General features: G+C 42.9%; 2 protein-coding genes across 3 annotated transcripts; one reads left to right on the top strand and one right to left on the bottom strand.

Moving 5' to 3' along the window:
• Positions 1 to 14,986: 14,986 nt before the first annotated feature.
• Nab2 (Nuclear polyadenosine RNA-binding 2) lies at positions 14,987 to 23,170 on the top strand. 2 transcript variants are annotated; one of them, XM_011154745.3, is made up of 7 exons: positions 14,995 to 15,231; positions 16,133 to 17,977; positions 18,299 to 18,473; positions 18,716 to 18,879; positions 21,236 to 21,536; positions 21,621 to 21,756; positions 22,105 to 23,170. In XM_011154745.3, the coding sequence occupies exons 1-7, from the start codon at positions 15,193 to 15,195 to the stop codon at positions 22,337 to 22,339; spliced, it is 2,895 nt and encodes a 964-aa protein (XP_011153047.1). In that variant the 5' UTR covers positions 14,995 to 15,192; the 3' UTR covers positions 22,340 to 23,170. The 2 variants fall into 2 exon arrangements, with proteins under 2 accessions (XP_011153048.1, XP_011153047.1); XM_011154746.3 differs by lacking the exons at positions 21,621 to 21,756; positions 22,105 to 23,170 and having other exon boundaries at positions 14,987 to 15,231; positions 21,178 to 21,431.
• A 5,308-nt stretch (positions 23,171 to 28,478) lies between these two features.
• Positions 28,479 to 66,226, bottom strand: dlp (glypican dally-like; the record flags this gene model as incomplete). The annotated part of the gene is made up of 8 exons (XM_025306639.1): positions 28,479 to 30,331; positions 36,163 to 36,332; positions 36,724 to 37,129; positions 37,642 to 37,810; positions 38,351 to 38,599; positions 44,808 to 44,950; positions 65,695 to 65,865; positions 66,133 to 66,226. Coding segments are annotated over 8 exons (1,725 nt in total), but the record flags the coding sequence as incomplete, so codon positions are not given.
• Positions 66,227 to 72,089: the final 5,863 nt, after the last annotated feature.

The following is a 72,089-nucleotide window of genomic DNA, read 5'->3' as shown; positions in this document are numbered from 1 at the left end:
GTGCCTACGCGAGAGAATATACCTGTTTCACTGCCCCGGTTCTGATAGAACCGTCTGCTCGTCTGTCGGATGAGCCTCCCCCGAACTGACACGGTCTCGTCTCGGGGGGGGGGAGGCAGCAAGCCTCATTGGACTATGCCCCCTTGGAAATTCCGCGGTGCTTTCGAATCCGGACTCTCACAAGGACCGCCCTAGGAATCCTATAACATGTCGGTAAAAAAGACCGCGACAAGACATTCGGAACACCCGTTCTGAACACCTGTAGAAAGTGCTACAATCGGCATTGGTGCCATCAGATGAACGCCGCCCCAAGAGCATATTCTGAGAAATGACAACAAACCTCGGTTTGATCGGTGATGGATTTAGACGCTAACGTCCGCTTTCCGAGAGGCATCAAACTCGCCAGCAGACGTCGAACATGTGTATCTAATGTGGGACCTAACCTAACCTCTCTAGCACGATCCCGCGATGCATCCCACGATCGGTGGCGTTTCTTGTAAAACCCATTTTTAAACAGGCTACAATGGATATCCTTCTAGCACTAGAGTGCATACAAGCACTAGAGAAAGCACTAGAGTGCATACAAGATCTAAACAAAACTTTCAAAACAAGAAAAGCCCGAGAGAACTGATGATGCAACGCGCAACAGAAACACAATGACAGGAGCGGCGCGCGGCGCGCGGCGCGGCGAGCGAGGCTCGGGACGAGCACAGAGCGCCCCCACCGCGCGCGAATCGCTTGGGCGCGAATCTAAACTGTTGGTGCAAGCGTGCGTGGAAGCACTACTACATTGTCCATCCGGAGAGACAACCGTGGCATAATTCTAAGATATATCGTACATGTTTGTCAAAATTATTATACGCATGTCTTTCGCGCTTAGGATTAGGAAAATATATGAAATAGAATTGTCCTTTTTTTATTAATAGTTATGTGTAATAATAATAAAAAAATATATGTATTTTTACTGTAGATCAACAATGAGAATGCAGAGATATCAAATTTGAAAACATATATAAAAACTTTAGAACAAAAATTATTAAAAATGCAACAAAATCCGCCGGGATTTTTGATGCCGTTGCAGCCACCGCCATCACCGCCACCACCGTTATCACCACCACCACTACCAACACCATCACATCCATTACCACTATCACCACCACCACCCCCACCTCTAACACTGCCACGACAAGGCCAAAATAATTTCGAAGAATGTAAGTATTGCTAAATATTATTAATAATTAATATTTCAAAAGTATAAATAATGGTAAAGAAATTTATTTATAAATTTTAATAATTAAAAATAATAATTTATTGCAAAATTGCAGATTCTGCTAGATGGTACAGGGCTGGAAAAAATAGAGGAAGAGGAAGAGGAAGAAGAGGAACCAAATTTATTTTTCATATATATTAAATTTAAAAAATTATTTTTGCTTTGTTGAGATATTATATGTTTAAATGTTGAATTTAAATGTTAAAATGTTAAAGCGTTTTGTTAAATTGTTATATGTTAAATTTAAATAAATATAATGTTATGTTTTGAAAGTTATTATTAAAAATTTTATATAAAATTATTTATTAATTAATTGTTTGAAAATAAAATTGAACCTTATTGATAATTTTTCACACGTAAAACTAAACTTCTTTTTCATCTTCTAACACGCGTATATTAAGAACTCTAGACAGTTTCGATTTTATCATAATTTAATAATATTTTTTATAATTTTCTCTTCCGACTCTTGGTGGTGGCGATGGTGGTGGTAGCGCTGGGAGTAGTGATGATGGTGCTGGTAGTGGTGGTATTGGTGGTTAAATTTAAATAAATGTAATGTTATATTTTGAAAGTTATTATTAAAAATTTTATATAAAATTATTTATTAATTAATTGTTTGAAAATAAAATTGAACCTTAGTGATAATTTCTCACACGTAAAACTAAACTTCTTTTTCATCTTCTAACACGCGTATATTAAGAAATCTAGACAGTTTCGATTATTTTTATACGGAAACCTATTGTTTCATGTGTAAAAAATTGCAACATTTATTTTTTATAAATTTTTATAAAATAAACTTTTTTATAAAATACTGTAACGGCCGAACTCCGCGGTTCGGTCGCTGCTACGCGTTTCGCGCGGATAAGGCTCGTCGGAGTCCGGATTCGAGGAGGAGTAAAGCAGCGAGACACTTGATAACGGCAATTAAAATAACTTAGTTTTATTGTATGCTTACTGGGATACAAGAGTTCGGCCCCGAAGACGGTGTCGCGGGTTGCTACAAGGCGCGTCGGTACGGTACGGTGCGGTGCGGTGAGCGGTACGGGCGCTCGTATGAACGGATAGGCCGCGCGGAAGGCGGGGCCTATTGCGCGACGCGTGTAGTCGGTAACGACGGTAACGATGCGGCGATCGGTCACGCTTCGCGACGCTGGGCGTCTCGAACAATTATCGCCCAATACTCGCTTCGAAATCGCTCGCGTATAAATGGTCGCCGGACCGGAGATTTCGATTCTCGGTCGAACGCACGCACGCGAGTCGCGGGATACGCGAAATGATTTCGTCCGTCGGGGCCGAGGACTCTCGACAGAGAAGGCGTACGCACCTTCCCGTTTCCCTACGTTCGTGGAGGAAAGCGACCAAGTGCTGCGGACACTCAGCGGAGACGGCGGACACACCGTCCCGGGTTCTTGGTCGCTAGACGGATCGCCTAAAGGCTGAGTACGCTCAGCGGAGTTCGCCGACGGACGAACCCCTGACTCAAGGCGGCGGGTAAAGGCGAGAGACTGTTGAGTACGCTCGACTGAGCACGAGTACACACGAGCCCAGGAAGACGGGAGACGGCCAAGTATCGAGAACGCTCGATCGAGACTGCGGACGCACAATCCCGTGTTCTTAGTCGCCGGTCGGGTAGTCAGAAAGCGGAAGGCAGAGCGAAACGGTCCGGATCTTCTTTCCTTCAGCATAGAGCGTCTGGATCGAACGGCGGTACGGATCGGTCTGGTGACTAGAAGCTCGATCGCCGCCGTTTTATAGTTGATCGCGCTACGATTGATACGGCGGCGATCGAGCGGCGCGCCTATCGGCGAGAGGCACAGTGACGGCGCGTGATAGCGGCGGCACGATCGTTTCGGTGTTTTTAGGGTGGCGCAAAGCGCCGTTCTTCGGCCCGACAGGTGGTCGGTCGGGCCGGTAGTAACGAGGTGCATCTGCGCCTCGTTACAATACAAAGTTAATTTTTTATAAAACATTTTTATAAAATAGAAAATTAATTTTTTATAAAACATTTAAAATAAATATTTTAAATTATCATAATTTAGTAATTTTTTTTATAATTTTCTCTTCCGACTCTTGGTGATAGCGATGGTGGTGGTAGCGCTGGGGGTAGTGATGATGGTGCTGGTAGTGATGGTATTGGTGGCAATGATGATAGTACTAGTAGCGGTGTTTTATTGGTGATGTCGGTGGCTGCAACTGCGGTAACGGTCTGGCCGGTTTGTACATTATTGGGGCTGGTGGGTGTAACGGCGACAGTGGTCTCAACGATAGTTATTTCTTTAATTAAATTAAATAGAAGGGATACATTAGAGAGAGAGAGAGGGGTGAGGGGAGAGAGGAGGAGAGGGAGAGAGAGAGAGAGAGAGAGGAGAGTGTGAGAGAGAGAGAAAGAGAGAGAGAGTGTGAGAGAGAGAAAGTGTGAGAGAGAGAGAGTGAGAGAGAGGGAGAAAGAGAGAATGAAGACGAGAGTGGTAGAGTGCGTGAAAAAGGAATGAGAGAAGTTCAAAAGAACGACAAAGCGAAAGACCAAGGGAATGTGAGAAGGAGAAAATGAAATAAGGATCAAGGAAATAGTAGAGCGAATGTTTGAACAAGCAAGTATGAGAGAAAGGAGAGTGTAAGAAAGAGCAGAATGTGAGGGAGAAGAGAGTGTGAGAGAGAGGAGAATGAGAGAGAGAGAGAGAGAGAGAGAGAGAGAGAGAGAGAGAGAGAGAGAGAGAGAGAGAGAGAGGGAGGAGAATGTGAGGGAAAGAGTGCGAGAGAGAGAGAGAGAGAGAAAGAGAGAGAGAGAGAGAGAGAGAGAGAGAAAGTGAGAGAGTGAGAGAGAGAGAGAGAGAGAGAGAGAGAGAGAGAGAGAGAGAGGGAAAGAAAGAGGAGAGTGTGAGAGAGAGGAGAGTGTGAGAGAGAGGAGAATGTGAGAGAGAGGAGAGTATGAGAGAGAGAGTGTGAGAGAGAGAGAGAGAGAGAGAGAAAGAGAGAGAGAGAGAGAGAGAGAGAGAGAGAGAGAGAGAGAGAGAGAGAGAGAGAGAGAGAGAGAGAGAGAGAGAGAGAGTGAGAGAGAGAGTAACATCTATAGAAGGAGTGCATTTAATTAATTTTGATCCCTCATCAATAAAAACAAGTGAAGAAGTAATTATTGAGTACAATCGTTTAAAACAAATATACAGGGTATTTGATAGCTGATCATGCAGACGAAAGTTGGAGATAGATTGGATGTAGCCGAGAAGAAAAGTCATGTACCATAATGTCAAATTGGCAATAGTTACGAGTTATTAATTAAAACATGTGAGCCAACGAGCGCGTAGAGAGCGGAGGGCGGCCGCAGTAAGCACGTAGATATTTGATACAGGCGGAGTCAGCGAGTGACGGTAGGCAAGCGCGCGCGGCAAGGGGCAACGTAAACAACAAGAGGCGAACGCGCGCGACGAGGAGCGAGCGAGCTATAAGGAAAAAGCTATAAAGAAAAAGCTCTCGCTCGCTCCTTGTCGCGCGCGATCGTCTCTTGTCGCTTACGTTGCCCCTCGCCGCGCGCGCTTGCCTACCGTCACTCGCTGACTCCGCCTGTATCAAATATCTACGTGCTTACTGCGGCCGCCCTCCGCTCTCTACGCGCTCGTTGGCTCACATGTTTTAATTAATAACTCGGTAACTATTGCCAATTTGACATTATAATACATGACTTTTCTTCTCGGCTACACCCAATCTATCTCCATCTTTCGTCTGCATGATCAGCTACCAAACACCCTGTATAAAAGAAACACAAAACAAATTACTATACTAAAAAAACATTATCATAAAGTAAAAGATGTTATTTGGATATTGCAAAAAACGATTTCTTCTGTTCAAGAACCATATCAAACTCCATATATTAATGATTGGGTTATACGTGGTTTTCAAAATACAGATAAAGTTCCATGTTATGCAAATGCAGTATTACAATGTATATTACATACAGAGGATATTAGAAAACAATTACTTAATTCTAAGCCTTTAAATGTTTTAGATAAATTATTATATCAATATGAACATGGATTAATAAATAAATTAGGTATACAGGGTGTCTCATAACTAACCTGGCAGAGTTCGTGGAGACATAGAGCGGGTTAAGACAAATATAAAAGTCCCATACCGTTTTGTGAGATTCGCAATAATTATCGAGTTATTAATGACAGAAATTAGAGGAATGAGCGCGCACCTAAACGTTATAGGAGGAGCATCTAGCCGCTCAGGCTAGAGAGCACTGCCCAGTCGACAAAGGAACTGTTGCCGGCGCGCGGCGAGGAGAAGGACAACGCGCCAATGTTTATGTCCTTACCTCGCCGCTCCTACATCCCGCCGCACCGCGTCTATGCTCGCGGCGAAATGGCCGCTGAATATTCGCGATTACAATTACGAGATTATTTTATGAGGTACCACAGACAGCTCATATTGAATTATAAAGTTCAAGGTTCAAAAGTTCTTTGATCAAGGAAAACATCGAAAAGGAGAAAGCGATAGAGAGCGATGAGATCTACAGAAATTCTCATTGTCTTCTATCGCAATCTATCGTTTTGCTGCATCGGATCCGAAAGAAATAATATCGCGTAAAGACAGAGTACGATGAACACTTTTTATCGTACTCTATTGTACTCTATCGTTAGGAGAATATTTAATTGTTAGAGTATGATAGAATTCGCGTAGAGACTCATCGTGTCCTATCGTTTTGTTCAAGTCTACACGGAAAATATGTTTGGTTGAATGAACCAATTTTCTGACGAAATGAGAGAGAGAGAGAGAGAGAGAGAGAGAGAGAACGATTAAGAAATTTTGATTAAGAATAGCACAATTTTGTTTAAGTTAACCATAAACCTTGATGAATTAGACTCAATGTTAATATTTTCAGTTAATATTTCTCTGTATCGTTCATATTTCATTTGCAAGCTGTATCATGGACCAAACATTTTTATCATATATCATGCATAAATTGTTGTCTTATATCGTAATTCTTGTCAGTGGTATATTAACGACAGAAGAAACTGAAAGTTCTGTATCGTACAATTGCGAAAAGAGGACCATCGTTGTCAATGGTGCACCAACGATACTCGGCATAAAATTGATTCCTAGGTATAATCGCGATACAACGCAAATCCGAGTGTTATTTTGACACGCATAAATGTATGATTGATTGACGCTTTCTTTACACGTTTCTTGTCGTTGAATCGTGCAAAAAAACATTTTATAGTTAAATATTTCATGCATCTCCCTAATTTTTTAATAAGATATTTACCGAAGGAGAATATAAAGAATCAATCGTTAATTCACAATTCCTAAAGTAAGAAATGACACGAAACGACAAGAAAATTCGATGCGATAAATAATAAACTTCCGAAAGGGCAATTATTTTATTTATCTTATATAAATATATTTATCTTCAATAAATGGTCAAAAAATTCTAAAAATATTTATATACCTTTCTTGAAACGTATTGCTAATAAATATAAATAATATATATATATATATATATATATATACAGGGTGTTTGATAGCTGATCATGCAGACGAAAGTTGGAAATAGATTGGGTGTAGCCGAGAAGAAAAGTCATGTACCATTATGTCAAATTGGCAATAGTTATCGAGTTATTAATTAAAACATGTGAGCCAATGAGCGCGTAGAGAGCGGAGGCCGACCGCAGTAAGCACATAGACATTTGATACAGGCGGAGTCAGCGAGTAACGGTAGGCGAGCGCGCGCGGCGAGGGGCAACGTAAACAAGAGGCGAACGCGCGCGACGAGGAGCGAGCGAGCGTAAACGACAAGAGGCGGGCGAGTGCGACGAAGAGCGAGCGAGCGCAAACGACGAGGAGCGAGCGAGCTATAAGGAAAAAGCTATAAAGAAAAAGCTCGCTCGCTCCTCGTCACGCGCGATCGCCTCTTGTCGCTTACGTTGCCCCTCGCTGCGCGCGCTTGCCTACCGTCACTCGCTGACTCCGCCTGTATCAAATGTCTACGTGCTTACTGCGGCCGTTCTCCGCTCTCTACGCGCTCGTTGGCTCACATGTTTTAATTAATAACTCGATAACTATTGCCAATTTGACATTATGGTACATGACTTTTCTTCTCGGCTACACCCAATCGATCTCCAACTTTCGTCTGCATGATCAGCTATCAAACACCCTGTATACACACACCCACATAACACCCACATAAAATTTATTTCATTTATATTACATACAAACACAAAAAAAACTGATATCCGTAAAAAACTTACTTTATTTAAAATAAGGTTAAAAAAGGCGCCAAGTGCACGCGACTCGTATCAATAACCCTTTTAAAAAAAATTCTACAAAAACAGTATTTTCTACAAAATATCTGGTATCAAATAAGTTAAGCCAAGTGCTAATATATATACACAATTAAAAATATACTTAATTTTACCTTTTTTTAATAACAAAATAAAATATTCTAAACGATATTAAAACATGATCCTTAAAATTTAATTATATTTTTATATAATTTAATTTAACAATTTTAAAAAAACAAAAATGTATCATAATAAATAAATGCAAAAAAAACAAATAATTAAAAAACATTATATTTATAAAATAACAAATAATGAAAATATAAATATAATAAGAAAATTAATTAAAAATTAAAATAAATTTAAAATATTAAATATACATTTTCGACAATTTTAAAACTTTTTAAATAATAAAAAGTTATAATAGATAATAAAATTGAGAACTACAAGAAAGCACTTGGCGTGCCCAGAAAATAAATATTCCGTAAAGTTACGTTCCTTCCGGACGTTTATTTTCCGGGCACGCCAAGTGCTTTCTTGTAGTTTTCAATTTTATTATCTATTGTAACTTTTTATTATTTAAAAAGTTTTAAAATTGTCGAAAATGTATATTTAATATTTTAAATTTATTTTAATTTTTAATTAATTTTCTTATTATATTTATATTTTCATTATTTGTTATTTTATAAATATAATGTTTTTTAATTATTTGTTTTTTTTGCATTTATTTATTATGATACATTTTTGTTTTTTTAAAATTGTTAAATTAAATTATATAAAAATATAATTAAATTTTAAGGATCATGTTTTAATATCGTTTAGAATATTTTATTTTGTTATTAAGAAAGGTAAAATTAAATATATTTTTAATTGTATATATATATTAGCACTTGACTTAACTTATTTGATATCAGATATTTTGTAGAAAATACATTTTTTGTAGAATTTTTTTTATTTAACTTATGATATCTCGCTAACTATTTGTCGGAAGAAAAAGTGGTACTAGATTTTCTTGCTTTATTTGGTCTCAAGAATATATTGTTACAATAGCGCCCTGACTTTAGTTAATTTACTGACTTTTGGAAATTTAGAAATCATCAAATATCATCAAATATCGTAAGTTAAATATTGAAAAGGTTATCAAGTTTTCCTCAAATATCTCAACAAATATTAGACAAATAAAAAAATATTTTAGACAACAGTTGTGCAAATTGATTGGTAGAAAAAAACAGTGTAATAAAAAATAAGGGTTCCTATTTAAATTTTTCAAGTTGACTTCCAAATGGCCTTGAAGGTCATGGCTAAAGTCAAATTCAAGGTCACCATCAAGTCCATTACTCGATTTTCTACAACTTTTATATTTAAAATTTTTCATGAAAACTTGATCCCATAAAATTATCCGGAGGTTCCGGATAACCATATTTTTAAGATAGCCTGTATATAGGGTGCTAAATTTCAAACGTAATAGGTAAAAATCTCGAAAACTATGAAAGATATAAAAAAGCTAAAACACATGTTCCATGATTTCGAAGGGGAATGGGAATGGCATTATCAGTTTTTTATTTGGTGGGTATTTTCAAGGTCAAGTTGAAGGTCAACTTAATCTTTTTAAACAGAAAGCCTAATTTTTTATTGTGTCTTCTTTTTCTACCAATTAATTTAAACAACTTCTGTCTGAAACATTTTTTTATTTGCCTAATATTGTTTGAAATATTTAAGGAAAACTTGATAACTTTTTCAACATTTAACTTACGATATCTCGCTAACTATTCTTCGAAAGAAAAAATAGTATTAGACTTTTTACTTTATTTACTATTAAGAATATATTACTATAATAATGCCCTAACTTATGTTAATTTAATAATTTTGAAATTTCCAAAAGTCGATAAGTTAATAAAAGTTAGAGCACTATTATAGTAATATATTCTTGATAGTAAATAAAGTAAAAAAGTCTAATATTATTTTTTCTTTCAACGAATTGTTACCGAGATATCGTAAATTAAATGTTGAAAAAGTTGCCAAGTTGTCCTTAAATATCTCAAAAAATATTAAGGAAATAAAAAAATAATTCAGATAAAAGTTGTCAAAATTAATTGGTAGAAAAGAAGGTATAATGAAAAATTGGGCTTTCTATTTTAAAACATTAAGTTGACCTTCAACTGACCTTGAAAATGCCCTCCAAATAAAAAACTGATAATGCCATTCTCTTTCCCCTTCGAAATCATGGAACACACGTTTTAGCTTTTTTAATATCTTTCATAGTTTTCGAGATTTTTTACCTGTTACGTTTGAAATTTAATATCCTGTATAGTGCCAACAACGTGCCTACAACCCTGTACAAAATGCTTCAGTATGCTTACAAATATACAAAATCCGTTTTGACATGCCTACAACTTCGATATTTCGGCCAGCGCCTTAATTCGTATATTCATTTAATCATTGCCCCTAATCTTGTTGTGTCATTCAGTTTTGTGCTTTTATACAAGAAAGCTCTTCCGAACTTTTGTAGGACTATAAATCTTGCATATATCATGATACGGCTGCGGAACTAGTTATGAAAAAACTTGCATTCAACTTAACCGTAGCATTTTACAAGAAAAGGGTCTGATGTGTAAATATAATTTTTAGCTGCATCTCGTAGCAGTAGGTATTCATGCACATTAGTATTAGGTAAAAGTATAATGAGCAAGAAAATTTTGTTCGTGAGAAAATAAGAAATAAAATATTCAGAAGGCCTTATAACCAATTTAAGTAAAGCGTTCAAGGAGCGCATGGCGGAGCGGGCATGTCTGTGAAGTTAACACGTCAAACTATCAATATGAAAAAAACAAGTAAAGTTCTAATAGCACTTTTGATAGTTCTACAGTTCTTCTATAACAAAAAAAAAATGGTTCTGTAACAATACACCCAAAAAATCAAAAATAAAAGTACAACGTGCTAGGTTCTCAAAGTTAGCACGTCGCCTCTTTCTCTAACGTACAAGAAGCAATCAAAATTGCACTATCCGTAGATTTTTGTCCAAAAAATGAGTTTTGTCTGTACGTCGTTCCGTGCTTAGCGGCCGAGGCGACGATCACGGGCCGCTGAGGTCCGTCGCTATATAAGAAATCAGCTAGAGCGCATCTTTGTGTCATATTATCATTAAACACACATAAACATATATTTTAAAGTAATTATTAAATGAGGAAAACATTTTAATAATTTCCCGACAATAGTTGTCGCGAGCGTCTCTGATCTGTCTGAATAGCCGTCGCAGCGTATATGTTATTGACCGGCCGGTCATCCTCGCGTATCGTTTACGTGTCGTGCGATATCGATATCGTCATAACATCTAAGAAGTTCGGCGGCTCCCTTTAGTTTTAGACATCAAAATATAAGCGCAAAAATATAAAACGGTGAGGATTTATAACCGCAGTAAGTCAGTATGACATTTAATCAATTTCATTAATTTAATTAATAGAATAAAAAATGCGTATTCTTATACTTCGTGTGCGTACTCTTATCTCATGACATAGATTGTCCAAGAGTACGCATTTGCAGCATTTCACATTGTTAATTATTTGAAGCACTATTAATTCAACTATATCAATTTTAATTTTTAGTAGTGTCACTACACAGCAGATAACACTTCATATTCAGTGTTAGTTTGAAGTATATCGTATCGTTACAGTGTACAATTAATTAAAATGTAAAAAATGCGTAGTATTATCCGCATTTCTTCTATATAGAAAATAATTATTGCAGAAAGACCTACCTGTATTAAGTATCCATGTATTATATCTTGCATTCTTCTGCATTGGGAATTTGAATAATCGTTTTCCAGTCGATTTTCCATTCTGACAATCTTTATACATGCACCTGTTATAAAAGCTATCTTGTGGAGTCAATATAGTCTTTATATTTTTATTTGCAATGCAGTGCAAGAAATAATTTTAGATATTTGAGAAAAAATATGTAACAAATAAGAAACTAAAAATGACAGAATAAAGAGAAAAATGGAAAAAGGAAAAAAAGCAAGGTAAATATATAGAAAAGGATACACTTTACTGATTTTTTTCATTTTGAAATATGTTATAAAAGACGAAATTCTGAGTGACTTTTCCTAATAAAATCACATGAGGATCGCTTATAGTTTCTGAGGTATTTGATTTTAAAGTTTTATAATTGTACGTTGAAGTATATTTGAAATAGACAAGCAGTTTTCATTTACTTTAAATATAGGAAACAATACATATAAGCGGGAGAGGGGCTCCGCCCGGTATTTCAAATTCGATAATTTTATTTACAATTCTATCGAATAATTATCTTGCTCATCATATCTTGACTGTTATACATACTGAAAGAAAACTGATAAAGATCTTAGTTCATAACTATTATATAACACATGTGTTATATAACAGTTATATTGTTAAGTAGGAAATTAACATGCACGTTACATGTAATATTAGGTCTGTTCGTTTTGTCTGCATTGCTGAACTGGTGCATTAAGTTAAAGTGAGATAAACGTAGCTTTTCTCACTTCAACTTGTTGCACCAGTTCAGCAGTGCAGACAAAACGAACAGGCCTATTGTGTTTGCTGGGATGATTCCTCCTGATGATATATATACAGGGTCATCGAAAAGTATCGGACCCCCCTAATATCTTCAGTTAGAAATGCATTTTGGAGAAAATGTCCTATAGCAAAATTGTATGGTTTCAAGCGGGGAGTAAAATGATGACCTTGACTTTGACCTTGACCATGTCCTTCAAGGTCATTTCAAGGTCAACCTTATTTTTTTAAATGGAACTTCTACATTTTATTGCATATTCTTATAGCTTATCTCGAGAACTTTCCAAAACACTATAATAAAATATTTTTTCATTAAGTACTTTTTGAGTTATAAAGGTTTGAAGTTAACAATTTTTTGACACAAAATGTAGAATATCTTGTAAAATATTATTTAGTTTTCAATACCTTAATACTTCATAACCTTAATACTTTTGTGCGCGAAATAATGAGACCAATTAATTGGTTTAAAGAAAATACATTAATCGAAAAGTATCGGCCCCCTCTAATATTTTCAGTAAGAATGCATTTTGGAAAAATGTCCAATAGCAAAGTTGTACGGCTTCAAGCGGTTATGCTAGTAGGCTATGGCGGAAAACTGCCCGAAGGTGATCGCGAGAAGCTGCTCGAATGCGTGATGTCCGAAGGCGTTAGCGGGAATCTGCTCGAAAGCGTTGGCGGGGCCGATCTTTATTGTCTCACTCTCGCAGGCACCAATAGTAATACAAGCTCTTGAGCAAACAATGCAGATCACTGATTTGAATCTTTGATGTAGTGCTGTCTTCTTCTTAGCGAGCAGCAGTCATCTCGTGGACGAAAACGAACAGCCCCAAAAATTGTTTCTGTAACAAAAGAAGCCATTGCGCTTCAATTGATTGTCCCAAACATCTTCATTTTGTTTCCAATAGCCCAGAATTTTTTCGTAAATATTATTAATTGATCTATTAGATTTTCAGTTGCTCAACGAGCTTTTTGCTAGTGCTGGTTGAAATAAACAAATCGATAGTTGGACCAACACTTAATAATTAATATTTTTCTCTACTTAATTATTTAGATCAATTTCCTATCACTTACCTGATTAATTCTTCTTTGCTCTAATTAAGAATGGCGGAGCTTTCTGAAAGAGATCGAATAACACTGTTAATGATGCGAGGATGGGGAGATCAACAAAGAGGGTATAAAACAGTAACGCGATTATTTAATGAAAATTTTCGGAATGAAAATAATAGGATCTCCAAAAGTACTATAATCCGTATTATTCAACGTTTCGAGGACATTGATAGCGTTAAAAGCCGCCCAAAATCTGGTAGACGTAAAACAGCAACAAATAATGATAAGGCAATAGATGTTTTACAGTCTTTCGTTGAAAGTCCCCCACATTTCCATCAATCGCGTTGCACAAGAACACGAAATCGGTCATGCATCTGTCAGTAAAATTCTGAAATTGAATAAATGGCATCCATACAAACTCCATTTGGTCCCAGAGTTGTCCGAAGACGATTTTGATAGACGCATCGAATTTTATGATCTTATGATGGAGATGATTGTCGACGATCCTCTATTACTTAATAATATTGTTTTCTCTGATGAGGCAACATTTGAACTGACTGGAAATGTAAATAGACACAATTGTAGATACTGGAGTGACGTTAATCCTCACTGGAAAAGAGACAATCATACCCAATATCCACAAAAAGTTAACGTATGGGCTGGTATTCTTAATGGTAGACCAGTTGGCCCTTTCTTTATTGAAAGCAATTTGACAGCACAAGTATACACAGGCATGCTTCGCGAACAAATTGTTCCAGCTATTCGAGACATAGCTGGTGGAAATATGGATGAAATTTATTTCCAACAGGATGGAGCTCCACTTCATTATTATGGTGTCATTGTCCGTCAATATTTGAATGAGGTCTTTCAGGACAGGTGGATAGGGCAAAGGGGTCATATTGAGTGGCCACCTCGGTCTCCGGACTTGACCCCACTTGACTTTTTTTTGTGGGGTTACTTGAAAAGTAAAGTTTATGTCACCAAGCCTCAAGATTTAGATGATTTAAGAGGGAGAATAACTCGAGAGATAGAACTAATACCGCCGGAAACGTTCCGGAATGCGGTTTCAGCTGTTTATAACAGATTAGCACATTGCCAGGCTGTTGAAGGACAACAATTTGAACATTTGTTATGAATTGTTTGGTACAATTGAATATTTTGTCCAAGCTGACCAATTGGAATGAAATTCGCCTTAACTGGTCGGAATCACACACCATTCTTGCCTTAACTGACCGGAATCACACACCACTCTTGCCTTAACTGGTTGGAATCACACACCACTTTTGCCTTAATTGGTTGGAATCACGCACCACTCTTGCCTTAACTGGCCGAAATCACACACCACTTAACAAATTGTTAACTTCAAACCTTTATAACTCAAAAAGTACTTAATGAAAAAATGTTGTATTATAGTGTTTTGGGAAACTCTCAAGATAAGCTATAAGGATATGCAATAAAATGTTGGGGGTTCCATTTAAAAAAATAAGGTTGACCTTGAAATGACCTTGAAGGACATGGCCAAAGTCAAAGTCAAGGTCATCATCTTACTCCCCGCTTGAAACCATACAACTTTGTTATTGGACATTTTCTCCAAAATGCATTCTAACTGAAGATATTAGGGGGGTCCGATACTTTTCGATGACCCTGTATAATTTTTACTATATTCTGTGTAGTAGCTCAGATATGAACCAAACTATCACAGACACACCTCGTTACCGAGCGCCATCGATGTAGTTGACGTCTATTTTCTCAGGGGGCGTATCGAATTCATAAAATTTCTGAACCTTCGCTGATGGCCGCTCTCAGGTTTCTCTCTGGTACAACTAAAAAGAACAAACTAGAGGTTGGCTGCGCCGTTCTGCACTCGTGTGAACCGGAACCGGATCATTTCGTTGCACCCGACGGTGCTCTGGTTCGTCATGGCGGAGAATGTTGTTTTCGTTCCATGATATAGTGCGCGATCGCATCCGTATATCGACTCGCCCGGCCCCTGACTTAGACGACGCTGATCCTCCTGCTTAACATCGAGATCGGCGATCATTTAGCAGTCATGGATATGCGCGGCATCGAAGTCACAAATCAGCTACGTGTGAGTGTCGTTTGAAGAACGCGTGTCCCGACACACAGCACGAGAGATTCTCGTAATCCGGAGGGACAGTAATATTCGATCTGGTTTGCATGTAAATAGACTCATTAGGCCTTTATTTATTATGTTGTACGATCTCGTTGCACAGTCTCGTGTTTTTCACTTACTGGAAAATTTAAGGTACAACACTTCTCTTCTTCATTGGGTCTACATGCAACATTCATGGGTTCTGGAATATATATTTATTTATTCAGCATTGTTCTTCATTTGCATGCGACAGTGTAGGCTACAGAGATGATCAGAACCTTAGCTTCTCAAAATATTCCCAAGTGTATCGATTTCAAGACAGGATGTTTATGCAAAACCAAGTGGAATATTTCTGTCATCATATATTGAACGAGTTCAATACTGTATAAGCATGTAATTTTTTATTTACTGAGGGAATTAAGAGACAACTGAAAGGAGATCTGTTTATGATATTCTACTGAGGCCTATATAATTCTTTCAGTAGAGAAGTATCTATAAGAATATACAATTGTACAATTTCGAAGTATAAATATCTGTGATGTCATATATTGTTTAGTTGTATGTGTGAAAGTATTTAGGAAATCACATTAGATCAATTGTTCAGTTAAATTGTTCCATCATGGAACCAAATGCAGAGCAAATAGCCAAAATGTAAATATGTGTTCTAAAGGTTAAGAGATTAGATGATAGAGAATATTACTTAGTACTTGATACTTTAAATGAATCTGATACAGGTATGTGTCGAAGTAATTTCTCAATTGATTCAAATACTCATGTGATCGAGAAACTTGTGTGTCTCAAATATAAAGAGACTATGATAGAGATATATGATTCATGACTTGGATTTCCACTAAGTAAAAATAATGTTATCTTTCAGAGTGCTATTCGTGCCAAGCTGATGGAGCTAGGAGTTCGATATGACGAAGAACTGCCAGACTACATATTGGTAATGGTGGTGAACAAAAAGTCCCGCCAGCAGATGCACCACGACCTGAATCTTTTCCTGGAGGACTGCACTACCGTTTTCGTGGACTGGTTGCATGACCAAGTACTAAAGAAACTGCAGAAGGTCACTGTGGCAAAGAAGAAATCATCGCGCGAGTTCGTTCCCACGGTGGTGGTGAAACAGGAGGAGGAGCGAAAGAAACGGAAGATATCGGCAACGTCGTTCCTCGAGGATCAAGCAACAGATCAGTCTTCGGAGAAGTTGGGCAAGATTGCGAGAGACGATAAGCCGGCGCAGAAGCAACAGCAAGCCGCGAAGCTCTCCGTTCCGAATCCAACCGCGGAACAGAATTACAAGACTGTTGAGAAGACCACAAAGTCTCTACATAACAAGGGCAAGACAGACGATGCATCGACAGACGTTATCAGCCACCAGGAGGCAGCTCCTACCGCGAAGAGACTGCAGAGTTCCACGCGCGACGAGAACACGATGAAAGAGGCCATTGCGCCGGAGAATCCTATCGCGAAGACCGTAGATTCACAACGCGACCAACGAGTTAACGCCGAGACGTCAGTTAAGAGCTTGAAACGGCTACCGGAAACGTCGAGCGGTCATCATCACGACGGCGCAGACAAGAAGGAACAGGAAGCGAAGCAACCTCGGTCGGCCGAGAAGGAGAAAGAAGACTCCACGACGTCGCCGGACGCTACGAAAAAGCTCAAGTCTTGCGTAAACAAGCCAAGGATCACATCTGTAGTGTCTGTGAAGAACCGGCTAGGTGTGATGTCGCCGAGGAAGAAGTTCGAGGTGTACCGCGACAAACCGATGACAGCTGAGGGCAACGGTCGTTATCGTCAGTTAGATAAGCGATTCGATAAGCACCGTTATGGCGATAACAGCCGCGCTGGCGGCTCCCAACGAAACAGAAGCTTTGAGAGCGACGAGCGTTCCAGACGGATTCGTGACTGTGGCAACGGCGGTGGTGACTCGCGTCATCACGAAATTAACAAAATGAATGACGTGAGAAGCAAGATAGAGAGTGGCAAAAACGAGAAACTGATCAGGAGCGCGCAGGAGTCTTCACGCGAGAGGGTGAACTCCAACTCCAAGAGCGCGGACGTCACGAAGAAGACCACGTGCACCATCAAGGACCGCCTGGGAGTCGCAAGCGTCAACAAGTCCATAAAGTCGCAAGAGACGGCTGACTGGAGCAGGAACCCGAAGAGCAATATCGAGCAGCAGTCGCGCAATGGCTCGAATGTCACCAAGAATATCAAGAACCGGTTGGGCCCTCTGAGAAATAATTTCCGGCCGTTGCGCAAGCTCGGTGGGAGGCAGTCACGTAGCAGCGAAGACGACGACTGCCTGAATCTGGGCATCGAAGAAGAGCAGGAAGAGCTGGATAACGATGAACAGTCTGCAGTGAACATAGGCCCCATGAAATCACACATAGTCGCTGTCAACAGACCAATTGTCCCGGCGGCTAAGATCGAAAGGAAGCGTCCGAAGGAGACTACGTTCAGCGCGATGCAGTACGGCTATCCGGGCCACAGCGCAAAGTCGCAGGCGGACAAGATCGACAGGGGAGGCAGGTCCAGTGACGTGGACGAGGACATGGACGACACGCGGCTACCCAGCAAAGTAATCGTCACTCCCAGACCCTTGAAGCCGCTGCAGCCAGCTCAGAAGCGCGCCACGCAGTCGCTGCTGCTGAGAGCGGTCGCTGAGGCGAACCAGTCAGTCGTCACGCAAAAAAACCCGGAGCCATCTTTATTGGTGCGTCCCGTCAATGCATATTACCCGGTGGCTAAATGACGAATAGGAATTGTCGATAAATAAGTGTCGATGAGACTTGCGTTAAAGACAGTCAAAAAATCTCCGAGCCGAGTCAAGCAGATCGTTGTGACTGTCTTAATGCCGGAAATAGTTGACTAAGCTTCTACATGGTACAAGGAAAGTCTCGCAACCACCGTATAAGACCGTTCACGTCTTCGTGAACGTAGCACGCGCCGTGGTTGAGAGGCTTGCCTCATGTGTGTGCATGTAAACAGAAGTTCGGGAAATGCGTTGAGTTGATTGAAGCCTCGATTTTCGTAGGACAAGAAGGACAAGAAGCCAGTATTGAAGCGTCTGAAACCCACATCGACGCGCGACGTGAGTCAAAACTTGTCGGTGCACCTGAATTCCACTAAGAGACTGGTTATGGAGAAGATACAGATCGAATTGAACACGTCGGATAATCTCGACGCAGAGGATGCTGAACCCGCACCATGTAAGTTCCGTTTGTCTGCGCAGGAAACGGTTTCTGCTCGCGTTGAGAGGCTCGCACGAAACCTGCTCAGCCTCTCCAGTTCTCGTAACTTTAGGGCTCTGCTTATCCTGTCAGATCTAACGATTTTCTGCAAGTACACCGAGAGGTGTAGTCGAGAGCAAGAGAGAGGCTAGAGAAATGAAATGAAATTTACGTAACTTGTCGGTTTTCGTAACGCGCACTCACTGTCGCACAATCCGCAGATGTGCCTCAGGCGGTAATGGACGAGCACATGGGAGTTGTGATGTCGTTGTTCCAAAGGAGCGACGACAACCAGAAATTTTTAGTCACCCTAAACGGATACAACAACAATCTCATGAAGGAAAAGCTCGGTTCGGAAGACGATGAGGAACGGTTGGAGATGGAGGTAACTTCTGCTGATTGTAAAGCGACTCGGATTTTACTTTCTAAACTTACCGGCATAGTCTTATCAATTGTTCAGAGACTGGGGATAACAAAAGTCGCGGGGAATATTCCGTTTGTGTTACAGAATGTCAATTTTTGTCCCTCTTTCCTTTATCCGTCAAGAAAGCCTGCGGGCGATTAATTGATCTATGTGAAGCTGGCCCCTCATTATCAAAATTTGAAAAAAATGATTAGAGTTCTAGTTGCCCCCTGAAGAGTTCTAGAGTTCTTAATCGGGTTTAGAAATAGTTCTGGTGTTTTAAGCAGTCAAAAAGGCAATTGAAAAAAGGGGAGGCCAACTTCACAAAACCGTTCACTTTAGCGAGCTAGAACTCTTTCATTTCCGCTCGAATCGATTCAAGTCATAAGGAAAATCGATAGAACTATTCGGGGGGCCACCAGAACTCTAAAGAAACTGATCGATTTTCGACAAAAAATTTTCTCCTAATTGGACTTAGAAAAATTTTTTCGAAAATCGATCAGTTTCTTTAGAGTTCTGGTGGCCCCCCGAAGAGTTCTATCGATTTTCCTTATGACTTGAATCGATTCGAGCGGAAATGAAAGAGTTCTAGCTCATCAGAGTCGATGCCGAATTTTCCAAGTCCAATTAGGAGAAAATTTTTTTGTTTTTAAATCGATCAATTTCTTTAGAGTTCTGGTAGCTCCCCGAAAAGTTCTATCGATTTTCTTTATGACTTGAATCGATTTGAGCAGAAATGAAATGGTTCTAGCTCGCTAAAGTGGACGGTTTTGTGAAGTTGGCCCCCCTTTTTCCAGTTGCCTTTTTGACTGCTTAAAACGCTAGAACTATTTCTAAAACCGATTGAGAATTCTAGAACTCTTCGGGAGGCAACTCTAAACAAACTGATCGATTTTCGAAAAAAAATTTTCTCCTAATCGGACTTAGAAAATTCGGCATCGACGATACTCTGATGAGCTAAAACTCTTTGATTTCCGCTCGAATCGATTCAAGTCATAAGGAAAATCGGTAAAACTCTTCGGGAGGCCACCAGAACTCTAAAGAAACTGACCGATTTTCGAAAAAAAATTTTCTCCTAATTGGATTTAGAAAATTCGGCATCGACGATACTCTGATGAGGTAGAACTCTTTCATTTCCACTCGAATCGATTTAAGTCATAAAGAAAATCGATAGAACTTTTCGGGGGGCTACCAGAACTCTAAAGAAATTGATCGATTTAAAAAAAAAATTTTTTTCTCCTAATTGGACTTGGAAAATTCGGTATCGAAGATACTATGATGAGCTAGAACTCTTTCATTTCCGCTCGAATCGAATCAAGTCATAAGGAAAATCGATAGAACTCTTTGGGGGTCCCCCAGAACTCTGAAAAAACTGATCGATTTTCGAAAAAATCTTTCTAAATCCAATTAGGAGAAAATTTTTTTTCGAAAATCGGTCAGTTTTTTTAGAGTTCTAGTAGCCCCCCGAAGAGTTCTATCGATTTTCCTTATGACTTGAATCGATTCGAGCAGAAATGAAAGAGTTCTAGCTCACTAAAGTGGTTTTGTGAAGTTGGTCCTCCCTTTTTTCAATTGCCTTTTTGACTGCTTAAAACGCCAGAACTATTTCTAAAGCCGATTGAGAACTCTAGAACTCTTCGGGGGGCAACTAGAACTCAAATCATTTTGTTCAAATTTTGATAATGAGCGGCCAGCTTCACATAGGTAATTAATTGAAGGATAGGATAAATAAAGAACGAAGGGAGGGGCGCGTTTTCTCCCATAGACTTATATAGATAGACTGCGCGTCCCGTGAGAGAACTTGAAGACAACATTAAAGTGAGAGAAGCGATAGCTGAGTGAGTGTGTCTCTGTCTAACATGCGTCTTGGTGGGGGAAGCCGAAAAGGAGAATAAGACAGTTGTACGAGCTGTACAAAGGTTATGGTTCGCAAATTAATTGACCTTGCTAGATTTAAACTCTGGTTGCTTTAATCGCTGTTACGACTTATCCGAAAAATAGAATAGGATAGAGAAACGCTTCGAAGCATTTGTAGCGATTGCTGGACCGCACTCGACATTACCTTTTCCCTTGTATCGTTTTCTCTCCTCTCCTAACACAGAGCGAGAGAGAGAGAGAGAGAGCCTCACTCACGCAATAGCTCTGTCCTCTAATGTAGTCTTCAGCGCGCCCATAAGGATGCGCAGTCTATCTATATATGGTCTATGGTTTTCTCTGCTTGATGCGATGCTGCCGCCACGCCCAATCTTATCTCACACGCGTGAAATTTCCTCGTTGCAGTCTTCCAGGCTTAATTCTCCCACGCATTCTAAACGCACGATGTGCCACATACTCGCAGGTGAACGAAGACGACGAGCTCGCGCTTCTGACGACGCATAACGAGACGTACGCGCCGGCACAAAGCGAGCTGGAGAGCGGCGCGTTCCGGATAACGGATGGCACGGAGGATGAAACGGACAACGGTAGTCCAAAAGAGGTGAGCGAGGAAAACAATGAGAACTGCAACACGGAGAACGTCGACAAGACGGACGAGGTGCCGCGAAAGCGGAGAAAACTCAGTCCGATAGTATACAATCGGTCCCATTCACCGAGTCCCACACGACTGAAATCCACCACGTTATCGACGTTATCGGCCAAGTGTATGTATCAAGGTCGAACAGTTCAGCGAAGTTACCACGAGCTGGTGCTGCAAAGTGCAGACCTTACCATGCTGCAACTTTCAGTTACCGATAAAAGGCCGCTAACAGAGAGCGCGGGTGTTCCCACTGTCCTGGACAAGTCTAGGGAGAACTGTAGATACTGGCCAAATTGTACGTTAGGGAACAAATGCGCGTACCTTCACCCGCCCGTCATGTGCAGGTAACGTATACCTTAGCTCCGCAATGCATATGTATTTTTCTCTATCATATACGCACTTGGAACATGTTCACGCGTCGTGCGAGTTGGTGCGCTTTCGACTATGCCTTTGGAATATCTGCGGATGGCTGTTAACACGTTGATTGGCAAGGGAGTCATCTCGTAGCTGGCATGTGAAGAGAATTCTCTGGTTCATGCTCCAGTTAGAAGTTCATAGACTTACAGAAAATGACAGTCAACGTGTTAAAGCCAATTAAGTCGATCGAGTTGAACTCTTGGAATTGATTCGCTTTCTTTGTTCAACGACTAATTTCTCTTTTTTTTTTTTTTTTTTTTTTTCCTTCGATGCAGTGCCTTCCCGGCGTGCAAATTCGGGGACAAATGCGCCTACAGGCATCCCAAGTGCAAGTTCGGCCTGTCGTGCACCAAGCTGGGCTGCGTGTTCTCCCATCCCGCTCAGCAATGCAAGTACCACCCGTTCTGCACGAAACCGGCGTGCCCGTACTCCCACCCAGCCACGTCGCAACCGCTCGCGACGGAAGTGACGAGCCAGCGGGCCAAGTTCACCTGGCGACGGCGGGACTGAGCGAGGTGCGGATGAATACGAGCCCGAGCGCGTCGTTCTGATGATGAAAGCGGATCGAGACATGCTGCCGGGTCTCCACGTGAGATCACTTTGTACAGATAGAACGAAAGGGACATACCTTATCTTCAAGGGCGACGCGCCGAGGTCAAGGTCGCTCGTCGACGTCGACTCGATGTCCTCTCGACGATGTCATCGTCGTCGTACATTCTCGAAGACTTTTACGCGATCGGACATGATCTCGTGTGTGTCAACGTGCTCGTCAAGACACACCGGTGCGTATCGTAAGTTGACGTGATATCGTCGTAGTGCAGTTAACCTGACGATCGAGGAGCGCGTTTGAAGAGCACAATCAAGAAAAGTTGAAGCTTCTTTATTCAGCGTTTCAGATTCAACAGGCTTATCCTGTAACTTTCAACGGCATGACGTTGGAAGTTTACAAGTCTACAAGTTTAGGGCGATTATCCAAACGAAATAGAGACTTTCATTTTACAGCGGGCTCGTGAATCTTGGATTCATGATCTTACATTTTTTTTGTCTCCGATCTCTTTCCTCGATCGCTCTGCGCAGATTCCAAGATCGAGTATGCACGGTGGACCAGATTGAACGACTTCTCGCTACGCATTTTCCGCATACAGTTCTATAATATATGACACAAGAAGAACGAATTCAATCGCGGCCCAAGCCATGCAACTGAACGATCTTGGAGTCCTTTCAAACTTCCAACTACGACATTCAGACTGCTTCACTGGAATTTACGTACGCGTGTAACCAGGCCGCCACGTATAGACGCGTCGCCCGTCGTGCATAGCTTTTAACGTCGTCACAATAATATATTAGCGGTAAGAGACTGCCAGGAAGATGGCACAATTCTAGGTCTGCTCTTTTTAGACGCTCTCCTCAATTCCTGCGCGACCTTTTCCTTCTCAGAACTCTCCGCCGCCGCCGCTACTCCTCGCTCCCACTCAACCCCCCCGAGCAGACGAGAGTACAATTGGAAGGACCGCACTTATTATAATATTTCGCGTCGTACGTGATGTAACTATCTTTAAGCGAGAACACACTTGTATCGGTATTATAGGGGCTCTCCAGCTCTCTCTCTCTCTCTCTCTCTCTCTCTCTCTCTCTCTCTCTCTCTCTCTCTCTCTCTCTCTCTCTCTCTCTCTCTCTCTCTCTCTCTCTCACTCACTCACTCACTCACTCACTCACTCTCTCTCACTCTCTCTCTCTCTCTCTCTCTCTCATGAAGGCTTTCCGAGACTTTTTTGTTTCTTTTGGTCCAAAAGTGTGTTTTTATCCACCAGTAATATGACGGCCGGTACTGTCGAACCGAAACTTCACGGCTCGGCTCGGCTTAGCTCGCTCGCCAGCAATTTCCGTTCACACGTGTGCGCTTGGCGATGTTAACGGCTCTGACCCTCCGCTCACCGGAGAAGGATGCAGGCTAGATATGTCCCGACAAGTTGACTTGCGTTTCTGTAATTTGCGTCAAATGTATAGTATCTCTCGGAGTAGTAGACGACGAGAGCGAAAGGTGTAATCGCGTTATTATTTACTTAGTGCTAGCGAACCGTAATCGCGCTATCAAATATGTACAATATTATCGAGATGTGAGTCAGAAGCAAATATATACGGATGATTTCTGTAAGTCCTTCACAGTTTTCAAAATACTCCATCTTCCCCTCATGTTCGCCGGTCTCTCTCCGCGAGGTGACACAAATTTGATGATCAATTATCAAGTCCGACGAGTGATTTGGGTGATATATTTTTATTATTCCATGAGAAACGTTTTCTGCGTCCTTTATATAAAAAGGAACCACCGACTTGCAGATGCGGAGGAATAATATATCACGATTAGTCTCAAACAGCCCGTATTCATAGCGAGCGCTGCTATTCTCAATTAACGCATTCGAGATGTGCACCGGTTGCCGAGCGACTCGACAATCGAGGAAACTAAAGCGGACTGTGTCGTAAGACGTCTCTATGAATACGGCGGGACGTGTCGAAGTCGCGAACAAAAGTCGAGAGCAAATCAGGACGCGGTAGTGTGCGGGTAGAGTCAGCCGGGGTATAATAAAGCCGGCGTCCTCTTGAAAAGGATGAAAGGAATAGAACGGAAGGGAGAGAAATCGACAGATCAGCGTGCAATTTCTCACGCGCGCACGCAAATATCGCAACTCGCCCGTATACGTATGATAAATCTACCTGTGTTCTCTCTCTCCTCCTCTATCATACTGGGAGGGAGGAACGCTGGCACTTCGTGCTCCGGGATTTTCTCTCTAAATTTATCTACTCTCCTTCCTCGCAAAACGAAGGACTCGCGTCCCACATCTAAGCGGTCTCGCTTTTACAAAGTTCGCAACTGTCGATAAAGTTTTCTCTCTCTCTCTCTCTCGAAAACACCCTGTTCCCTGTGTCTCGCGCACGCTTCATCCCCGGAAAGGATCGGATAAAGAAGACGAAAAGGCGAAAAAGAATAATACGTTATATATACAATACGTACATACACATACACATACACATACATACACACACACACACACACACACACACACACACACATATATATATATATATATGTATAAGACGTTCTTCGCGAGATAGATTTGGCAAGGAGTAAAAATATCGTGATTACTATACGACTGGTATTATGTGTGTATTAGGTATGTATGTATGTATGTGTTTACATGTGTATACGTATCGTCAGGGGATCAACAAATTCACAATCGACATCAAGAGAGAAAGAAAGAGAGGGGAGAGACTCGCGTGCACTCTCGCAACGGGTCGCTCTCTCTCTTTCTAAATACGTACGCTCAAAACGTTCTCCAACCGCAGTATTATAATTTTATATTAATTTCATTTCATATATATATATATAATAATAATAATAAAATAATAATATAATTACAAATAATTAGTTATATATACAGGATGATCCGAAATTCCCGCATTCGGAGTACAGGACATGATATTTTATGTTAAAATAAACAACTTTTTCCTTTAGCAAAATTGCGTCCGACAAGTAGTTTTTGCAGAAGAACGTGTTAAAGTTAATGAATAAGTGTTCTTACCTATGTAGCACTCAGGTCCGGCTCGCGCGCCTCACTCGCATGTATCTAGTCAGTGAGTATTCTAGTATTCATAAATAATATCTTTTAAGACGCTCATACGGCTCTGTTGTGATTAGTTTACGACATCTTAAAACTATACTTAAGACAATCTTAAATAATAAGAATCAATTATAAACAATACCGGAATTTCACAATTCGCAAAGCATATTACTATTTACATTTGTTTTTATTTTCAGATGATATTGTGCAATCAGGCAATTTTTTATTCATTTATTACATAAAAAATAAAGACAGTACTTATTTTATTAACTTTTCATTACTTAAGCAATACAATATGAAAGAAGGTCAAATTTAAGGTTGTCTTAAGTGCAGTTTTAAGATGTCGTATACTAATCACAACAGAGCCGTATGAGCGTCTTAAAAGATATTACTTATGAATACTAAAATACTCACTGACTAGATACACGCGAGTGAGGCGCGCGAGCCAGCCCTGAGCACTACATAGACAAGAGCACTTATTCGTTAACTTTAACATGTCCTTCTGCAAAAATTACTTGTCAGACGCAATTTTGCTACAGGAAAATATTGTTTATTTTAGCATAAAGTATCATGTCCTGTACTCCGAATGCGGGAATTTCGGATCACCCTGTATATAATATTATAATAATAGTTATACATATAATATATTATAATATTATATACGCTATTGTGTATACACTAAATATATATATATATATAATATTATAATAGTTATATATATAATATTATATTTTAATATTTCACTAGATTTTTTTTTAATGTCCGTCAGCGCCCGCGCGCGCTGCCATCACCGTCGTCGAGCCGACGGCGAGCCGAAGAATAGCGCGGGTGCGTGGAGAGCGCGGTCATATAATGCTCGATTTATTTGATTTTATCACAGGAGCCCACCTCACCGACCGCCGTTCCCTCACATCACTTTGACACTGTTCCCTCCGAGTTAATAAATGCTATGCGAATACGGCAGAGTGGCGGATAACGCGAGCCGTCGGTCGGCACAATGGTGCGCGAATCGCGTTCTCGCGAGAGACAGAGAGGCGAATATAGTCGGCACGGAGGAAGCGACGTTATTATTACGCACGTTGTAAAGTGTCCTATCCACACATTTTCAACATAACTGAAAGATTCCTCCCTACGTGCTCGTCTCCAACGCCGAATTCAAGCATCATTCGGCGGTCATTCTCGTTCAATTAAGAGGAGCAACTCTCGCCGAAAGAGCGTACAGTTTGACGTCGCAGCGTAATTACAGCCGACAATTCGTCGTTCTTTCATCATCACCAATTATGTGCGTCCGACGGCATGTACACGATGCTCGACAAGAACGGAATCGATTGTCTGGCAGGAGGTGGCGTCGAGGAAGGAAAGCTCTGCCCCTTTGACCGGTATTACCGGTCTAATGTGAAGCATCGAGCTTTCCCCGGTATTATATTTGCTACGGAACCTCGTGCTACCAAAACTTTTCTCGCCCGTCTTTACGCTTCCTTCGGGACCCCAATGTACATCTATCTCGCACGCTGAAGCGCCACCGCATGTCCTCTCACCGCACGCCACTCTCCTTATGTACATCTTAAGTCGTAAACGAATATTTTCCGCGCGCGCGTCTTCTCCAGTCGTCTTTACTAATTATAACGCAAATTAACACTACAATGTATGTGTGTATGTATGTGTATGTATGTGTTACGGCTCAGTCTCGTGATAACTTCGGATGTGTTTCTTTCCTTAAGAAGCTCTCTCTCTCTCTCTCTCTCTCTCTCTCTCTCTCTCTCTCTCTCTCTCCCCCTTCTTCCAAGTCCTGTTGTTTTTTTCGTTTGATCGCATCACTCCAGCAAAGAAACCGCATTCGTCGTGTCCAGTGAAACCAAGCGTCGCACGTTCGTTTATCTTTTTTTTCCCAATAATAATCTCGCATATATAACGTGAGCCAAGTTGAATCCTCGTCCGTGGATCCACGGGGTCGCCGCGTGACTCGCGTTCTCGATAAGCAGCAGCTCTCGATCGTGCGCGAGGCTGACTGTAAAACAAGAAACGGATACGGTCGCACTTAATACGCCGAAAAAACATAACCGGCCGGCTGAACTGATTTGAAATTTAAATCGCGCGATCCAACACATAAGACGCGAATCCATCCATCGAATGGGAGAGACGAAGATCAATATCTGGCTTTCGTCGGTCTAAAGTCTAGACGGTCAATGCTATGACGCAAAAGTATAAACAGGAGGAGACGGCGCTAGCCCTTATGAAGAAATGCCGATTCAATATAATCGGAATGCCGAATGATAAACGTGATTGGAATATGTCGATCTCCCGCTGGTAGAGGTGAGGATTTATTCCGACCAGCAGCAGCGACTTCTTCGAAAATCCAGCCGCGAAACGAGGATTCTGATTGTTCATGCCTCCCGCCGCCTTCCGAAGCTCGCGCATTCGAGCTCCCGATCGATCACACGACGCACACTTAATAAATATTCAGTCCCGCTTCTCCGCTTGTCGTATACTCCGTTCCCGACTCGTCTTACGTATATCCGGTGTGTCGAAATTCTACATACATCTCGTCGCGATCATTGGCGCTGGATTGCTACGTTGCACCTCGCGATTGCGTCCACCCGAGCGATCACGGCACGCTCTACGTCGCGACGCACGCGAGATTGAGGTCTAGCAAGGTCAATAGTCCTTGCTGGAAACTTGCCTCAAGTGAGACGCTCAGGCTTGAATTTCGACCTGGTCGTGCGTTTCTTAAGTTGAATTATAATACGTCACGCGTATACACTTGGTTTTGACGTGGTTTCCCCCTCGATACAGTCTGGAACTCATCTGATGAGAAAAGTTGGTTTTCACGAATTCCCAGTAGTGAAACGCTCCCTCTCTCTCTTTCTCTCTCTCTCTCTCTCTCTCTCTCTCTCTCTCTCTCTCTCTCTCTCTCTCTCTCTCTCTCTCTCTCTCTCTCTCTCTCTCTCTCTCTCCCTCCCTCCCTCCCTCCCTCCCTCCCTCCCTCCCTCCCTCCCTCCCTCCCTCTCTCTCTCTCTCTCTCTCTCTCTCTCTCTCTCTCTCTCTCTCTCTCTCTCTCTCTCTCTCTTTTTCATTGGACCATCGGCTGCATTTCCGACTGCACCCATAAAGGAAAGCCATTTTGAAACTGAATGCATGGTATGATTCAATTGGAAACGCTCAGATGCGACTCCAAATTCTTCAAGTCTGAGTGCTCGTGAGACAAGTTTCAAGCGGCAACTATCGACACGGACTCGAGATATGCAGTCGCGTCGTCCGATCGACGATCGTTTTCTTCGCGGCCGCACGGCACGGCCCCTTATCGTCCGTCTCTCGTGACCCAAAGAGAGATGGACGAGGAGAACAACACGGCGAAATATCCGGATAAAGAGGAAGCTCGAATTTCCCAGCATTCGAATTTAATGGCAGTAGAGAGTTCCGATAAGGTCGATATGGCGCACATCGAAAGCGCGGAAAAACAACTTGTTCCGATCACGGAATGTGTAGTTGTCTTCTCTTCGCGAAGCAACTCGCTTATGTAAAAATCTGAATTTCCAAACAGGGAATACCTAATTTCTGACAAAAAGACCATAAAAAGTAAATCTAGGATTAGGAGGAAAGACTCGGTCCAGCTGGAATGTGGTTATCCCACCGCCGTGATATAATTTCTAAAATCTCTTCCACTCCGTTCCTTCCTACTCTTCTGTTGGCAGTCAGAGCCTGATAACTTCAACGGTGTACCGCTGTAAAATTCGGAAATGTCGTTAAATGGCGCAACAATTTCACCCAGAGACTGTTTCTCCTATCGGGTAAACAGGACGACCGTTTGCGGGCTCTCAGAGACCCGTTTCCTATTCGATACGATCGTTCCGCAAGTTCGAAAAAGTACACGTCTACACTTCGAAAGGCATTTTCGCATCATCATGCGAAAGAGAACAAGAAAGAGAACGCGAATGACCGAGTCCGCAGCGGAGGCGTACCCGTCAAGCTAGCACCGAGGAGGCAGAGAATCATCGTTCAGAGATGCTGTTAACCCCGCGCCAGCTCAGCAGCGATAATAAAACCGTATGGTGGACAATACTCGGAACACCCCATCAAAGGTTTCCGTCGAGACTCTCTTCTATCTGCCGAGACGAAAGCGCCTCCCGCCGAGTCACTCGCGCTCGTATAATTTTCTTCGCACATGAGAGGAAGCGTCGTCTCTCTTGTCCCCAACAATAATCCGTTAATCGCGCGCGATTCGCCTCGCCTTCAGCCTCGCAGCGTCAGCGACCACCGCACTCTATGGCCGCGAGTACACCTGTGTGTAATCGCTTCGGTAAGTCCGTAGGTGAGATGAGAGGACGTGGACCCTCATCAAGTATGTTCCTTTCTTCCTTCTTCCTTCCTTCTTTCCGTGCCAAGCCGTCCATACACGTGTCCTCTTCACGCATCCGTAACAAATTCGCGACGGTGGTGCGCAGCGTGTCGCAGCGATCCACGCGCAACCTCCCAACCAAAAGTCCATCCTATATGATCTGTCGATCGGTTCGCGAACCGGCCAATATTTACACTGTGCTACGCTCGTCCCGAGATCCACCCGATCACAGCCACTCGGTGAGGCAACCGCCGAACCACATCATCACTATCGGCAGCAGGTACGTCGTCAGCGCCCTGGATAGGGACATCTTCTGCCTGCTGGCGCCGTTGTCCGCGGTCGTCTGATTGTTGACGTTGCTCGCGCCGACGGTCTTTGGCTCGATGTTCATCCGCGGCGGCGTCTCTACCTCGTGCATCACCGGCGGCGGCGGCTGCTTCGGCGACTCCGGCTCCGGCGGCCCGTAGCCGGAGCTCTCCTTAAAGCCGTCCTCGTCGTCGGTGAAAGAACCGTCGCCTGAGCCGCTGCCAGATCCGTAGTATGTCTCTTCTGCGATATCAGAAACTATGAGTCACTGTTACTGATGCTTTATGCAAAACGACACTTACTTCATTACTGTTAACACGCCACGGACCGATGTTCTTTATGGAAGAACTTACTCTGGAGTTTCAAGATAGTTGAAACATCTTAAGCATACTTATTTCCACCTGGTTGAAATACTCAGATGTATGCATACGGTTTGCAATACGTCAATGGCTGCAATATTGCGCTTAAACTTAAGACATACTGTGATCAAAAAATAAGGTGAATTTTTCATTTAAACTTCGCGGGTACTATAAAATCATGAAATTATTTTTTTGTGGGTTGGTAGCACTGTCTTTGACATCTATGTAGAGTTTCATGTCAATATATTCAATTGCTGCAGAGCTATACGTGTTTTTGTAAACATACAAAAGTGAGTTTTTCGATTCTTACTATGTCGGATTTTGTTGAGCAAAGAATTTGCATTAAATTTTGTTTGCGGAATGAATATTCTGTCGCGGAAACGTTGAGGATGTTGCAGAAGACCTTTGGTGATAAGGCTATGTCGCAAAAAAATGTTTACAAGTGGTACAAAGACTTCAAAGAAGGCCGAGAATGAGTTCAAGACGAACAGCGCCCCGGACGACCATCAACATCTACCGATGAAAGCCACGTCAAGGAAATCAAACTATTAACAAGGAATATTATTTGAGTGTTATGCATCGTTTGCGTGAAGCTATTCGCCTCAAGAGGCCAGAATTATAGGCAGACAATTCTTGGTTTTTGCACCACGATAATGCACCGTCCTACACTGCATTGGTTCTTCGAGGACATTTCGCCAAAAATTCGACCCATATCGTTCCACAACCACCGTATTCGCCTGATTTAGCACCGTGCGACTTCTGGCTGTTCAACAAACTCAAAAGACCGCTCCGGGGACACCGTTTCGACTCGATTGAGGAGATAAAAGCCGAATCGAAGAAAGTATTGAAGGCCATCCCGGAAAAAGACTTCTCTGACTGTTTCGAGGATTGGAAAAACCTTAGCATAAGTGCATTGTGTCGGACGGGACGTCTATTAAGCTGGCACAGCCCTTTCAGCACAATCGTATGGGACTAGCACAGAAATTTAGTGCTCTTTTGTTGCTAATTTGTTGCTCTATTCCCGATTTTGTTGCTCCAGCCATTTCCAAGAAAACAGGAGCTGTGCTGCTAACTTAACATTAAAGTTAGCACAGCCCCTCGAACAAAAATAAAAAATGAAAAACGAACACATATTTTTAAACTACGATATTGTTGCTAATTTGTTGCACTATTCCCGATTTTGTTGCTCCAGCCATTTCGAAAAAAAACAGTGCCGGGGACTCAGAGACGTGTGCCGGCTACAAGAGTAAACTACTAAAAAAAAATTTGTTGCTCGCCCAATTTCGGTCTCAGTATGTTGCCTGACTTTGTGGCTCTTAAGATATCCCAATTTCAAATTTGTTGCTCGCGGTATATGTTTAAACAACAGCCAAGGACTTATAGGGCTGTGCTGGCTACAAGAGTAAACTACTCGAAAAAAATTTGTTGCTCACCCAATTCCGATCTCAGTATGTTGCCTGGTATTGTTGTTCATAAGATATCCCAGTTTCAAATTTGTTGCCCGCGGTATATGTTTAAACAATAGCCGAGAACCTATAGGTGCATGCTGGCTACAAGAGTAAACTACTCGAAAAAAATTTGTTGCTCGCCTAATTTCGGTCTCAGTATGTTGTCTTACTTTGTTGCTCTTAAGATATCCCAGTTTCAAATTTGTTGCTCGCGGTATATGTTTAAACAACAGTCGAGGACTTATAGGGCTGTGCTGGCTACAAGAGTAAACTACTCGAAAAAAATTTGTTGCTCGCCTAATTTCGGTCTCAGTATCTTGCCTGACTTTATTGCTCATAAGATATCTCAGTTTCAAATTTGTTGCTCGCGGTATATGTTTAAACAATAGCCGAGAACCTATATAGGTGTGTGCTGATTACAAGAGTGAACTACTCGAAAAAAATTTGTTGCTTGCTCAATTTCGGTCTTAATATATTGTCCGAATTTGTTGCTCTTAAGATGTCCCGCATTCCAATTTGTTGCTCGCGGCATATGTTTAAACAACAGATGAGGACTTATAGGGCTGTGCCGGTTACTAGAGTAAACTACTTGAAAAAAATTTGTTGCTCGCCCAATTCCGGTCTTAGTATGTTGCCTGATTTTGTTGCTCTTAAGATATCCCAGTTTCAAATTTGTTGCTCGCGGTATATGTTTAAACAACAGCCGAGGACTTATAGGGCTGTGCTGGCTACAAGAATAAACTACTCGAAAAAAATTTGTTGCTCACCCAATTCCGGTCTCAGTATGTTGCCTGATTTTGTTGCTCTTAAGATATCCCAGTTTCAAATTTGTTGCTCGCGGTATATGTTTAAACAATAGCCGAGAACCTATAGGTGCATGCAGGCTACAAGAGCAAACTACTCGAAAAAAATTTGTTGCTCGCCCAATTTCGGTCTCAGTATGTTGCCTCACTTTGTTGCTCTTAAGATATCCCAGTTTCAAATTTGTTGCTCGCGGTATATGTTTATACAACAGCTGAGGACTTATAGGGCTGTGCTGGCTACAAGAGTAAACTACTCGAAAAAAATTTGTTGCTCGCCCAATTTGGGTTTCAGTATATTGCCTGATTTTGTTGCTCTTAAGATATCCCACTTTAAAATTTGTTGCTCGCGGTATATGTTTAAACAACAGCCGAGGACTTATAGGGCTGTGCCGGCTACAGGAGTAAACTACTCGAAAAATTTGTTGCTCACCCAATTCAGGCCTTAATATGTTGTCCGATTTTGTTGCTCTTAAGATATTCTATATTCAAATTTGTTATTCTCGGTATATGTTTAAACAATAGCCGAGAACCTATAGGTGTGTGCTGGGAATTGGGAATTGGGCAAGTAACAAATTTTTTTCGAGTAGTTTACTCTTGTAGCCAGCACACATCTATAGGTTCTCGGCTATTGTTTAAACATATACCGTGAGCAACAAATTTGGAACTGGGATATCTTAAGAGCAACAAAATCGGACAACATATTAAGAGCGGAATTGGGCGAGCAATAAATTTTTTTCAAGTAATTTACTCTTGCAGCCAGCACAGCCCTGTAAGTCCTCGGCTATTGTTTAAACATATACCGCGAGCAACAAATTTGAATCTGGGATATCTTAAGAGCAACAAAGTCGGACAACATATTAAGACCGGAATTGGGCGAGCAACAAATTTTTTTCGAGTAGTTTATTCTTGTAGCCAGCATGCACCTATAGGTTCTCGGCTATTGTTTAAACATATACCGCGAGCAACAAATTTTTAAATGGGATATCTTAAGAGCCACAAAGTCAGACAACATATTAAGACCGGAATTGGGCGAGCAACAAATTTTTTTCAAGTAGTTTACTCTTGTCGCCGGCACAGCCCTATAAGTCCTCAGCTGTTGTTTAAACATATGCCGCGAGCAACAAATTGGAATACGGGACATCTTAAGAGCAACAAAGTCGGACAACATATTAAGACCGAAATTGGGCGAGCAACAAATTTTTTTCGAGTAGTTTACTCTTGTAGCCTGCACAGCCCTATAAGTCCTCGGCTGTTGTTTAAACATATACCGCGAGCAACAAATTTTTAACTGGGATATCTTAAGAGCAACAAATTCAGGCAACATACTGAGACCAGAATTGGGCGAGCAACAAATTTTTTTCAAGTAGTTTACTCTTGTAGCCAGCACAGCCCTATAAGTCCTCGCCTGTTGTTTAAACATATACCGCGAGCAACAAATTTGAAACTGAGATATCTTATGAGCAACAAAGTCAGGCAAGATACTGAGACCGAAATTAGGCGAGCAACAAATTTTTTTCGAGTAGTTTACTCTTGTAGCCAGCACAGCCCTATAAGTTCTCGGCTGTTGTTTAAACATATACCGCGAGCAACAAATTTTTAAATGGGATATCTTAAGAGCAACAAAATCAGGCAACATACTAAGACCAGAATTAAACGAGCAACAAATTTTTTTCGAGTAGTTTACTCTTGTAACCAGCACAGCCCTATAAGTCCTCGGCTGTTGTTTAAACATATACCGCGAGCAACAAATTTGAAACTGGGATATCTTAAGAGCAGCAAAGTGAGGAAACATACTGAGACCGAAATTAGGCGAGCAACAAATTTTTTTCGAGTAATTTGCTCTTGTAGCCAGCATGCACCTATAGGTTCTCGGCTATTGTTTAAATATATACCGCAAGCAACAAATTTGAAACTGGGATATCTTATGAACAACAAAACCAGGCAACATACTGAGACCGGAATTGGGTGAGCAACAAATTTTTTTCGAGTAGTTTACTTTTGTAGCCAGCACAGCCCTATAAGTCCTTGGCTGTTGTTTAAACATATACCGCGAGCAACAAATTTGAAATTGGGATATCTTAAGAGCAACAAAGTCAGGCAACATACTGAGACCGAAATTGGGCGAGCAACAAATTTTTTTTTAGTAGTTTACTCTTGTAGCCGGCACACGTCTCTGAGTCCCCGGCACTGTTTTTTTTCGAAATGGCTGGAGCAACAAAATCGGGAATAGTGCAACAAATTAGCAACAAAATCGTAGTTTAAAAATATGTGTTCGTTTTTCATTTTTTATTTTTTTTTTCGAGGGGCTGTGCTAACTTTAATGTTAAGCTAGCAGCACGTCCCCTGTTTTCTTGGAAATGGCTGGAGCAACAAAATCGGGAATAGAGCAACAAATTAGCAACAAAAGAGCACTAAATTTCTGTGCTAGTCCCATGCGATCGTGCTGAAAGGGCTGTGCCAGCTTAATAGACGTTCGGACCGGGAGTACTTTGAAGGCGATGAAATTGATTTTGAAGAATAAATAAAGATTTCTCATTTTATAAACAAATTCACCTTATTTTTTGATCACAGTCGTATGCACTATTAATATTTTTGCCTAATGATATCAATTGGAACATTGTCCCCCTTATGAAAGAATACCAAACAAAATCTGGCAAGGTACTGCGTTTTAACTTTTTGAGCCACGAATTTTTTCCTTTTAACCGATTTCTATAAAACTTTGTATCCAGGGGTCTTCTGGGTCGCCGATTACGAATCCGTCGTCAGGTTTTCGAAATTCAAAATGATATAGAAATTTGGGTTTTTTAAATTCTCACTCCGCTGTATTCAATCAGCCATCGTGAATTTTGAAAATCTGATGATGGATTCATAATTAGCGACTCAAAAACCTGTCAATACCATTTTTTCTAGAAATTGAAGTTTATTTTTAAGTTTTCCGTCCGATATATAGGATTGGTCATCTTGAATTTTGAAAATCTGATGATGGATTCGTAATCAGCTACCTAAGAAAATCCTAGATATCTAGTTTCACGGAAATTTAATTTTATGTCCGCCATATTGGATCCGCCATTTTGAATTTCTAAAATCTGACAACGGATTCGTAATCAGCGCCTCAAAAAAATCTTTGCATATCAGTTCCCAGATAAAAATAGTTAATTCTTCGCCTTGCCATATATTTATTCTCAAAAGCATTTTATTGTGTTTACTTATTTACTATTAGCAATAATCAATTTAAAGAATTTATAAATAATCACAATTATTTTACCCTAGTCAGGGTCTTAAGAAGCTAGAAAATATAATTGCTAAGAAATTGATCATTAAAACTGCTCATAAAATATAAAAAAACTGATGGAATATAAGTAGGTCTCTGAGTTTCCGCGTGCGCCACAAACATCATAAAGAGGTGTAGCAACATCACCGGTCCGCAACGTGTTAACATGGTCGGTCAATCAATGAGTGCTCACCCGTGTCGATCCAATCAACATCTTGGCCGTTGAACGCCGACTTGAGCCTGTTCGTGATGGTGGTGAGCGCATACAGCTGGTCCCTGACGATGGTCGAACGTTGCCCTACGCTGCGCACTTCCGCGTTATTTTTCTGAGACTCGCCATCCGAGGCTACGGGGTATCTATACCTGGAACAGTGACGAGTATCTGAGCTGGGTGCGAAAGCGAGCGAGCGAGCGTGTTGGCATCTACCGGTCTCAGTGGCTGCGTTCAGTAGAACAAAATGATTAGTGAGCGCTTAGTGATTATTGTCTGTGATTGGAGCATGCTTTTAGATTCTTCATGGACCCAGAAGTATTTACCAATCAGGAGCGAGAATCACTAAGCGCTCACTGATCACTTTGTGCTGCTTATTAAGCGCTTAGTGATTATTATCTATGATTAGAGTATTCTTTTAGATCTTAACAAATCTAGGGGAATGAACCAATCAGGAACGATAATTACTAAATGTTTAGTAAGCAGCTTTTTCTGCTGAACGTAGCCATTGACTCGACTGGACCGGAGGAACATTCCACTCACTTGTCCACGTGCGTGCCATTCCAGCACTCTTTCGTGTTGGTGGGCGGAACTACCAGGCCGTCGCTGCACAATCGGTACGGCAGGTAGATCCAGAACTGCTTGGAGTCGCGCACCCGTTGACGTATCTCCTTCACCAGCTTGTCCATGTACGCGGCCACCTGGGTGCGATCGTCCGTCAGCGTCTCCTGATCAAAGTTGAGCGACTCCAGCTGCAGCTCGCGGTTGTCCCTACGCCTGCGTTTGCCCAGCACCGGCCGGCCACAGCCGGTGAACACTCGCTGCGACACGTCCTGGCTGTTCTCCTGGAAGTTCATGATCGCCTCGGAGATCTTCAGGTTGATGGGCCGTACCAGCACCTCGATGTTGAACGGCCCGATCAGCCGGTCGGCGATCTTATCCACGGCGTCTGCGCTCAGAATGAAGAAGAGTTAGACAGATTGCTACCGACAAGATTAATTCATCAGATCAATCACTAATAGTCAAGATTATCGCTTCGCTATCAAGTTACTGAGGCGAAGGAAGACGGGATGCATTGAATCTCGGAAAGGAGATTCGAGGAGGATCAACGAAAGAAGCGTGCTTATGCGACGAACGCTGACGCTCTCATCGCGTTTCGCTTCTCGACACATCCTCTTGTAGTCCTGTGTCGTCCCGTGAGAAGAGGCTGGTCAGTCGGTATCTGTGGCAACACGACGAGCCACACTGCCGTCGCGGAAACATCTCAAGAGGCTACGCAAACGTAGCGGACGGCGACACACACTAGACAGATTGTACCAACACGGCACGCACACACATTCACGCATCGGTGACTCGATGTGTCCTTGCACGATGTAATAGCCGATAGCCCGGCAGGGGTGTGGGCCGGGGCCGGGTGGAGAGGGTGGGAAAGACGAAGGGAGGGGTTTACAAATTGCTCACCAACGAAGTGATTCCATTCAGCGTCGAGTGCCGCGTGCTGTGCCAAGCAACCCTTCATCACATTGCTGCACATGTCGTTGCACGCCAGCACGTTGTTCGGTATGCCGATGCAGTACGGACAGGCTGTCATCTTGGTCAGGGCAGCTGCACAATCCGTAGACGGTTTCAGCTACAACAAAGACTTCGCTCTAGAATCCTTGAGTGCGTCACGGCGCGAGGAAACGTTCCGGGAAATTCGTGCAAACGTTTGAGGAAATGCAAATGAAAAAGGATAAAGGAGAGCGGTCGAACGATAAGATATTAACAGGCGCGAGAGCAAAGCTGGATAACAACTGTTTCCCGATATAAATAATAGCTCGTTCATAATTTGCCACAATATCGAAATTGAGATCGAATAGCGATTTATAATTCACTGTGAATTACACTGAGTTCTATTAAATTTGCACGTATCTAATTTTCCGTTATAAACGATTTCTCAATTATTGAAGTTCTTCTAATGAATAATCAAATGAGTAACCCAATGCCAGATAAATTTTCGACAAGACTCTCTTTTAACAACTGGGAAACTATTGATGTCGCTCAGATGCTAACGACAGAAATTTGGCCAAAGTCCGTTTGGAAATCGAATAATCGTCTTGCGCTCAGCCTTGTCAAATCGCTCGACCGCGTTGCTTCGGTTTGCACAGATCAGATCGTGTCAGGTTCTCACCGTTTGCATATTTTTCAACACATTAGCGGCGACAGTTAAGGCCTGGCTGAAAGCCCTCGTGGCCACGAAAGACCGTTTGATCTGTACGCTTAATTTCTGCGGCACGTCGCCGAACGGCCGCATCTCCTTCATATGATCGCTTACGCACTCCAGGTACTTGTTGTCGAATGAGTATTGCCCGTTCAGCACGGTGAACATCTTCTGGTATAGAATGTTGAAGAAATTGTCCAAGGCGTCATCCAGGTCCACCTGAAATGCACACGAACACGATTTGACATCAGCGATTCCGTTCGCACTTTTGCACGGATTTCGAATTTTCTTTTTCGAATGTTCGAGCACACATTTCTAAGTCAAATGGCAAATGTTAAGGTCTCTTTTTTTCTTGAGACACTTTTCTTAATTAACATTAGACATTTATTCGAAATATCAGGAGTGCGATTTAGTTTTGTGATTTCGCAAGAGATGGCACTAATGTCAGTTTTGTCGAGGACATTCCAATCACAGCTATTGTTTCTTAATGCTTTAATATTAATCCATGATATTGAGTCATTTACTAACAACAGATGCAGTAAAAATCGTGTTAATGCCATCTGGAAAATGAAGCTTCCTAAAGAACATTTTTGATACGCGTTACTTTTGTTTTTTTTAATCAAAAGAAAACGACGGCTGAAGGTCACAGAATTCTGATGGAAACTTATGATGATATTGCTCCATCAATTAGAACAGTGAATATTGATTTAGACGATTCAAAAGTGGTGATTTCAATGTTAACGACAAAGATCGCTCGGGACAAGCAAAAAAGCTTGAAAATGCAGATTTGCAAGCATTATTGGACGAAAATCCAGCGCAATCCACTTCAGCACTTGCCAGCAGAGCATTAAATGTTGATCGTACAACAGTTACTAAACGTTTACACGGATATGGAAAAAATTCACAAAGAAAGGAAATGGCTTCCGTATCAATTATCGGAAAATGCCATTGCGAACCGATGGAACATTTGCATTTCGTTCATCGCCAGACGAAAAATGCAGTCTTTTGTATCGAATCGTTACTGGGGATGAAGGATGGATCTATTTCGATAATCCCTAACGAAAAAAAATCATAAATTGGACCAAGCCAATCAGCAACATCCACTTCGAAGTGCAATATTCACGGTTCAAAGGTACCGCTGTAAGGTGTATTTGGTAGGATCAAGAAGGTATTGTACTATGAACTGTTAAATCCGAACGAAACCGTCACTGCTGATCGTTATCGATAACAAATATACAAATTTAAGTGTGAACATCGAATGGAAAAACGATCACCAATTGCGAATAAATGACGCAAAATGATCCTTCTTCACGACAATGCTCGATCTCATGCATTATCAGTGAAGCAAACGCTATTAGAGCTGGAATAAGAAGTCTTATCGCATTCCGCGTATTGCTCCATCCAATTATTCCGGTCCATTCCACTTGTTCCGGTCGATGTAACATGCTCTAGAGGATACACACTTTCATAAGTTCGAACAAGTGTAAAAATTTGTTGAAAATTGTATCAACTCCAAAGAAGAATCTTTTTAACGTCGCGGAATCCGTCTCTTGCCAGAAAGGTGGGAAAAAGTTGTAGAAAACGGAGGAAAATATTTTGATTAAGGTATTCGTGCATTATCTTGTTTAAGTAAATCAGTTTTTGACAAAAAAATCCTTAAAACTAAATCATCCTCCTAATATAATACCGTCACTGGTCTCTCCTTCTGATGAAATTAATTTCGAGATGAGTTGGGACCTAGATTTTTACACGAGAAGAAAATCGCTGTTCGTGAGACCAGCTCATAGATTTGGAACGGACGCAATTTCGAGGCGTTGAGTGTGCACGAGACAAATGTGGCAAATCGAGAGAAACAAATTGCTGCCTCGCCCGCATGAATTTAAGCGCGACGCGCGTATAACCGCCGTGCCGGAGTCGTATTTTAATCGCGAGGCCGCGATAATTCGATAATGATTATTATTCGAAGTACGGTCCACGCGCGCGCACGTGCGTTTTCGCCCCTTCACTACTTCGAGCATCAATCGGCATTCAATTCGCGCGGCCGCGGACAAATTGCGCGTCGCGCCTGATCATAACTCGGATTAATTGAAAGCCGACAACCGAGTCGTCGGGCCTGGTGGCCCGGAATATTAATGAGTTCCAGCTATTACTCGCGCAATTACAATACAAGAGCGCCCGCTAAGAACCCGAAGCGCGTCGCGACCAGGGGACGCGAGAATAAGTTGACTCGATATATTTAATTCGTCGGTGCTCTCTCGTCGCGTCTCGAGCATTACAGCTTAATTCGATCACACGCTCCTGAGATGATCCTGGAATGAGCTATGAGCTTGGAATACGATACTCGGTTCTCAGATTTTTACGAAATTAGCCCGTTTGCATCATTAGGGGGCTTGAAGAAAATATAAAGTAAAAGATCAATGCCGAAATGCGCTCCTAATTTTAGATATTCTGATTGCCTTATAGCCTTTAAATTCGAATATTTAGAGTAAATTCCTCAAATACGGACCAGTTGGATAATATATCGCTGTTTATAAAAGCCTACGTTGTTCTTAAAGACTAATTTGTGATCTTGTTCGCACTCAATGTAAAATTTCGTTAATTTCCGTAAATTTTTAACATACAGACAAATACTTTCTCATGTTAGCATTGTTCATTATTGACAGTAATATTTTACAGAAATCAAATCAAATACAAACAGATAGTGTACTCATATTATGAACTATCTTAAAGTTCTCACATATGGAGCAGTAGTCTATACTAGTTTTAATCTATATTAACCATTAAAGAAGAAAAAAAGTTCAACAAAAATCGAGGAACAAAGAAGAGAAAACAAAAAAGACACTGAAAGAAAACAAAAGAATTTAAAGATGAAAACATCACGGTCCAGCTCTGAGAAAAGCGACGCTTTTTCGGTCGATGATAGTACAGATGAAAGCTTCGATCGTTGTGTGCGAGGTGATGTAAGATGCCTTTATTGCGAGGGATTATTTTCCGAAGATGCGCACGGAGAGCAGTGAGCCCAGTGCGCTCTTTGTAGCCGAAAAATGTGAAGCATAGAAAATGATACATCTCTTTGCAATTTTTATACCAAAAATTAATTTTATGACTAATAATGTTACATAATATGATTCAAGTTATAGTTTATGTGAAAAATTGCTATAATTAAGATTATTATCCATATTGCAATACAAAGTTTCGAATTTTATGACGTTTGAGAGAAAATACGTTCTTGTATTTTAGTGAAGGAAATTTAATAATTTTTATGTTACTCGGTAGTTATAAGACTGATCAAAATAAAAACGAGACTGATCATACGATATTTATAAGAATAAAAATTTATTTCAAGAAAACCTTATGGTAATCCATATTTGGGGAATTTATTTTCAATTTTCAACGCAAAGAAAAAAATATACATACATATATAAATTAAATATCAAATGATTAAATATAAATTGTTAAAATTAAATGATTAATTTTTTTCTTTTAGACGCTTACATTGCCACATTTAAACACTGAATACTCATATTCAAAGGCTAAAATAATAAAAAAGTACAAAGTTGGATGCGCGTCTCGGCATTGGTACTTTTACCTTGTGTGATCCGCCGAATTCGTTTCCCTTCAGATCGACGTGAAAAATCGACGTAATAAAATGCGTGAAAAAACACGTGACTTTTGCGAGCCGATCCATCCTGAACGGGAAATCGGATACGTCCGCTTCCATGATAATGGCCGGGCGGAGTGAACGGGCGCATATCCGTCTCTGATGCGAACGAGTTGTGAAAGAAGTCAACTAACAGCACTTTATGGATTTTTACGCGTCATAATACTTCAACTGCCATCGCTCAATCGTAATGGACGTTTCGCGAGATGTAAGACCTCGAGATAAAGGGGAGGGGAACACGCGGACAATGCCGCCGCCGCCGCCGCCCCCGCCTCCCAGCGCATGCTGGTTCTCCTGATACGCGACAAGATTGAAATCCGCGTCAACTTGGCGATAACGCGCCGCGAAAAATCCATGAAAATTCCGACGCACAGCGGCGGGCCATGCGTGTCGCTTTCGAAAGTCCGCGAATGCGCGCGCACGCGCGCATGCGACGAGACAAATATTCCGCAGGAGCGTTTTAACGCTCGCGAGAGCTAAAAGCGAAACGATCCGTGCCACGCGGGAGATTAATATTCGCGATAAATTTATTAACGACGAGAAATACGCGATGCGCGGCGCGCCATCGCTGCAACAATAATGCATTCACGCAACCGGCGACACACGCACACACATACACACACTTAGGTGCTGTCGTGTGCATGCGGAACGAGGGGGAACAGGTTCGAATGGCGCCGGTGAATAATTCGAGGCGATTTGAATGACAATCGAAGCGACTCGTTTCGATCGAAGCGTCGTCTCCTCCGCCTGTCTATCTATCTAGCCATCTAACCATCTCCCTCTCGCTCCCTCGCTCTCACCCCTTTTTCATCGTCCTCCTTTTGATACGCGTGACGAATTACACGACGCGATACCGCATACCTGTCACGTACTCCTCTTACAAGCGGCAGCCGTTCTCTAATCCTCGCCCAGGTGCCCCGTGTAAACTTGCTGTTTAAAGATAACGCGATAGAAACAAGACAGCCCTCCTGGGACGTCGGAGAGTAACAGGTGTGCCTCGCGAGTCGGCAGGAGGAGAGAGTGCGATTTTTCGCTGCAACCTCCCCGCCCCCTCCTTCCGCCCCATAGTCGATATTCTCTCATGACCAATCGCTACTTTATTGCACCTCTTGTTACGGATTCTTCGTGCGTTCGCTTAATAACGCGCCGCTCGTGATGCAACAGCATACAGCGCGAGATCGCGCGTGTTTCCGAAGGAAATTAAATTCCATCTCGAGGAGGCTCCAAGCGCCCTTCCTCGCCCGCAGCGGAGGAAGGTAGGCTCGGGAAATTCGATAGGTCGGGGGGTACGTCCGGTGATGTAATAAATAAAGTAATCAGGGTCCCGCCGATGAAACGAAACGATCGTGTTTCTCCGCGTCGTTATCATTCTCCGCGACGATGCACGGCGCCGTGTTGTCTATTTATGAGATCCGCCGACACATTCTTCGCATGCGCCGTTTCGAAGAAACATGACGACGCGACGTGGAAGTTTCGTCGAGAAATTCGTCGAAGAAGAATCCGTCGAAGGACTCGTGAGAAGTCCGAAATTACTATCGTCATTATTATCACGAGCCGCAGGAGCCGGCAAGGAGCGAGAACCTCTCGGCCGCTAGATGCGCGATGGATGCGCGTGACGTGCACAGGACACGACCGACCCTCCGCCGAAGGTCGGACGGTCAAGATATTTTCGGACGGTCCCTTTACCGAGACCATGCCGGATGTCAAAAGCACCTTGATTAAACTCGCCTTAGCACGCGATTCCTACCCCCAGCTCCTCGCCGGCTCGACTTTCGGGCCTCGGAAACATCGTCGGACATCGCAGACAGGGGTTGGTGGAGGGAGGGGGAGGGAGGGACGAGGAGGCGCCGGGAAACCGCGGCTTTCCAAGGGCGGCGAGGGTAGCTGGATGAGAGGTCGATCGCGCCGATTGTCGTTAATTACTGGAAGATACGATCGTGCTCGAGCGAACGGGGCGTCACGGGAGGAGGGGGCGGGGGAGGCGGGAGAGACTCGGCGCGAGGAGCCCCGCTGCGAGTTTGTAATTCGTGCGACCTACACCTCGTAAATAGGAAGTCGAGTATTTAAACGTGAATCTTGTAAATCGTAGTGGCAGTCGTTCAGCTTTTCGCCGTTTGACCGCGTTTTTCGCTAGCAACCGGAGGAGGAGAGAAAGGGGAGAGAGAGCGAGAGCGAGAACGAGAGAGAGGAAGGGGGAGGTTGTCGGCGAACGTAATTGCGCGGAACGGCTTCTAATAAACTTCAAATCCCGAGACACGCCTCGGCACAGCTCGGGAAATTTTCTTCACGGCTCGCCGTCTTATTTATTCGCGCTCAATGCTCCGGGCGGACACTGCGAGCGGCAGAGAATTAAAGCGCGATTGCAATTTTGCAGCGGTGTGTAACGGAGGCGGCGGCAGCGCGCGCGACATCAAACGCGAAATAGACGACGCGCTCGAATGCCGGGCAGCCGTGATTTTGCGTGAGACCAAATTGTCGAGAGATTAAGAAAGAGCCGTTTTATCCACAGGAGCGACGAAGGTAGGGTGAAGGGGCGCCCTTACCCTCCGTTTCTCCTTCTCTCTTCTCTTTTTCTTTCTTTTCTTTGTTTTTTCTTTTGCAAATCAAAACGTGCTTAGCGGCTCAAGCGTGTTTTTCACGGCGTTTTTCACACTGGCTCGCCGCGCGGGTGGAATCGTCTTCGGCGAGGAAGACGCCAAAGTTACTGTCTTTGAGCGCCGGAGCGACTTAAATTTAAGGAGAAGCAAGGAAAGGAGGGAGACTCACCGTCCCCTTGGCGTAATAATTCTCCAGCTCCTGGAAGAAGTCCGTGAAGACGTAGGCGTTCTGCTCGTAGAGGATCCCGTAGGTCTTCTTGAACATGTCGTGGAAACCTCGTTTGCTGGTCGACAACAGCTCCTTGAAGAACGCTGCAACGCGAGAAGACGTGGTAAGCAAGATTTCATACGACGCGCGATTACTGCTGCGTCGCGCGCACACTCACTCGTTAACTTGCGACCTAGACTGCGCTATTACTTGTGCAGCCTCGTGCAACGAATCACGATATCGAGCGGCAAAACATCGAGAAAGGTAAGCTCGGCGTGAAAAGCCCGAAATGGCTTATCGCCTCCGACCTTTCCGGCGCTTTGACGCCCTTCGCAGCGGAAAATCGCGGCCGAGCGCGAAACGGGAAATTAGTCGAGATTTCAGCCTGCAAATCGTCGCCGTCATCGTCGTCGTCGGCAACGGCGACGGGGGTCGGTCGTATCGCGAATTAAAAGCTCGACGAACTTGCGGCAACTACCCATCCACCCGTCGAGCCAGCCAGCCAGCCAGCCCTTTTTCACCGAGTGCTGGCTTCTCCTTTCTACTCTCCTCCGGCGCTCCTCTCTCGCCTTTCGTCGATCGCGTCGCTTTTTGCACCCTGACGCGACGCGACACGATGCGACGCGACGCCGAGCGTCGGCGTCGCGGACTCGTGACAGAGGGGCCGGGCTCGTCGCTAAAAGGAATTTTAATCACATTCCCCGCGGCTGAAGTGACGATAAGGAGGTTCGTCGGTCTGTCGGAGGGTTCGGGCGGCGGTGCAGGAGGAGGAAGAGCAGGAGAGGGAGGACGAGGAGCAGAAGAGGAGATGACGACGGTGACGGAGGCGGAGGCAGATCGGGGGTAGAAAAACGCTGCTTATCTCGCTCGCGCTATACACGCGCGGCGCGCCATTGCTCGAGGGTGTTGTTGCTGTTCTGCTCGCAGACGAGCGCAACCGAGCCGATGGCGTATGTGCCATTTTATCGACGTGACATTTCGTTCTGTCCGTGTTTTTCTCCTCCCCTCCCTCCCTCCCTCCCTCCCCCTCATTCTCTCTCTCTTTCTCTCTCTCTCTTTCAGAAATGTTCATCGGGAACACATTTATTAATAGTCGTCCTGTGACTTTCTTCTTCTATCGCGGAAGCGACGTTTTTCCATTGGAATAGGTCATGAGACAAAGTGGGTCGGACGTGAACGCCGTGCTGCACTTTTCCGCCGCGCGTGAAACGATATCTAATTTTTATTATTAGATTACAATAAATGACGACGTGAAATGTGATGATCGGGACTGTTCGCGAAAATAAAACGCAACTCGCTTTCACTGCAGGAAGAATCTATAATAATGTAAGACTGTGATATATAGGGTGTCCCATTTTAAAAGACCCACTCAAATATGTCAAAAACGTTTGTCAAAAATTGCGTTAAATTGAAAAATGTTTCAGACAAAAGTTGTTTGGCTTGAAGGGGGACATAAGACAGCGATAGCATTTTGTTTATAGATGGCGCCACTTTCGAGATATTCACTGATCATCAATTTTCTTAAATTGAAATCCCAATCTTTTATTATATCATCTTTTTCTACCAACTAATTTGAACAACTTTTGTCTGAAACATTCTTTTATTTGCCTAATATTTTTTGAGATATTTAAGGAAAACTTGGTAATTTTTTCAACATTTAACTTACGATATCTCGCTAACTATTCGTCAAAAGAAAAAATAGTATTAGACTTTTTTACTTTATTTACTATCAAGAACATATTACTATAATAGTGCCCTAACTTTTGTTAACTTATCGACCTTTAAAAATTTCGAAATTATTAAATTAACAAAAGTTAGGGTACTATTATAGTAATATATTCTTAATAGTAAATAAAGTAAAAAGGTCTAATACTATTTTTTCTTTTGACGAATAGTTAGCGAGATATCGTAAGTTAAATGTTGAAAAAATTACCAAGTTTTCCTTAAATATCTCAAAAACTATTAAGCAAATAAAAAAATGTTTCAGACAAAAGTTGTTCAAATTAGTTGGCAGAAAAAGATGATATAATAAAAGATTGGGATCTCTATTTAAGAAAATTGATAATCAGTGAATATCTCGAAAGTGGCGCCATCTATAAACAAAATGCTATTGCTGTCTTATGTCCCCCTTCAAGCCAAACAACTTTTGTCTGAAACATTTTTCGATTTAACGCAGTGTTTTTGAGATATTTGAGTGAGTCCTTTAAAATGGGACACCCTGTATATTATTACGTCTCTTTTTCTTTTTTCTTATTTTTTTATCTTTATCGAGCGATATACTTTGCAATCTAATCTTCCGTTTCTCCCCTCCCTCGCTCGACACGGACTAGGGTCATATATTAACATTCGTAACGGCGATCTGTAATTGTAACTAGCGTTTCGTTTTAAGTTAATGCGTTAGCTTTAATACTTTTTACTATTCTTTTGTGTATGGAAAACTTTGTGTTAAATTTCCGACACAGGCGTGTGTTAATTTGATATATCAATTTTGGGTGACACATTTTATATGTGCTGAACTCAACACATGAATTGTGTTACTCTTTTCCGTTTTCTTTCTTTTTGGCACTTCTGCTTTATGTTAATTTGACACATCGTTTTCTACAGTGCGCGTATGCTTTATCATTGTTTATATAGTCTCAAGGATAACAACCCGGTTGCGCGAGATAGGGCTTGGCTATTATTTCTCACTATTATTCCAAATTATTTTTATCATAACGGACGGACAATGCAGTTTCCCCATCTTTTGTTTCTTAACAATATTCTTCTTCCGCAACATTGTTAATTAAAACACTCCCTGATTAATAATAAGGACGAAGTGTGGGAAAGTTGTGTTATAACCGTTAATGACTCTTCTAATCGCTATCTTTATAACTCCGCAGTATGAGCATTGTAATTCTACGAATCTCATAACTGTTTTGCGTCAGCAGCACGGTCCAGCTTTGCTCTTAGGGATCTCGGATGGAAGACAAGGCATATCGCGTCGTAATTCTCCACCTTGCTTCCTTCATCCGACATCTCGCTAAATCTTACGTATTATCCGGTTATTAAATCAAAGTGTTAGAAATGTAGTGTAACGAAAGTAAAAACCTATCATTATAAAATTGTACTATTCTGATTAGCCGCTCTCCGTTAGAATTATTAAACTTATTGTGCCGAATTCGCCAGGAACGCTTCCTTGGCCTATCATCGTGTCGCGTCGTACCTAAATTCGCGATTGCCGCATTATTGTCTACCCGCGGTTGACTATAAAATTGTAAACGTTTTCATTCTAATATAACCGAACTATTTAGGCGACATTTTGGCGCGGCTCTTCTCGTTGTTGTATCCGAGTATCGAGTAACTCGTGTCTTGCTCCAACACAAAGAAGAAGAACTCCTCGGCTCGTCGCTGAGCCGCCAGCTTCTCCACTCTCGTTGAGGCCGTCACACGTTTCGGACGCGCGCTCACAAGTCTCTCCTTAACTATTGTACTTAGAAAATTTTCAAGTTAGATAATCTCGTGACGGTCTCTTATATTCTCTCATATCTCCTTTTTTCTTTTCTGGTCCTTCCTCCTTACAATTGTTTTCAATCAAGTGTCTAACTCATAGTTTTTGCAGTGTCGATTATTCGTGATTTTAACCAATTTCTCGATTTTCTTAATTAACTCGTAAAAGAAAGGAGAGTCGCGACTTTCGGAAGCCGGGAGTGCAATTATCGCGAACGTTCGACGTTCAGCCATCTCAGCTGGGAGAAACGCGGGCACGTACGAGGACTCCTTCTCCCGTTCCATCGGACGCCTAAACAGTGACGTTCCAGCTATCCGATCAAAGTATAGGCCAGAGCACAGACTTCTGCATAACGCATAATACATAACAAAATAAAAGAATAAACCAATTAGTTTTCTTCATTTCCCTCCTCAGGACAGAAATGAAGAATTCTGATTGGTTGAATCTCTTATGCGTTGTGTATTATGCGTTATGCAGAAATCTGTGCTTTGGCCCTATGCCTTTCGGTACCCAAATGGGAGGTATATATACAAATATACAAATATTGTATAATCAATATTTATTTTCTTCTATGTTGTTCGATACGTTTCGCAAATTGTATTATCGTCTCCGCTCAGAAACGCTTTCCTCATAGTCATATCCACTTTATCAAATAAATTCTTTTGAATCTAATATCTTATATTTCTGTTTATTTAACGTTCCTCCCAGGTTAAAATCGCGTGCGAACCTTACCGTCAGCGGCTCCCTTACGGCGCGGACGAGTGAGCCACTTACGATCATAACAAATTTCTTTTTTTTTCTTTTTCCCAAGTGATACGCTCGGCATATTACATTCTGCCTAGTTATGCCCCTAAGGAATCCAAAAAACTCCATACGAGACGTAACAATATATATACCTATATATATATACAGGTTGCATGAAAAGTTCGCATCTATAAGTAAACGGTATAAGGAGTATAAGGGTATAAGGAGCGGCATCTATAAGTAAACGGTAGAATTATAAATTGTAGTCGGTTATATAGAATCACTCTTCACATGGACCTAGGTTAGGTTTCATTTCCATCTGTCAATTCTTTCTGTGTTTACAAGCCAATTGAAGTTGACGTGTCAGTATATTTGTTTGCAATGGAAAATTTGAAACAGCGTGCAGTGATTGAGTTCTTTGTTTAAAAAAGGTTTAAAGGCAATGGAAATTCATTCCGAGATGGTAAATGTGTTAGGGGAATTTGCTCCTTCAAAAACAATGGTTTGTAAATGGGCACTTGAGTTTCAACGTGGTCGTACAAGCATTGAAGATGATCCACGCAGTGGACGTCCAAAAAGCGCATCAACACCAGAAATCGTTGAGCAAATACATGTTATTGTTTCTGAAGATCCAAGTGTGACTACGCGTGAAATTGCTCATACCATAGGCATTTCAGATGAACGGGTACGGCATATTTTGCATAAAGAATTACAAATGAAAAAGGTATTTGGAAAAGTGGTGTCGCATACGTTAACAATTCAACAAAAACTCGCTCGGAAGCAAATTTCTCAGCGTCATTTGGATCGTTTTAAGAAGAATAAAACCTATTTTGTGCGTCGTTTTATAACTATGGATGAGACTTGAATCTATCACCATGATCCTAAATTGAAACAGGAACGTTTACAATGGACTGAAGCTGGATGTTCAGCTACAAAGCAAACAAAGCATGAAAGGTCGGCAAAAAAGGTTTTGTCATCAGTTTTTTGGGATGCTAAAGGGATTTTGCTAATTGACTATCTCGGAAAAGGTAAAACAATTAACTCTGAATATTATTGTATTTTGGATCAATTGGACGTAAAAATTCGTGAGAAAAGACCTGGTTTGCAGCACAAACAAATCATTTTTCACTAAGACAACGCACCTGCTCACACAAGTGTTTTGTCAATGTCTAAATTGAATGAATTGAAGTACAAATTGCTTGATCATCCACCGTATTCGCCAGATTTGGCACTCAGCGACTTCTATCTGTTCCGAAACCTGAAACAATTCCTCCGTGGAAAGCACTTTTTGTCGAATGAAGAAGCTATAGCAGTCGAATGAAGAGGCATAGCCTTCGCAGACCTTCCAGAAACACACTTCCGCGATGGAATAAAATTATTGGAGAGCCATTGGGCTAAGTGTATTGAAGTTAATGGAGACTATATTGAAGAATAAAATCATTTTTAGAATTTGGTATTCTTTATTTCAGTTTCCCTCCGCGAAATTTTCACGCAACCTGTATATATATATATATATATATATATGATATATGTTATATATATGATATACAGGGTATACTAAAAGTCTGGAAACGGTCGAATATTTCATAAACTGTGCATTTTAGAAAGAAATATTTCAGATAAAAGTTATTTGGTTTGAGGGGGGCCATAAGATAGTGTCATTGGATTGACCTTGAGTGAACGTTTCAAGGTCATACGGAGTTCAACATTGTTTTTTTAAATAGAACCTTATTTTTCATTGCATATTCTTGTAGCTCATCTCGAAAGCTTTCCACAACACTATAAATAAGTTATATTTTATTGAGTATTTTCCGAGTTATGCGGCTTAAAAATTACAATACCGCCGGCATTAGCCAAGGTGTACCGCGTGGAGGTTGCACGGTCGGATTTATACCTCTTGTGTATGTGTGTGTGTCACAGCAGAGATGAGGACCCCACAGTTCGTCACTTCCGTAGTATTTAATGACTCCAAACCCTCTCTACTGTGTGTGTGCGGTGTGTGTGTGTATGTGTGCGTGCGTGCGTGCGTGCGTGCATGTATGTATGTGTGTGTGTAGGGATGTGTGATTTAATTGAGTAAGTGTTCAAATTAACCTTCGTCTGCTGCATAACAATGGCCTAGTCGTAGATAAAAATTATTTAAAACATTTCATCTCAACAATGTATACAAAATACAACCTTATGGAACGTATAATACACCAAGTCGATCTTATCTCTGCCGAGATAAGATCGACTTGGTGTATTATACGTTCCATAAAGTCCGCAAGGTTCACAGGTTTTGTTTTGTATACATTGTTTTTAAGATATCCCCAAAAAAAATAATCGACAGGAGAAAGATCTGGTGATCTAGCAGCCCACTCTATTTGACCACGTTTTCCTATTCATCGATTTGGAAAAATATTATCCAAAAATTGCCCTACTGCTATTGCATAGTGTGGACCTGCACCATCTTGTTGGAACCAAATATTTTCTATGTTCCCATCAAACATATTTTCAAGAGCGGGTATGACTTCATTTTACAATAACTCCTGATAGATCGCCGCGTTCAAATTCCCATTAATGAAGAATGGTCCGACAATACCACGTTCGCAAAAACCTGCCCAAACGTAAAATTTTTGGGGATTCTGTGTGCGGATATCACGCATCCAATGAGGATTCTCATCATTCCAATATCGGCAATTATGCCGATTTACTGCTCCATTCAATTCAAAAGAAGCTTCGTCGGAAAAAATTATGTGATCGAAAAATTTATTATTATCATCGTATGACACATGATTTCGTCGCAGAATTCATTTCTTCGATCAAAATCATCTTCCGATAACTCCTGAGTGATTTTAATTTTGAAAGGATGCCATTTCTCTTTCACTAAAATACGATGAATGGACATTGTACTAATCTCATGCGCCTGTGCTGCCTTCCTCAAAGTAGAATGAGGATTTTCGACGAATGTTTGCATCACTTCGAAACTCTTATCCAAGTTTGTCGCTAATTTTGGTCTGCCAGTACGTTGTCGGTCCTTAACGGATCCTGTTTCATCAAATCGTCTGACCGCTTTTTGAACTGTAGACTTCGAAATCGGTTCACGATCTGGATAAGTGTTGTTAAATAAAGCAACTACTTGTTTATAGCATCTAACGCGGTCACCATATTCTCGCATCATCAGTAAAGTAATTCTTTCTCTTCCAGACAATTACCATTCTGGACGCCACTGAAATTTCATTCAGTTGCTTGATAGTATGTCGTAATACGAAGAGCTGAATGTATCCAGGATAGGAAAACGTTCAGCTACAGGTCAAATCAGAACGATTAATGTAGCAGGACTTTTATTGGAAAAGAACTATGAAAAGTATAATAATTTCGATATTTGAATCTTCCCCTTGTCTACGGTCAGCATTCATTGAATCTTCTGTCGATTCTTTTCAGAAAGAATTACTGCGAATGATGCGAGGATATGGTGACTACGTTAGATCCTTTGAACAAGTAGCTGCTTATCTCTGCTGTGACACACACATACACACACACACACACACATACACAAGAAGTGTAAATCCGATCCGTGCAACCTCCACACGGTACCTTGGCTAATGCCAGCGGTATTGTAACTTTCAAATCCCATAACTCGGAAAATACTCAATAAAACATAACTTATTTATAGTGTTTTGGAAAACCCTCGAGATAAGCTACAACAAAATGCAATGAAAAATAGGAGGTTCTATTTAAAAAAACAAAGTTAAACTCCGCATGACCTTAGAACGTTCACTCAAGGTCAATCCAATGACACCATCTTATGTCGCCCCTCGAACCAAATAACTTTTGTCTGAAACATTTTTTTCTAAAATGCATAGTTTATGAAATATTCGACCGTTTCCAGACTTTTGGTACACCCTGTATATACAGGGGATGAACAAAATAATGTGAACACCATGCTAAATATTACATATTTGTTTATGTTAGGCCCCCTGCCAAGGTATGAACGGTGCGGCGCGTATATGTGGCGCACTTTACGTAGTAACCGTTCTAGTTTATATTTCAGAATACTACTCGCTTTGTTCTGCGACAGTGTTAACAATCAGACGGTGAAATGGGCGACCTGTCAGATTTCGAAAGAGAATAACTCGTGGGTGCTCGGTTAGCAAGAGCATCTATAACGAAAACGGCTAAACTGTTTAACGTTTCACGAGTGATAGTATCCACTGTGATGACAGCCTACATAAAACATGGCAAAACAACATCTGCGAAGAGAAGAAAACAACGTTAACAGACAAGGACCGCCGAATATTAAAAAGGATTGTGGCCAAGCAACATAAAACTACCGCAGCAAAGGTGACAGCAGAACTCAACAGTCACCTGAACAATCCTGTTTCGACAAAAACAGTGCGGCGGGAGCTTCACAAAAGTAACATTTATGGTAGGGCTGCAATTTCAAAACCTCTTATAATGGATACCAACGCAAAGCTGCGAAAGAAGTGGTGCCACGATCATAAAACTAGGACGATTGATGATTGGAAGAATGTAGTATGGTCTGATGAATCATCGTTTACTTTGTTCCCTACAAACGACCGAGTTTATGTATGGAGAACCCCCAAAGAAGCCTACGATCCGGACTGCTTACTACCTACAGTCAAGCACGAAGGCGGCTCCGTGATGATTTGAGTGGCTATATCATGATATTCCGCTGGTCCGATTATTACCCTCAATGGCCGTATTATTACGAATGAATATCTAAACATCCTCAATGATGAAGTTCTTACTATGACCAGTATATTGTTGCCAAACACTGCCATATTCCAAGACGATAATGCGCCCATACGCACAGCCAAAAAAGTTCAGTCTTGGTTCGAGGAATATTATCGGAATATTATCAAGCATCTGCCCTGGCCAGCACAATCGCCAGATCTTAACATCATTGAGCCGTTATGGGGAGTTTTGGAGCAGAGAATGAGGAGCAGATTTCCACTTCCATCATCATTGAGGCAATTGGCGGAAATGTTGGTGGAAGAATGGGACAACATTCCGTTGGATACTATCCGTATACTCTACGAATTTATTCCGTGACGAATGACAGCTGTCTTAAAAGCAAACGGTGGCCCTACACATTATTAATTAAAAAATATTGTATATTAGTCAGGTGTTCACATTATTTTGTTCACCCCCTGTATATATATATATATATATATATATATATATATGTTATATTAATTTATATTGATATATTTTTAGGAGGCGAGGGAAGAATTTTATAGCAAAAGTCACCAAGGAATGTATCCTCGATATCCTCTACCGCAATTTATTAAATTTACTAATTAAAAGATTATTAGGGAATTAAATTTATTATCTTCCGTTTCATATGTGCAATTTTGATTTTAGATATATTGAAATCCAACGTTAAAAATTTATCATCCTCTCCTTATCAAAATTTATCAGGGATTTCCTTGTATAAATAAACCCTACCGACAGCCTATTCCTACATTACCAGAAGACACGATAGATTTAAAGAGAATTTAGATGAAAAACAGTTCTGGACGTGGTAAGATCTAAGCGTGACCTGGACTTAATTTCGATTTTCAAGTTCTCAAATTCGTCTCTTCGAAATATATCTCGTAAATTAATTATCACACTCTATATTTATCCCCACAGCGAGTGGATTCGGATTTCTACATTTCGGTTCCACGAGACGTTCGATATTTTTCGAAAGTCTTCCCGAATCATCATTCATCGGAAACGGAGCCTTTGATCGGTCTTACTCTCGCCAGACCGTCGTAGCGTCAGCAATTAACGCGAAAATTAGGACACCTTCTAACCCAGGCAACATCCTGGCCGGCTAACGATCCTGGCTAACGAAATTACTCGCCGGTGCGACTTAGCCGAAGGCTTCTCCCCATCTTTTCCGTCGCGCGTCGCTTTCACGGTGAGACCCCTTTGAGATGCCACCACCACTTCGACTCGCTGCCGAAGTACGTACCCACTTTAGCCGGCACTTCGCTCGATGGAAGTTCATAAAGGCTTTACAGCACCGGCAGGATCCTCCGTTGCTTCTACAGGGCGCGCCGCGGCAGGACGTTCGACTACATGTTTTTGGAATTACTCCGACCTCGAATAATACTTTACGCTTGCTCTCAGATCGAAGGGAATCGAGGGATCGAGGGGAGAAGGAAATATTTTGCAAAGCAATAAAGAATTTCCATACTTTACAGTATCAACAACACACGCGAGTAGTACTTCACGCCTTCGCTTCCGCCTTTGAATGGAGAACAAAGCAAAGGATAAGACATTTTATAAAATAACAAAAACACTGGATTCCGTATCGACGCGGTCGGAGAGGAAATCTCGCGGGGGAGCTTCCGCAGCGCGAATTCCGCCTCTCGATTAAAAAGTACCTCGGACACCCTCACGGAATGTTCGTCGACCTCGCAGCACGCAATTCTTCCCCGGCGAGGGGTGCAGACACCTGCCGCGGGACAGCCTGTACGTCGGCAAGGGCGAAGGCGACGGTGCGCCTCGGAGACAATGCGATTCTCCACGTTCATCGATATTCTATACGCTGATACGACGGCGAAAGGTCCCGTAGAATTCTCACGGTAACTTATGCACATAGATTTCTGCGCAACGCGGCGATATGTCCTCCGCGGCGCGACCGAGAGCCCAGGCAAGCTGCAAATTGTCCCTCACACGCCGGAGTTGCTGCCGTTTCTACGGCCGACGCGGGAGTGTGCTCTCGTGAGGGACACTTTGCGCTTCAGTGAGTCTCATCCCTCGCGGTTCATCCCGTCGATCCGTCGTGTCGGCGGATCTGGCTGCCCTCTCGTCGTAAGGCGCGTGATGTTTTCCTCTCTCTCTCTCTCTCTCTCTCTCTCTCTCTCTCTCTCTCTCTGCCCCTTTCCTTCTTTTAATTAAATTTATTCAGAAATTCACGCGAGGCGAGGGCTCGCGCTCGCGGTAATTTCATTAGCTGAATGCGCGCGCGACAGATTGCTTTGCCATCGCGTCATCGTAACGTGTGTGAATGTTTTACTTTCTTTTTGTTTTTAAATTTGCCTCGACGAAAATACGAGCTAAGTGAGAAGTCGCGGGACGCTCTCTGTGAAACACGACGGATCAAAGCGCCGTGAAAGATACACGAAAGGTTTCACAGGGTAATTTAATTATTCATACGCGCACACGAGAAACATGCCACGCCAGCTGTCTCATCGCAACGCGCGAATGCGAATTTCTCTTTTCCTTTCTTCTTTTTTTTCGGTATTTGCTTCAACGAAAACTCGCGCGAAGCGTAAAATCATCAAGGGTACGTGAAAGGCTACGAGATGAGCTCTTTCGGTAATTTAATTATTTAAACACACGGGGGAGCCTACTTTAGCATTGTAACGCGAATGCTTCCCTTCTAGACTAGCTCGAACGAAAATTCATGCGAACTGACGAGAAATCGCGAGTAAAGATACGTGAAAGGTTACATAGCAGTTTAATTATTCGAACGCACGCGAGGGATTACTTTAGCCGTTTCAACGTAACGGAACGCGCGCGAATGCATTTGTTTTTAATCCGCTCCAACGGAAGTTCGCAAAGTAGCGCTTCCTGCGAAAAATAGCAGAGCGGAGCGGAACGCCGCCGCGGGGGTTGCGCGGTGAGTGGAATTATTTAAACGCACGTGAGAGATTGCGCGAGAGATCCTATTATGCGTGGTAATGTCCTCTCGAAGAAGTTGCCGTCGTTTCGCGGCAGCGACGGTGGGGAGGGAAGGCGGGAGGGAGGGTGGCTCTTCGCAGCTGGCGCTTATAGCAACGGATAGCGCTCGAAACGGCTTCGGGAGGGATGGATGGAGTGGAGGAGCTCGAATAATTACCGCTCGACACGGGCATTCCGCGGGGGGCATTCAGATATTGTGCGAATTGTTAACGTTACCCGCCGTTACGTACCGACGCCAATTACGACGCGTGGTAGTCTCGCTCGCTCGCTCGCGCTCGCATTACATCTGCCTATTAATTGCAGCGGAGCAGACGACGACGACGACGACTCGATGCAATCGCGTGTCTCTGTTTGCCGCGTGCAAAGTTACAGACGCCGCGTCCCGAATAAGGCAGCCCTTTGTCATCCGCCGGGGAGACTTATAGACGGCACGCGATGGGAGATAATGGAAGCGCGAGTGGCCGGAAGCAAGTCGATGCAAATAAATGCGCGGTGATGAGGACGAACTTTCATATTCCACGCCGCAGGATGTGTTAAACAAGACGGGAAGATGTCCTTTGGATGTTCGACGAACAGTGGCGAGAGAAGAAAAAATGTCTTGGAAATAAAATCGAATCTATTAGGTCATTAAATATGAAATGTCCGATTTCCTTAAGTACTACCAAGTATGTCGGTAATTACTTTCCGGTTTTTGTAACAGATGTCACTAGCCATAAGTATGCAATGTTATGATTTGATACGTATGTCATTTTATTCTACTGACATTAACCTCAAAACTACACAAGTTACGTTCCGCCAAAATAACAGCGTTATAGATTAATAATTTTTTGAAAATGTCGAGTTTTGTGCCTGAAAACGTGCATTTGCGGCACGCATTACTTTTCTTGTTTAATCAAAAGAAAAAAGCCGCTGAAAGTCATCGTTTGCTGGTAGAGACTTACGGTGAGCATGCTCCAACCATATGAACATGTGAAACGTGGTTTCGACAATTCAAATGTGGTGATTTCAACGTTCAAGACAAAAAACGTCCTGGTAGGCCGAAAACGTTTGAAGATGCGGAATTGCAGGAGTTATTGGATGAAGACCCAACACAAACTCAAAAACAATTGGCAGAAAAGTTGAATGTGAGCCGAGTAGCAATTTGTGAACGATTACAAGCGATGGGAAAGATCCAAAAGATGGGAAGATGGATGCCACATGAATTGAATGACAGGCAATTGGAAAATCGAAAAATCGTCAGTGAAATGCTGCTTCAAAGGTATGAAAGGAAGTCATTTCTGCATTGAATAGTAACGGGTGATGAAAAATGGATTTATTTCGAAAATCCCAAGCGAAAAAAATCATGGTTATCACCTGGCGAAGGTGGCCCATCGACTGCAAGGCCAAATCGCTTTGGTCGCAAGACCATGCTCTGTGTCTGGTGGGACCAGGTTGGTGTCGTATATTATGAACTGTTGAAACCTGGAGAAACAGTTAATACTGATCGCTACCAACAACAAATGATCAATTTGAACTGTGCATTGATCGAAAAACGTTCAATACGCTCAAAGACATGATAAGGTGATTTTGCAGCATGACAACGCGCCGTCTCATACAGCAAAACCAGTCAAAGAAGTGTTGAAATCACTTGGATGGGAAGTTTTATCGCACCCGCCGTACTCTCCAGACCTGGCTCCATCCGACTACCACCTTTTCGCATCGATGGGGCACGCGCTTGCAGAGCAGTACTTCGCCGATTTCGAAAAAGTTAAAAAATGGCTCGATGAATGGTTTAGCTCAAAGGAGAAACAGTTCTTTTGGAATGGCATCCATAAATTGCCTAAGAGATGGGCAAAATGTATAGAATCAAATGGCCAATACTTTGAATAAATAAATTTTAACTATCCATTGTAAATAACGTGTTTTCTTTAGCGAAAAAACCGGAAAGGAATTACCGACACACCTGGTAAGTTCGACAGTCAATACCTCTGACATTTCACCTTTACAGCTTTTGGTCTCTGTTTTTTCGTTGTGAAGGTACATCATCACTCTTTCAAATGCATGTTTTGGTTTGTGATTATCTTTCGAATTGTCTTTGTTACAGCAATTTTTGTGTAACCATGGATAAGTTAAAAATTCATGTTATTTTCAAATATGAGTTCCGTCGTGGAACCAATACAGAACAGACAACTCGAAATATTAACGAAGTATTTGGTGAAGATGTGGCTACTGAACGTACAATACGTCGATGGTTTGAGAAGTTTCGTTCTGGCGATTTTATCTTGAAAATGAGCCACGTTTATGACCCGAGACCAAGATAGATAATGATGAGTTGAAAGCTGTAATGGAAGCGGATACATTTCAAACTACGCGTGAATTAGCAGCAAGGTATAACGTTACTATTCCAACAATATTGGATCACGTGAAACAAATCGGCAAGATAAAGAAGCTAGATAAATGGATTCCGCATGAATTAAACGAGCGTCAGAAGAGAAGTCGCCTCGAAGCTTGCCTTTTTTCACTATCACGACGTAAAAGCGAACCATTTTTACATCGTATTGTGCCGCGACGTGTGATGAACAGCGGATTCTTTTCGACAATTGCAAGTGTTCGGCACAATGATTGGATATGGATGAAGTGTCGAAATACAGTCCGAAACCGAATATTCACAGAAGAAAGCTAATGGTGTCTATTTGGTGGTCCAGCGCTAATATTATCCACTACAGCTTTGTGAAACCTGGTCAATCGATTACAGCGGATGTCTACTGTAACCAATTAGGCGAAATGATGAAAATGCCTGCGATCAAGCAGCCAAGATTAATCAGTAGACACAGCTAATCCTCTCGCAAAACAACGTTCGACCACATGTCACACAAACAACGTTGCTCAAACTACAGGAGCTGAACTTGGAAACTCTCTCTGTCACCCACCATATTCACCAGACCTTGTACCAACTGACTGTCACTTCCTCCAGGCATTGGACTATTTCTTGGAAGGAAAAATATTCAATTCTCAACAAACTGTGGAAAACGTCTTCCGTGATTTCATCGTCACCTGCTCTTCAGGCTTCTTCCCTGCTGGCATAAATAAGTTACGGTTAAGATGGCAGAACTGCGCCGATAGTTTAGGTGCATACTTGGATTAATTGTACTATTTCCAGTTTAAGATACAATAAACCAAACTTTTGATTCGAAATCGGACATTTCATACTTAACGACCTAATACTTATTGGGTTGTCCGGAAAGTTCGTGCCGATTTTTGGTAGGTGGCGTAAGGACAGGTCTGAATATATCAGAACGATTGAAAACAAATGACATGCGTACATATCGTAAAAGACGGTACTTCAGGCATATTTGGAAAAAAATTTGGTTACGATACGTTAATTTTTGTCAGTTTTATACGCCTTTGAATATGGAAGAAAACAAAGTGCATTTTAGGCATTTAATGCTTTTCTTTTACCGGAAAGGCAAAAATGCCACACAAGCGGCAAACAAGATATGCGCTGTTTATGGCGAAGGTGCTGTAGCTAAAAGAACTGTACGGAAGTGGTTTGCTAGGTTTAAAGCTGGTGATTTCAACCTTAAAGATCAAGAACGTCCGGGTAGGCCCTCCACCACAGATGAAGATCAGATTAAAACACTGATCGAGAATAACCCACGCTATACGACACGTAAATTAGCAGAAATGTTAAATATGTCAAAATCTATAATCCACGAGCATTTTGTGAAGCTTGGCTACATAAACCGTTTTGATGTATGGATTCCCCACGATTTAACGGAGAAAAATCTGATGGATCGCATTTCCATTTGCGACTCGCTCTATAAACGCAACGAGGAGACACCATTTTTGAAGCAAGTAGTGACGGGGGATGAAAAATAGATCATTTATAATAATGTTGAGCGAAAAAGATCTTGGGGAAAGCGGAATGTAAACCACCTTTAGCCACCCCAAAAGCCGGTCTTCATCCAAAGAAGGCCATGCTCCGTGTCTGGTGGGATTGGAAAAGGATCCTGTATTATGAGCTTTTACCAAACAACGAGACGATAAATTCAGAGAAGTATTGTTCCCAATTAGACGAATTAAAGACAGCAATTGAACAAAAACGTCCAGAAATAGCGAATCGGAAGTGCGTCGTGTTTCAGGACAATGCACGGCCTCATGTGTCTTTGATAACTCGACAAAAGTTGTTGGAGCTCGGTTGGGATGTTCTACCCCATCCACCATATTCACCAGACCTCGCGCCCTCTGATTTCCACCTATTTCGATCATTACAAAATTCCCTTAATGAAAAAAACTTCAACTCTTTGGTCGAGATAAAAAATCACGTAGAAAAGTTTTTCGCTGAAAAACCTGAGAGATTCTGGAAGGACGGAATTTTCAAACTGCCTGAAAGATGGAGAAAGGTTGTAGAACAGAATGGCACCTATACAATTTAATAAATGTATATTAAAATTTAAATCTCCTGCGTTTCAATTTTCCTTCAAAATCGACACGAACTTTCCGGACAACCCAACATACATTATCACTATCTTACATTAAACACACAGGGTGTTTCGTTTTAATTATGCAGCCCGATTAATATCGCGAAAAGTAGCCTAATGGAAAAATGTTTTAGACAAAAGTTATATTGGCTTGAAGGGGGACATAAGACAGCGATGTTATTTTGTTCACAGATGACGCCGATATTTCGAGATATTCGCTGATCATCACTTTTCTTAAACGGAAATCCCAAAATGGGGTTTCCCACCTTTGGAAATTTCAAAATCATCAAGTTAACAAAAGTTGGGACGCTATTGTAATAGCATATATTCTTGAAACGTAGAGTAAAAAAGTTTAGTAAGGTAAATATTCCAATAACCGGACGTTTAAGCGTAGTTGTCACAAAAAATATAATATACAATATCAAGCATAGTTTTGATATAAATATTTGCATTTATACGAAAACTTAAAATTCCCTTAGTAAAGTAAAGAAAAATGATTTAAACCAATGTCTATATATATTATTAATGAAATATTTATATAAATAATGAAGCGCATTAATGTACCAGTGACTGGACAATTGAAATAGGTTATGGCCCAATGTTTAGATATAATTTGTCCCAGTGTCTGACAGCAATTAGAAAATTAGTATATGCTAACGAAAAATAATATAAAAATATTATAGATAGATGCTATCTCTTAATAAATGTATTAACGATTGATTATTATTTTGCCAAACCATAAGTGCATATTTATTCAATTAATTTTTATTTTAACACAAAAGTATCAAGTTGGGTATATTTTCTTTCCAACTAATCATCAAATGTTGGAGTTTTTTAACAATAATTATTACTTTCACTCATTATTGTCAAAATAAATAAATAAATAGATATTTTTTTTTCAAAGTGGTCGGACAGTGGGACGTGTCTGGCCATTGAGACCTTACCACTTTTTCTTCCGACAAATAGCTACCGAGATGTCGCAAGCCAAATATTGAAAAAGTTTTCCTTAAATATCTCCAAAAATATCGGGCAACTAAACAAATGTTTCAGACAAAAGTTGTTCAGATTAATTGGTAGAAAAGGATGATGTAATAATAAATGGGAGTTTCCATTTAAAAAATTCAAGGTGTCTTCCCGTTACCTTGATGACGCTGTTCAAGGTCAGACTAGTATCGTTATGTGATGCGTCGGTTAAAACCCTACAACTTCTGTATTTAACATTTATTTTATCTTGCACATTTCCAAAGTCAATTCAGTTGGTTTGTTTCAGATGCCTCATCCTGTATATCGACGACTGTCTAGACGATGATTCCTCGTATATGCGGACATCGCAAGTTCCCAGAAGAAACGACCCAGAAGAACTACCTTGTAAATTTACTTCGTTCCAAATGATTGAACTTGTTTGCATTTTTCAGCTATGCCCGACTCGCCACGCGCGAGAACCTGCCGCTCTGACTGCGCGGAAGATCGATGTCTTTCCGAGGGAAATTCATCTGTCATTTCCGATGTATTCGTTTCACATGCGAATAATGCGACGCTGCGCAGACGAAAAGGAGAGAAAAAATACGTAAAATACGTAAAAACCACGAACGTAAAATCCAACGACGAGGGTCAGGCGAACGTCAGGCAAGATAGCGGGCGGGCATCGATGCTACTTATTCGATTAACATTCATCGCGACGCGCACTACGCTCGATAATGCGGGAGACGCGTTGTCGGGGGCCGAGAATGAATCGAAAAGTCGGATATAAACGATCAACGCGGTGCCGAAGGGCGCGCGCGGGGTATGAATATGTATGAGTGTGTACGCCACACCGCACGGATATTGAATCGCGTGTATTCGCAAACGTCGGGCAAACTCGGGCAAATCAAATTTCGGCCGCTTCGAGCCTCACTTCGACTGGGATATTCGGATATCTAAAAGGCGCATGCAAATGCGAGTACGCAGAAACACTTCGGGGCGGCCGCGGCTCGCACAAATACGGGGGGACGAGTGGGGACGGCAGATATCCTGGCGATCTCCCTTGTAGCGTTCGCGACGCCAGCGGGCGTGACAAATTCGCCGCCATAAATCGCCAAATAACAAATCAATAAGGCAGTCTTTATTCGCAGCGCGCGCGCGCGCCCTCCTCGACTCGACTCAACTCGGAAGAGATCGATATCTTTCCCGGGGAAAATCTTCCAACTTTGAATTTTCGTCCACGGGGACCTAACGTTAATCGCGCGAAGGATATCGCGGAATAGCGCCACTCAGCGATAAAATCATCCTCCGGCGCGCGACACGTTCTTCCTTTCCTCTTCGCTCTTCTGTTTACATCGGTCGATGTAATCGACGCAACTCGATTCGTCCTCGCTCTCTCCCGTGCGACCCGAAAGAAAAGCATCCCCGCGCAGCTCGTTATTATTTTCCCCCGATATTTTCATCCTTCTCCTACGCGCCGACACAATCGCGTCGATACGTTTGCACAGCCAGAGCGCCTCGCATGCCAGGTGCCTCCTCGAGCGCGCGTACAAGACGACGGCGTCTGCGACACAAGAGAGCACGTGCGTGTGACTCTCTTTCTCTCTCTCTCTCTCTCTCTCTCTCTCTCTCTCTCATGCGCGCGCGCGCGCGCGATACACCCTCTTCTCGTGCCTGCCCGCCTACATGCGTGCGCGAACGCGATGCACTCCTGCGCGATTCCTCTTTAATTAGAAAAAACCTCGCGAGCTCGCGCTCTCCTCTCTGGAGGAGGAGCGCCTCCAGCGAGAGGTCGTCAACTCCACTTCCGCGGCGAACACACACTCGTTACTCCTGAAATCTTGCGTTTCATTCTCCCTCCCTCTCATGCCCTCCCGCCACAACAAGCCCACTCGCGGGGGACGCGAGTAAGACGTACGAGTGTACGAGTGAGTGAGTGAGTATGTGTGTGTGTGTGTACGCGCGTGTTCGATCGAGCATTGTGTTTCGAGCACGTCGGTTAAAAAGTTTCGCGCGAAATGCCCCGAGGGGTAGGCAGGCGGGCGGGCGAGAGGGCGATTGTTCACCGAGGGTGATCTTCCGAGTGACGTCCGGCCGATTAAACTGCTCGGCCACTCGCGAGGGTGGGTCGCGCGTGCGGCGGAGATAAAAGACGACGGGCGCCCTCTCCGCGGGGGGATCTGCCCCTCCTCCCCACCCTTCCTCTGTGCCGGTTTCGAGGGCTTTCCTCTCGAAGTTTTCGGCCGATTCTTTCGTCGACAAGTGCTTGAGCAAGCGCTCCCCGTGTATATAACGCACTTCTCAAAAGCGGGTCTCTCTCGTTATTTACGATGGAATATGGCGGCACACACGCGACATACGGACGCATAAATCGCGTTTAATATTTTAACGAAGATATAGATTACTCTCTTGCGAGAGATCCTGCTCCCGTTAGGATTTCATGTGCTCTTTCGCTGAATATTCGAAGCCGCATTTTATCAATCTCGCGTAAGTACTCGCAAAAGAAGCATCTCGCGCGACCCTTCGGAAGGACTTGTTCAAACGTATAAAAGGAAAAACCTCCCGGGAGAGATCCCGGCGGAAACTCTCGAGTCTCCTACTATGAAATATTGGCTTCGCTTCCGGATGCTGAATGTACGAGCACAGTGCGTTACTTTCGAATAAGTGGATTAAAAGGATTTGAATAAGACGATTAAAAAGTTTCGCCGGTGTAAAGCGAATAAAATGGCGAGATGAAAAACAGAAGAACGGTTTACGTTGGAGTTTATATCGGGGACAGGAGAGAGGAGCTTGCTAATCGCGACTATTAAATTAAATACAAAATTTAATTCCACCTCTTCCGCGTCTCCTGAAAGAGATCTTTTCCTCTGTCTCGCTCGCTCTCTCTCTCTCTCTCTCTCTCTCTCTCTCTCTCTCTCTCTCTCTCTCTCTCTCTCTCTCTCTCCCTCTCCCTCTCCCTCTCTCTTTTTCTTTCTCGATCGAGAGACGGATAATACGCCTCGTATCTGGCAGAGATCTGAATTTTCCTCTCTTGATATTCCGCGTTTCTACAGTGAGTCTATTTGAAAATTGAAATTGATATACATTTCATCGCGCACGAATTCATCTTCTCCATTCGTACGCAGTCGCACACATCTATTGGAAAAAAAAATTTTTTATAAAAAATACTCTTTCCTCAATTTCCGCATTTCTTGAGAAGCGGAAGATCCCTTAATGACCGATCGGCGCGAATATTTCGCGGTCGGAGTGGAAATTCACGGAGGTTCAATCTTCAATTCCATTAATCCCGGCGTTAAACGAGTAAACCGAGTGACTTCTTTCGTTCCTCCTTTCGTCGCTCTTTGTTCCCGCTCGTTCATTCGCTCGTCCGTTCATTCATCCGAATCGTCGAGCGGACGAAGGCGAAATGCGCCGCTAATCGCGCTATTCCCAACGGCCGAGTGGAAGGAACGCCCCGCGTGCCACGCAGCGGGGGTTTTCCTCATCGACGAAATCTGAAACGACGTGGGATACTCACTGTGGAACCGGTTTCCTCGGCTGCTCAGGATCTGATGCAGCTTGTGGAGGGTTTCTTTGGTGGCCTTCTCGTGGCTGTCGCGCGCTCGCGCCTGCAGTCTCAATTCCATGTCGGCCGAGCAACATACCTCGCCGCCGCTGCTCGCGCTGCCGCATACCTTCAGTTCCTTCGCTGCAAGCAAACGGACAATCCGACGGATTAGTCTCAGGGAGACGAAAGAGAAAGAGAGACGGGAGGGAATAAGCTGAATGAGCTTTTTACAAGGGAATACACGGGGGAGAAAAAGTCGCCTTTTGTCCCACCGTGCCTTCGGAGCGTCGCTCAGCCGAATCCCGAAGAGGAGAGGTCGCGAGACGTGAATTTCGCTCACCAGTCAACGGGCAGGGTTGAAGGGAGAACAACAGGGGCGAGCGCGATGTTTTCAGGCTACGTACATACCGAACGGCGGCTCTCGAGTGTGTTTGAAGAGCTGGTACTTGCAGGCGGCGCAAGACGCCGCTCGCTCGCTCGCTTGAGAGGAGTTTCCGGTAAATGCGATTTAGTTTTGCGAATCCCAGAGAGAGAGAGAGAGAGAGAGAGAGAGAGAGAGAGAGAGAGAGAGAGAGAGAGACAACGGACTCTCCACGTGCACAAAAGCACGGCCGGAGCTGAAGAGCTAAGCCGCCGGAGACATTGTGCTCTCTCTCTCTCTCTCTCTCTCTCTCTCTCTCTCTCTCTCTCTCTCACTCGCTCTCCCCTCCCCTCCCTCCCTCCCTCCCCTTTCCCTCTCTCTTTCTCTCAGTCGCGCGCGTGTACGCGCGACTCCCCGCGCGCTTGCACGTTTGCATTAGCGAGTGTCGAGTGGTAAATTAAGCGCGGAAATTACTGTGCTAGCTCCGAGCGGCTCTTGCTCGCCACCGCCGTCCGCGTCCCCGCCGCCGTCGTCGTCGTCGTCGTCGCTCGCGATGTTTGCTCGAGACGCAGTCACCGGCAGTCGCTTTCGACTCGCTCCGGGAACGATTTCGCTCTCCTCCTCGTCATTTTCAAGCGCACGTCTGTCTGCGAGTCGCAGCTGTGACCTCGCGGGCGACTTCAATTATTCCCCGTCGTGATTTTCCGAACGAGAGAGAACGATTGGTATCACGATGGTCGAATCGCGAAATTTTCACCTTTCGGAAGAGAGAATCGCCAAAGGAGCTCTTCGGGCGCACCGGTAATCCTCCGTGGTAACTAATCAACTCACCGCAAACCGACGACGCGTTTTGCTATCGAATGACGAACGGATGGGGTGGGTGGGTTTAAGAGGGAAGGGTTAATCGAGCGTGGCCCGGGACATGGCTAAAATTCGTCGTCGCTCGTGCAGCCGGCGAGATCGCACGGAGGAGGATGAAAATCGCTCTTCAAGCGTGATGAAAGTCGTTCCGGGGAAAAGTGCCATTGTTAGGCTCGAAACAGGAAACATCCCGCGGGCGGCTACCCCTCCCGGCGCGTTGACCCCATCCTCCTCCTCGCGTTCCCCGGGCGCGACTCTACTTCAACTTCGTGATTACCGTTTCGGGCAGGTCGGCACGAAAACGTGCGCACGAGCGCGCGTTTTTGGCAGCGAGGGAGGGATGAAACGATCCGTTCAATGAAAAGGGCGGCTTCCTCGAGGGCATTCCAGGAAAGGCCGGGTATAAATGTGACGGAGGCGCGTATGTTTAAAAAGCACGCACGCACGCACGCATGGACGCACGCACGCGCGCGCGCGCGCACGCTTGTACACCGCCGGCGTAATCCTTCTCGCGACACCTCGCCAAAGTAATTACCGGACTCGTCATCGCTTTAATCACCTTAGCTTTCCCGAGCGCGCCGATTTATTCGCGGCTTTGCGGCGGCCCGAAATCAAGTCCGTTGACGGCAAAGCAATGAATAGCGGTGTAATCGCGGCGAAAGATGCGTGCGCCGCGACGTGAGGCCGCTTAATGACGACATGATTTTACGCGGCGTGCTTTCACCGCCACGACTCGAGCAGAAAAATTAATAGAGCTTTGGTAAGGACTTGATTATTTTTCTCTAACATTAATCGGGCCCTAGCAGGGGTAGAAAGACAAGGGCTCTACAAGATGTGTAACAAATGGTTTAATGGGTACTTATAATTAATATTACGAGGACCTTATAAGGCAATGTCAACAGGGCCTGATAAGGCAATATTAATAGGGCCTTATAAGGAAATATTTTTATTATTGTTTAAGTAAAAATATTCGTTCCTTTCATTTCAAGAAATTTAAACTGTAATTTCTTTATTTCTTTATAATCTTATTAGTATATAACAAGAATTTTTTATTTTAAAAATATAGCATATTTTACATAAAATATAGCATTCTTTACACATAAAAACCCTGCTATTGTTTTTATTAAAGTTTGCTGCATTTCAAATAAAGGCAATGTTAGAAAAATCCTTGGAAGAGACAAATGAATATGGCAACTAATAAAATTTGTTTTTAATTGCGGTATAATTAAAAAATCTTTAAAAGAACCAAATAGAGCGTACCTACCTGAAGCAATACTAAACTATAACAATTTTATTACACGCCTCAGATCTTATTAATTTTCTATAACAAAACTTGATTTTGTATATCTAAAGCATTCTCCCTTAAAAGATCCTTCTAAGGCCCATATCAGTTCTCCATGTTAAAGAGTTATTTCGTAAAATCTAAGGCATCTCTAAAACATCCTTCTAAGGCCCTTATCAATTCTCTTTCTATCAAATAAGCTTTATTTATTAGATCTAAGGAATCCCTAAAAAATCCTTTTAAGGCCCTCATCAGTTTTCCTTATCAAAGCCTTCCCGAGCAGAACATCGTCTCACGGCCGTATTAAAACCTCATCCAGCTTCCAAACTTCAAATAGGGCCCGGATAACTTTATCGGATCCGGCACGTAATAAGGAGTGAAACGCACTGCTGTATAATGCCCTGATAAAATTGCCTGAAATCGAGAAACCTGATCAAATGTTCATCAGGACCAAATCAGGCATCCAAATAATGACGTCATCGCTGGTCAGGGTATAACCCGGAAAATATTGTAAGACAATTGCCACATTCCGACCGGATAAGGTCCACTTATAATGCCTTCTTATGACTTGCCTAGTCATACCATGTCAGGCATAAAAAATTGCCGTATTTGATTTCTACTCGGGTTATTTCGTAAAATCCAAGATAATATCCCTAAAAGATTCATCTCGGGGTCTGATGTGACAATAATGATGCATCCCTTTTTAGGGCATCCTACTTTCAGCCTTATCGGGGCCTCATGCTTCATGAGGATGGTCCTAACAACTTTTTGCTCGGGAAGTTTCAATCGGTCTCTTTGCAGCCTCCAAACTTGAATTCATTAAATCAAGAATGTACGATTTTCAAATGAAGATGCAAAGGCCCCGTAAAAGCAAACTTTACGGTACGACAAACAACGCGACATCTTCCAAGGTCTTCCAAGAAATGTGACTTTACTTATTATTTTGTCCAAGTTCAATTTTGCAATAGGAGTTTCTCATAGAAAATTTTTAGCCCAACACCCCTAGGAGTGCGAGGTCCAAAATTGCACACTCTCGATCCGGGAGGGGAGGGGGGGCTCGACAACTCTGCGCAAACATGCGCCTTGCGCCGGAAAAAGCGGACATCGACTGACGAAATTGTCCGCGACCGTTTGCTCGAGATCGCGGCTTAAACGTGATCTCATACTATCGCCATCGCGAACGGCAACGGGTCGGATCACTGAAATTGTGTTGTGAGACGCACGTAATCGAGTTAACCCCCCGGCGGGACCGAGCCACGATACGTCACACACACGCGATACAAATTCGTCGTCGGCGTCGCGATCTTCCCTCGAGTGTCGGGGATAAACCGGTAGCACGCGGAAACTGGGCTCCTTATGGGACTTGGCTCTACTTCGCCGGGTCCCCTCCCGCGGGAGATTGATTTTTCTTGCCTCAGTGAAGTTCCTTCCATTACGGAATAAGGCACGACGAGTGTGTGCGCGCGCCTATGCGCACGCAAGAGTCAATAGCGGGCGACGCGCGCTTTAATCGCCAAATTAATCAGTTACTGAATTAAAAGAATCATGGAATTAAGAGACATCTTGGGAACAGGAGGAAAGGGAGAAATAAAGAAAGAGAGAGAGAGAGAGAGAGAGAGGGAGAGAGAGAGAGAGAGAGAGAGAAGGAGGGAGGCAGAGAGCTAGACTCGACCCGCGGTATTTTTACCTCCAGCGATGGAAAAATCGCAAGCAGCAGCGCGAGAAGCAACCGCGCGCGTCTCGATCGCGTTACTCCGTTGCCGGATCAAAATTGGATTACTTTTCTCGTTAACTGTTTGCATCGACGGCCGGCCGGAGGGCCGGATAGCGGTGTAACGGGCCAGGGGGGGGGCAGTAGGGAAGAGAAAAGAGCGACACGGGCAATCCCGCGGAAATGAATTGGGATTACTTTTACGACGTGTCTCAAAGTTCCCAATGAGCGTTGCGGGCAAACGTTGGGGCGGGGTAAGGGGGTAAGGGATGAGGCGAACAGGAAGGCAGGCGAGCAGGTATCGTTGGGTTCGAACGAAGGGGCGCGTAGGGGGCAGCAAAATTAGCTTAGACTGCGGCGGTATTGGCGGATAAGCGATGTAGCTATAACGGCTGATAAAGGCGATCGAGGGTAACGGCCGTCGAGTTTCCGGCGAAATCGTCGGCGGATCGATACCGTCTCGCTTGCGTTCCGGGCGATACATCGAAAAGACGAACGGCATCGGGCAGCGATTTACGGCGCGGCGCGGCGCGACACGACGCGACGCGACGCGAAACTTGCCCGGCGCGGCAAAGGGAGGAAAATACGTCCGACGTTAAATCCCGCTTCGCTTTTTATTTGCTTTATTGAGACGCGGGCAACTGCGCACGCGCGCGCAGTCTCGCCAGCGATGAAGAAATTTCGAGTCCACCGAAAAGCTGGAGGGAGCGAAACGTGAAATTCTGGCGCCCGCGGAGAATCAGATTGTATTGAGTTGAAGGAGGATACGCGAAATCTGATCTCGCGCGCGATATGTGTGTATTATGTCTCCCGGTGATATTGTTACGAGCGACTGAAAATTGCACGTTCGCAATGTAACGGAAAATCGGACACGCGAAGAGGACACATTAATATTTCCGCGCAACGAACGTCCGGTCGGACATTTTTCTTTTCGCGCACCGCTCTCGCCGGACGTTTAATAAATTCGTAATTCGCACGAAAAGCTCATCTGCGCGAATGCATGACGAAAATGGAGGAGAAGAGTGGAAAAATTTCACGATATACAGGAGGCAGCGCGCGCGCTCCTTTCAGGCGTACGCTCCTCGGCGCTGACAATATCCTTCTGTCACGAGGCATCTAATATCCTTAATATCCCGTTCACGGCTGGCGGACTCGCGCGAACAAAGCCGCGGCAGCCGGGGAGAGCTTCGCGAGAGCTCGCGCGGCGGCTTTTGCAGGCGATTAAGAGGCCTCGCAATATACAGGTGCGATAAATCTCTCGACACGTCGCCGTCCGTGTACCCGGGGCTGTTAAAAGGGGTTAGGGGACAGTGGGGGCGGCGGTGTCGACGGCGGCGGCGGCGGCGGCGGTAGCGGCGGCGGCGAAAGGGGTGGCGGTTCGAAGGCTGTTAAAAGCGCCTCCGAAGGGTTCGCGCGCGGATAAAAGCGCGCGCGTAAAAGCACCGTATCTACACCACCGGCGTGTTATGCCGCGCCGTCTCGTTTGTTAGCGACGTCGCGACGCCGCTGAGACGCCGGGATTTCCGTCGCGACGCACTTCCGAGACGCAAAGTACGGAACGACCACGACGTCGACAACGACGCAGCGGCGGCGCCCCTTTCTCTCTCTTTCGCTCTCTCGCGCAAATCCGCTTTAATCGCCGCTCGTAATCGCCGCGTACGCAACTTCACGATGCGATTGGAATTCGGAAGATTTCTATTTTTTTGAGATTAAAATACTCGCTGGTTCAACAGGGATGTCGACATATATTCAGATACATTTTGTTTTTTTGTTTTCTCCAACATTCAGTCAAGAAGATTATGACGGACATAATCGTGAATAAATATTCCACGCGGAATGCCACAAGAGGAAGAGGAATGTCGTCGCGTGACTAACTGACGCTACTTAAAGATGAAAATGTCTTTTTGTTTTCATAAATCTACTCCTGAAGAGGGTTATGAATAAAAAGCATCGAGAATAAAAATATCAACCAACATACTTGGAAAAAAACTGATACTTATTTGCGAATTTATTAAATCTGATCCTCCTGAAAAAACACGCACCTCGAAACCCTTTTACTGATTTATGTTTACATGTATAATGTAAACCTACCTAATTAAATTGGTCCTAATTAAATTAAACCTACCTGATTAACTTATCTAAATAATTCA

Source organism: Harpegnathos saltator, unplaced genomic scaffold (assembly GCF_003227715.2).
Source record: "Harpegnathos saltator strain DR-91 unplaced genomic scaffold, Hsal_v8.6 scaffold794, whole genome shotgun sequence".
NCBI lineage: Eukaryota > Metazoa > Arthropoda > Insecta > Hymenoptera > Formicidae > Harpegnathos > Harpegnathos saltator.
Note: the sequence above shows the minus strand (reverse complement) of the source record. Positions and strands in the feature narration are given on the sequence as shown.

Excerpts from the sequence above, each read along its gene's own strand:
- Nab2 (XM_011154745.3), top strand. The coding sequence starts at position 15,193 with ATGGATATGCGCGGCATCGAAGTCACAAATCAGCTACGT. Across the intron at positions 17,978-18,298 it reads ACCCGGAGCCATCTTTATTG|GACAAGAAGGACAAGAAGCC; the intron begins GTGCGTCCCGTC and ends CGATTTTCGTAG. Across the intron at positions 21,757-22,104 it reads CACCCGCCCGTCATGTGCAG|TGCCTTCCCGGCGTGCAAAT; the intron begins GTAACGTATACC and ends CCTTCGATGCAG.